This window comes from Hyalella azteca, unplaced genomic scaffold, assembly GCF_000764305.2.
Source record: "Hyalella azteca isolate HAZT.00-mixed unplaced genomic scaffold, Hazt_2.0.2 contig8634, whole genome shotgun sequence".
Classification (NCBI taxonomy): domain Eukaryota; kingdom Metazoa; phylum Arthropoda; class Malacostraca; order Amphipoda; family Hyalellidae; genus Hyalella; species Hyalella azteca.
The window spans coordinates 1-61,646 of record NW_025938721.1 but is presented as its reverse complement, the minus strand read 5'-3'; the positions used below and the strand labels follow the sequence as shown (position 1 = coordinate 61,646).

The following is a 61,646-nucleotide window of genomic DNA, read 5'->3' as shown; positions in this document are numbered from 1 at the left end:
CGTGTCGGGATATTGTATATAGGGGCTGTTGGGGCGCGTATCCAGGATACTTATCGTGTCGGGATATTGTATATAGGGGCTGTTGGGGCGCGTATCCAGGATACTTGTGGTGTCGGGATATTGTATATAGGGGCTGTTGGGGCGCGTATCCAGGATACTTATCAGTCGGCATATTAGCTTGGCCTATAAATTTTATTTGGCATGATAATTCGATTTAAAATGACTCAATAGTTCATAATTGAAACTTTCTTCGAAATTCAAACTTTTAGCTGCGTGGGAGTTCTTTGGTAGTTGTTATATTGGTAACGCGGAATTCTTTAAATATTATTCGTTAGTTTCGATATTATTAACTGAATATAGAATTTGGGATGACGGTATTCGGAAAAACAAAATTCAGGCTGACAGGATGATCTGTCAATAAAATTTTCTTCCAAATATTGGTCGAGCTTGCTCTACAGAATGGTATTAATGATACTATTCATCAATATTTAAAAATTACAACAAGGCTATAATTAAAACTAAAAACTAGGAATTTTCAACATGGTATAGCTTAAATTATAATAATCACTTAAATACATTAATGAAATTAAAGTTCGCACGCAGTCGGTCCTGTGCAAGCTTTTATAGAATATATATTGCTCTGTTTGCCCTGTTTTTTTATAGTTAAGGTAATTCAATCATCAAATTTAAGTAGGTTTAAAAAATATAAGGATGCAACAGGTTTATCATGCATTCAGGCATTTTACACACACGTTCGGCGGAGAATAAATAATTTCTAATAAGCTATGGTAATTCTAGTAGAATAATATGTGCCGGGCCCGTCTTGGGGCACGCCTTGCAGCCCGTTTTAGGGCCCGACTTGGGGCCCGTCTTGAGGCCCGTCTTGAGGCCCGTCTTGTGGCCCGTCTTGTGGCCCGTCTTGGGGCCCGTCTTGGGGCCCGTCTTGGGGCCCGTCTTGGGGCCTGTCTTGTGGCCCGTCTTGGGGCCCGTCTTGGGGCCCGTCTTGGGGCCCGTCGTGGGGCCCGTCACGGGTCATGACGTCCACGGACGAGACCTTCAATGGCGGTTACACAGCGCGCCTGTATGGCTGTGTTGATCTAGTGATCGCTGTGTAGTGGTGTCTGTGTTTTCTTTGGTGAAGCGTTTCATAGTTAATGTGTGATGAATGTGATGTATACTTGAATTGTTGGCTGTGTGAAGGTCTAATGTGTGGTGTTGTGTGATGAATGTTGTGTGCCATTAACATGTTGCCATTTCCTCACACAAACAAACGCATTTCTCTCTGTGCTACTATTATGTAGTTTAATTATTACCTTTCATCCCCTCACAAACTAGGATAAATTACCTTCCGGATTAATTAAAAGTTAATACAAATTAAACGCGGGTAGAGTATTTACAGAGGGCAACGCCCCTCCTCTCCCTCCTCCCGTGTTTCTTCCTAACGGGATGATCCCCCCTCCCCCGCAAATGTGCAGTGAGTGCAATAAGTAATGTGCAGTGCAATAAGTAATGTGCAGGGCAATAAGTAATGTGCAGTGCAAGAAGTAATGTGTAATGTGCAGTGCAATAAGTAATGTGTAATGTGCAGTGAGTGCAATAAGTAATGTGCAGTGCGATAAGTAATGTGTAATGTGCAGTGAGTGTAATGTTTAAGTCAATGACTCATCAACGTAGCAAAATACAACACAGTTTCCCCAGCCTTTTATATCCCATTAATATCCGTGCGCTACCCAGGTATCCTGGATACGCGTCTGGAGTTGTGCGATTTGAATTACGCGTAGATTTTATCCGTTTGCGTGTCTACATAAAAATATATTTTTATTGAGGTTCGACTGAAGATCATAAAATTAATTTTATTTACAATTTCTTTTATTTTTCTCTTTCCGCTGACGTTGGTAGACCTAAAAAGTGCTTTTTAGGTCTACCAACGCCAGGTCACAATAAGTAACGTCAGGAACATACAGAAGCGAAAGTAACGTCAGGAACACACAGAAGCGAAAGTAACGTCAGGAACATACAGAAGCGAAAGTAACGTCAGGAACACTGCCCTTCAGAGAAATGTATGATACTTTGTCCAAGTTGCGATGCACTTTTTGCCCTCATGTGGGTCAACCTGAAGCAGCTTGGCGGGACAAAAATGAAAGGAAAAATAAATTTCATTTTGATTTTTTATGGAGTGCGTTTTGAACCTCCAAAATTATTTGTGAAGATTATATAAGCTATAATTATTTGTTGAATGCAACTTTGGTCAAAATGAATAAGCATTCTTAAATAAGCTTTTCTTTATAACTTATAAGATTATTACGTATAGTTTGTAAATTCTACTATACGGAAGCACAGATATAGCCGAGTTCTCAGTTTGATTTATTCGCAGTCGCGACCCAATCGAGCCAAATTGCATTATCTTTTAACGCTAATGCTTGTAAAAACATGAACTCTATCTTTCTTTTTCTCTTAATACATAAATAAAAACAAATAAATGAAATAACGTTTGCTCTAATATAAATAATTTTAGTCTTGCGTTGAGACCCAAGCTTTATAACGATGTCAGAAGTTGAGAAGTATAGCACGAAGCAGAACACGGTTTACATTGTACTCTACAGTTTGCGTGTCGTCAGAGGCTGTTTTGTATGTTGTGTGCTCGCCGTGTATATTTTGTGTTGTTGTGTGAGGCTGTTTAGCCTGTTGTGTGACCCGTTGTGTATTATTTGTGTTGTTGTGTGAGGCTGTTTAGCGCGCTGGGTGCCCCCTGCGTATATTTTGTGTTGATATGTGAGGCTGTTTAGCGGGCTGTGTGCCCACCGTGTATATTTTGTGTTGATGTGTGAGGCTGTTTAGCGCGCTGTGTGTCCGCTGTGCATATTTTGTGTTGTTGTGTGAGGCTGTTTAGCGGGCTGTGTGCTTGCTGTGTATATTTTGTGAATGTGTTGTCATGTGAGGCTGTTTAGCGGGCTGTATGCCGCCGTGTATATTTTGTGTTGTTGTGTGAGGCTGTTTAGCGCGCTGTATACCTCCCTCTCACACATAACCGTGTTTTAACTAACCCGCTGCCAGGTTATCTCAGCAGGCGGTTATACAGCGCACATTAGTCGTAGTAACGAGACGCGTCGATGTCGTAAGTTTGCATTTTAACGCGACGTTGTCATCGTAAGTCACGACTGTCGACGCCTTAACACCATCAATATTCACTAATGGAACGCTTATTGGCCGATTTTTGCCTACTTGTACGCCTTTTTTGTGTGCTTTGGTTGCGGAAATTAGCGACAAACAGAATATTTCGCGGTGAATGTGATGTTTTCGCTGTTGCGGTGCTTGCCATTTTATTTATTGATGAGGAAATGAGCATGCAAATGAATGCTGGTGTTTTTAATGCTCTGAAGACAAGCTTGATAGCCGTAGCTCTTTTTATTATGAGCTTCATCGATGTTTCTAATGAAAGTTGTTGCTCAATTGATTGGGTTTTGCATGGTCCATTGAGATTCTTGAATTTATTTACCCAGTAAACTGAATTATTTTAGAAACTTTACGTACCCATGTCAACATATTTGTAGTAAGTTTTAATGTCCTTATTATAGCAAGAAGAATTTGATAGCAAATATGGACTGTGTCATTTATAAGATTTTAAACAGAACAAAAATTCTGTAATTTATGTATTATCATGAGCATGATGTTGCTAATATGAGGCTAGGTATAATACCGTGCACCTCAGTCCCCACCTCAGTCCCCACCTCAGTCCCCACCTCAGTCCCCACCTCAGTCCCCATCTCAGTCCCCACATCAGTCCCCACCTCAATCCCCACCTCAATCCCCACCTCAGTCCCCACCTCAGTCCCCACCTCAGTCCCCACCTCAGTCCCCACCTCAGTCCCCACCTCAGTCCCCACCTTAATATATAAAATTCGAATGCAATTCACTTAGAAATTGAAGCAAATTCACATCGCAAAAAATTCTGTTCCTATAGTTCGGTCTTGCCTCTACGTCCCGCGTAAGCAATTCTTATCTCAAATAAAAGGATCATCACAGACAATTGGTATGAGCTTTGCTACATTACTGCCGCCTGATGCCGATCACTTCAATTATCGCCCGCATTATTAGCGACCAAATAATTACTCCAGGATTTCCGTCAACTCTGGCCGAAATATCCCCCCGATAATATTCGTGGATTTCCTGCGGGTGTGGATATTAAGGGATTTCTTACGGGTGTAGATAATGGTGGATTTCTTTCGAGTGTGCATATAAGGGTACTTCCTGTGGGTGTGGTTATTAGTTGATTTCCTGTTGGGTAGATATTAGTTGATTTCCTGTTGGTAGATATTAGTTTATTTCCTGTTGGGTGGATATTAGTTGATTTCCTGTTGGTAGATATTAGTTTATTTCCTGTTGGGTGGATATTAGTTGATTTCCTGTTGGTAGATATTAGTTGATTTCCTGTTGGGTGGATATTAGTTGATTTCCCGCGCAGCTGGGGCATTAGCTAGTGAATTTCCTTCGAGGTGAATATTAGTGAATTACTTCCGAGGTTCCGACTTCTCGAATTACACTAGTTCTTATCTTCGAACTCTGGGGCTTCCTTTTCTCCGTGAAGAATAACGACTGCAGCATAATAGTATCATATTATTAGCGATATTACAATATTGCTGTATATTATATCGATACGTACTTTTAATTGTGATTCATAACAGATTTTGGGTAAACGTCTGCCGGGCTTCTACCTTCAGTAGGAAGAAAATGAATTCAAAATTGTGTTAGTAGAATAAATGCGCGCAACTATATAATATCTATTGCAGAAAGGAACGTACAGAAAAATGTAGAAATTTCCGTATTACTTCCCGTAGATAATTTTTTATATTCGATCATTAGGAGGACAATAGAGACAGAAATTTGGAAAATAAATTTCATATGTGTACTACCGATCAATCAAATTAGTCAGTATATAAATATATATCAATGTTATAGTTATAATTATTGGAAAATGTACTTTATTGCATATTATTAGCTCCCAGTGGATATTGTTAGCATCCCACCGTTGTTAAATAGAGGTTATAAATTTTTGATGAAAATAAAGAAATATTTACGGCCAATTTATTTGTTTTCGTCATTGCATAGTGAATATTTCCTGAGTGCCTTCACTATTACATAAAAATGGTGCAATTGTTTGTGTTGCAGCGCCTACCGCTGCTAATTATTAAGTTTCTGCTAATCATACAATTTATTTCTGTTAACCCATACTGGGAATTTCTGCTAATCATCCAATAAATCTATGCTAATCGTTCATTGAATTTAGGCTAATCATTTATTGAAATTATGTTAATCATTCATTGAATTTCTGATAACCATTCATTGAATTTATGCTAATCATTCATTGAATTTATGTTAACCATTCATCGAATTTATGCTAATCATTCATTGAATTTAGGCTAATCATTCATTGAAATTATGTTAATCATTCATTGAATTTTTGTTAGTCATGCAATGAATTTCTGCTAATCATTAATCGAATTTCTGCTAATCATTCATTGAATTTCTATTAGTCCTTCAATGAATTTCTGCAAATCATTATTGAATTTCTGCTAATCATTGAACGAATGAAATTTCGCTGTCCAGCATTCTTAATCCTCTAATTTTATTAGGTATCAATATTGCTTGTCGAATCCATCATTGCTGTTCTCATTTACAGCTTAGTTGTTCGCTTTTCGTTTTGCATTTGTTCATTCCTCTCTCACAAATCGCAATTTTAGCTTGATTTTGACTATATAGGAAATCGCATCATGGTGCGTATTTTTTGTCACAAAATTTATTTATGTTAAAAGAAATAAATTATCGCAAACTTGATCGATTACAGGAAACAAGGGTGTTTGTTATATTGATTCACGCGATATGGTTGCAACATTATAACATCAATTGTGATTCTCTTCTGCCAGTCAAACTCGTATAAAACGTTTTCCATCAACATTTTGTAGCGAGAATTTTCTTAGGGATTCACTGATATTCGTTTCTTTGAAACAATATTTCAAGTACTAATAATTATTCAATAGCTCAAGCAAAGTGAAGCATGAATTGATTTCTCATTTATTTTTTTACAGCAACGTCAAAATGCCAGACCATTAAATGGCTTTATCTTGCGGTTAATATTCTGACAGCAATATAAATATGATGCATTATTTTTTATTAAATATTGTTGTTGATATACATTATTGCACTGTAATTTCCTATCTTAAGAAATTACAACGCAAAGAGTAACGGTAATTCTTAATCAAATCTATAATTATTTGTTACTCACAATTATATGTTAATACTTAATCTTATCTATAATTATTTGATAATCACAATGATATGTTAATGCTTAATAATGTACATAATTATATTCTCCTATCATAACATTCCAATCAAGAGTAGTAAGCTCTAATAAGAGTCTTTAATGAGAAACTAACATAGTTTTCTCTGCCACACTTCCGTACACCATGCAAATCTCTAATAATTTCAGCATCTTGCCTACTATAAGATAGACTTAGCACACACCATCAATTTGTGGTGGTATTCAAGGTTTAACTTATTAACTTCTTTTACATAATTCACGCTCGTTTTCCTTGCAACTTGAAGATATGTACAAAGAATGATACACTGCACTAATTTGTGTTGAATTTTCGCATAATTTTCCTGTATTTCGGATGCTAAGTATCGCTGATGATGTCGTTTTTTAGACCTGTGTGGGCTATCGACTTCCCTCGGTCAATCCGGTTCCCTCAGATCTCCCCTCACGCTGTACATTCCTCATGCTAAAGAGCTCGCAATTCTATAGAGCGAGATGTTATCATTTGCTTGAAGACCAAAGTAAAATTTTTACACTGACATTCAGGATAAGCTTAACGAATTTATTACGATATTAGAATGCAAATAAAACTACTGCCTTTATAGCACCAACAGTGAGTCTCTGTCTCGAATATCGAGTCGTCGGAGCTGATTAACATACGAAGATTTCTAATGTTGTTGCAGCGCCGACATGCTGCTGGGTCGTTGCATTTAGCTATGTAGTCTGGCATCCAGCGATATCGCAGTATTTGAGCAATAGTACGCAATAAACTGCATGCAAGTTAACTGCTTGCTTGCATTTGCTTACATCTTCTGGTTATCCTAGCTGACTAATGAGTTGCGCTGGTATTACGTTTCAGAAGCTAGACGTCAATTTCGCAGCAATGAATCGATTTGATTGTTGCAATCCGACGTTGCTCAGTGTGAATTATGGCGGCCACATCGAAAGCTTGCTTAGATAAGCTCTAAGCTGTCTCAGTCTTAAGCTACTCTATTGGCCGGTCGTCAAACTTAAAAGACAGCGTGTTTTCTTTTGTATTCTTTTTCTCTGTCGGCCATGATTCGTTTTGAGGCTCTCTTTGAATACCGAGGTTGTTACTTGACCGTCTGATCTGACCTCTGGCACTGGGATAGTTTACTGACCACCACTGCAGTGCAGGGATAGTTTACTGTCCGCCACTGCAGTGCAGGGATAGTTTACTGACCGCCACTGCAGTGCAGGGATAGTTTACTGACCACCACTGCAGTGCAGGGATAGTTTACTGACCATCACCTCGTCGTGCGCTCGTTATGGCCTCGTTGCGAACAATTCACGAACCTTGCGTAAAATTTTCTTAAATATTCAGGCTCTGCAATTAATTTTTATGGACAGTAAACATGTATAAAATCAAATGTACAATATATCACAATTATTAACTGTACTCAATTTACTTCATGTTTGTAAAATTTTATAAATTTATCGTGCAATTGAGCCGTGATTAGAGAGCCATTAGAGAAACATTATGCTACGACAACAAGCGGCTTTGTTTATTATTTAAAATATTTTGGTAGCGAGGACGAAAAACCTGAGGTTGAACAAACCTAACAAAATTTGCGAATTAGATCTCTCGATCTTCACCCATTAATTAACTAATTTGATAGGATCTTTTGATCCGCACTCATTAATTAATAAAATTAAATCTCTAGAGCTGCACCTATTGATTAATTTAATTAGATCTCTCGATTTGCATCCATTAGTTTAAATTCAATATTTTTCGAATGAATCATCATGTGAGAAGCTCCTGACTTCTAAAATATTGTAACTATCACGAGTGTTTCCAACAAATGTGAGGCGATTTATTGTTGATTTGTAAATCATTTAAATTTATTTAATTATATTGCATTAATTGAACGCAAGAAATTTCCTTAAACCCTAAACTGACGAATTTATTCACTTTCTTGAAGGCCGTTCCTATAGGCTATAGCCCATATGATCTGACTATAGCCTAGAAAAATTATTGCTTTGATTCACCAGTAAATAATTTTGAATTTAACACTAGATGAGTTATTTCCAGTAATGGATGTCATTAATATGAATTTGGATCTTATTCACCTTTGGTTTCGGACCGAATTTATTAGCATTCATTTTGATTGCGACACAAATTTACTGGTATTCATTTTGGTTGCGGCGAAAATTTTTGACCTTCATATACCATGGTTCAGATAGTAACAAATAAAATATATGAGTAACAAAATATATCGTATAATCTTATGTCACCATTCAAGGAAAACAAGTTGCGTAGCGCAACGCTTTGTTCTGTCTACAGCGCCACAATTTTGTGCGCGGCAGACGTGGAACATGTTTATATTAATGATAATAATATTTAAAGATTATGGAATATTAATGAAGACTAATAAACATGAATGCAGTTAACTCACTTGAATGTCGTTTATGTCTGACATTTAATCAAAACATATAATTTATTTGCATTAAGCATCGCTATATCCACAATTACGAAGTTCAAGAGTGAATCAGCGTATATATTACCCGAATTCTTCGTTATATAAGTAACTATAGCAGGTAAGTCCGGGGTTGGTCGGTACCGGGATCGAATCAAATTTTTGCTCCACTTCTTTCCTGCAAGTTTTACAATGCCTCAATATTCTGCCACTATGAGTGCATTTTCAGGTCCAGGTTATACCTCGACACGTTAAGTATCCTAGATATACGCTCCCCAACAACACCTATTTATTTCTGAACGCCGTTGATGATTACTGCTAATATAATACATTTTTAAGCTTAGCATGACGCCTTAGTTTAGAAGCAGGCGTACTAGATTGATTCGGAAGAGATAATTACTGATAATATTATACAAGTTTAAGCTTATCATGTGTATTTAAAGCATTAGTTTAGAAGCAGGCGTACAAGATTGACTCGGAAGAGACGCCGATCTTTACTGTTTATGGTAGTTATAGCCAATATCTCCTTGATATTAGCGATATGATTATATATATATTTGCTGCAATTCGTTAATGTATTTTTAATTTTCCTCAAATCCGTGCAATATATTTTAAGTGCGTGTGATGAAGCGCCTTCCTCTTGTTCAACCTTTCATGTTGTGTTATTTGTACAATGCGATTAGAATTTAATTTCGTTTCTCAGTTACCGCACTACAAAATTCCGATATCCTATGAAAAATCCCCAATTTAGTTCTTCAACATCAGATACCACGTTAATGTAGTCCTGTAATAAATTGAATAAATATTTTCGGCGAAAACTGCATTAGGTCTAACTGACTTCAATTCACCCATATTTTGCCCTTTAATCTTTATAAATAGATTTATTCCAATCCTGAAATTTTGATTCTGAGAACTAACTTTTTTTATTCTTTAATACGGTTTTATTATAATTCTGAATAATTTTTTCTTCAATTCTACAAAATAATTTATTGAATTATAGAAGTTGGTTTTATTCCAATTCTGAAATATGGTTTCTTTTAATTCTGAAACCCATGTTCATTTCAAGTCTCAAAAAAGTTTTATTTTTATATTAGACAAAGTTCCCTTTTGGTACTCGAAGCCAGGTTTATTTTATTCCCGAATAGTTTGTAATTACCTAATAGGTAATCATATAGGTAATTATAATTACCTGCTAATAGAAATAATTAAAATTATCTAACCGAAATTATAATCCCATTTTAATCTTGAGACGGTGTTTAAAATTCTTGAAAAGGCTTGAATTTTAATTCTGGTATTGAATTTTATAATAGTTGTCAAAATGAATCTTTGGGCCTCAATTTTTTTCTAATTCACGAGTGTTCTTTTATAATCTCAAGATGGGTTCTATCATGATTATCAAATAATAGTTTATTTGAATTCTTGAGTAGGATTTCATTTATGCATTATTAATTCAGTCGCCCGGATTGGTTATTCATAGTCTCGGAAATGGAACGCATTCAATCTAAATGTGCTCGGCATTTTATTTTTTAACTAAGAAATATTGAGGTAATAATTTGCTAGTTAATAGAAACATTTATTGAATTTACTGCAGAAAATGCTATTAGACTATCATAAACATGCCATTTTCGGACCATTCCCTCCTTGTGGCTCATCTTAAATCTTAAAAACATTAATGTTCATCTTTATATCTCATTTATAGACAATATTTAACGAAACAATGCACCTCGTTTTTTTGCATTTAATCTTCGGCCTTTAAAAGCAGCTGCAAAACACTTTCTCAAATAATCAATAGAAGAACATGGTATTTTAAAAATATTTTCAAATCAAGTTAATGGTTTTATAAAAGCGCTTTCGCCATGCATGTTGTGCGGCGCCTAAGCTTAAAAGAATTCTACGGTGATGTTCATAAAGAAATATCAACCCTATATTAACACATTTGTGCAATAAATGTTTTACAGTAGCGCTACGCATGAACAGATATGGTCTTTCAGTTCATCTATGAACTCATTCACTGCAACACACGCACCACAAATATCTACCACAACTATGTCTACTTAGTTCACCTGTAAACATGTTTAATAGTAGATCTAAAATAATATACGTTTACCAATTACTTTTTAAAGACTTCAAAAGAATCCAGTTAACACTTCAAAAAATCCAGTGTCTCCGATGTTACACATGCACAATGAATTTCTAATTTTATTTTCAAATATTAAAAATTTAATTATAATTTTTTAATATTAGAAAATTAAATTTTCAAAATTAATTATTCTGTCAATTGGCTCATGCATTGTCTCCAACTTTACGCAAGTGTGCAAAATTTCAGAACGATTGGAAAGGTAGATGTGTGTTAAATATCGATTATAATATTTGTAGCAAACAAACAACAAGAAGTGAAGTTAAGAGAAGTGTTTTAATAAAAATATTTCAGTTTATAACCGTACAGGTGTAGTCACATACATAACAAATTTGTGTTGGTATAGGCACAGTACAATTTAATAGTAAACCTATAATAATATTCGAGGCAATAACCGTACAGCTGTCTTCCCATACACAACAAAATTTTTTGGTATAGGCACACATCAGTTTAAAAGTAAACCTAAAATAAGATTTGATGCAATAAACATACAGCTGTAGTCACATACAAAGCAAATTTATGTTGGTATATACACACTTCATTAGTGTAGCAATCAGCCTCGGTCACGACTCGGTCATCCCACACAACTGCCATTGATATTTTGTTGTGTGCGTCGTGGCAGCGGGTGGCAGCAGCGGTGACAAGCTGGCGCCTCTGGTCCTGACTATCCCAGTGAAAATTTACAGACGCGGCAGCTTCTGATTTGGACTACCAGAAGCTGGGGCGACTCTGAATTTTGTTACCCAGTGAAAATTTACAGACGCAGCAGCTTCTGATTTGGACTACCAGAAGCTGGGGCGACTCTAAATTTTGTTACCCAGTAAAAATTTACAGACGCGGCAGCTTCTGATTTGGGATACCAGAAGCTGGGGCGACTCTAAATTTTGTTAGGGTATGGCATCAGGGGCGGCGCGGCTAATTGCCATGACTGCTTCATGTCGTGGCTACAGCTGGCGTCATGATATGTAATTATGAGGTGTCATTATGGCGTCTCGTTATATGAGGTGTCACTGTGACACGTCATTATGGCGTCTTGTTATGAGGTGTCACTGTGACACGTCATTATGGCGTCTTGTTATGAGGTGTCACTGTGACGTCATTATGACGCATCATTCTAATAGAACTAAAGACTTATTAGTGCAGTTCTTTTTTTTCTTTCTAAAACCGAGTTACTAAAAGCTGCAATATGGGGGAGTTATACCTGCAATATGGGGGAGTTATACCTGCAATATGGGGGAGTTATACCTGCNTCTTCCCCTTTTTTCACCATTTCCTCTTTTTCCTTTCATTTCTCTTAAACTCCCATGATCCTGCCTCTCTTTTTCCGTCTTTCTTCGCTCACTCTTACCCTCTCACTCATTATTTTCTACTTTTTTCTAATGCTCAATCTCCATCTCATTTCCTTCTCCTTTCCCCTCTCATACTTTTTACATTCTCTTCCATCCTTCTCATATTTCTTCTCTTTCTTTTCCCCCTCTCCTAATACCTCCCCTCTCTTCCCTCTCCCCCCTCTCTTCCCTCTCTCCCCCTCTCTTCCCCTCTCTCCTGCGCTGTTGCTGGCGGGAAGTCACCAACCCGCCAGCGCGCCGTAACCGGACACCTGTTGTGGCCCTCGACGCTCGTAACGGATCTTAACGCTGCCACAACAGCGCCATGAGCGTCGTAACGCGTCTAAACGCAGCCACCACAGCGTCGTAACGCGTCTAAATGCAGCCACTACAGCGTCGTAACGCGTCTAAACGCAGCCACAACAGCGTCGTAACGCATTTTGCTCAACATATTACCATCGTTTCGTGACTAAATCAACCGGTGTTTTAGCGCTGGTTGGTATGGGCAGAATGGAGGGGTGGAGGCTGTCTCTTATACACATCTAGATGTGTATAAGAGACAGCATGATGGGTGTCGTATCATACATGTTGATACACATGATGGTGTCGTATCATACATGTTGATACACATGATGAGTGCCGTGTCATACATGTTGATACACATGATGGGCGTCGTATCATACATGTTGATACACATGATGGGTGTTGTATCATACATGTTGATACACATGATGGGTGTTGTATCATACATGTTGATACACATGATGGGTGTCGTATCATACATGTTGATACACATGATGAGCGTCGTATCATACATGTTGATACACATGATGGGTGTCGTATCATACATGTTGATACACATGATGGTGTTGTGTCGTACATGTTGATACACATGATGGGTTGCATAGAGATGCATGTGATTTTGAGCGATCATGTTATTGAAAGATAATTAAAAAATCTTTCATTTTGAACAATAAATATATTTTGTCCCTATGATGCCAGTAGACTTAATTGTTTTAGTTTCAAGAGAAGCGTCTTCTAAATCCGTACTTTGAATTTAATAATGAGGATGTTTAAAATCTGTAAAAATCTCTACATTAAATTTAAAAATTAAATCTCTACATTAAAAATCTCTACAGCCATAAATTTGGATTGAATTTCATTAAAGTCGATGAGAAGGAAATGCATTGAAGCAAATTTATTTGAATTGATTATTTACCGAGCAATTCAATTGTGTTGTTCTTCGGTGGGCATACTTGTATATGAGGGATTAAATACTTTAGACAATATAATCTATGCATTAACTTTTAATTAACAGGTATCGATGGTCATAAAGATATCGTCTCGAGTTTACGTTCCAGTGAACTATAATTAATTTACACCTAAAATTTAAATTAAATAAAACCCAAGAGCGCATTATATGTTCTATTTGAAAGCTACGACCGTTATTAGAGAAGGCAACATAATCAATAAGTTGACTTTTGATTAGCAGGTATCAGGGTCGGCATAAAGCTCGCGTCTCGAGTTACCTTCCAGTGAACTAAAATGCCCCCCAGCCGGCAGAAGTACAATGAAAGTACAATGAAAGTACAATGAAAGTACAATGAAAGTACAATGGAAGTACAATGGAAAGTTCGTTGTCGCGTTCACAGCCGCATTGCGAGTCCATGTCTTCATTGTACGGGCTGACACGGCGGTAACAGTGATACTTTTGCACCGCGCGGATCAGCGATACAATAACTCGGTAACTTATTAACAACTGAACGAATGTGCCTGGAATTAGATGTATATATTGATACATTGATATTGATGTATATCAGTATTGATAATGTAATTTAAGCTTCCTGTATGAAAATGTCATGGTTGAACTAAAATAGTGAAAGGAAATTTATTCACGCATTGATAACGAATTTCATTCACGCATAAATAAGTATTTTGCATAGATGTGATGAATTCAAGGCTTTAAGTAAAGTGATTCATGCTTTAATAGTTTCTCCTCTCAAGTCTGCCTATTTTACAATATTTAAGAGAGCAATTAACCTACGAAAAACCAGCCTGTACGGAATATTATTCGTTAGGATATTTTTTTCTGGCCTCACAAAATGAGGTATTCAATTCGTAATTTCTGCGTATCACAAACTGGACGAATTTATTATTTTTTCTCAAGCAATTTTTTCACAGACGAAGTTTGCGTTTCCTTTCTCTTACATAAACGCGTATGGGATGCGTTTTTCTGAATTGGCCAAGTACATTTATTTCAGGTGCAGTTAGTTTGTTTTCACGTGATTATTGTTTCATCGATAACATTTTCTGATGTTTTGCTGTTTCATTGCATTGCATGCTTTTGTTTGCTAATTCTATTATTTTAATTTTAATTGGAATAAATTATCTAAATTTTATCTTAATCATCACGTTTAACGTCAATTTCCATTTACTGCTATTACTTAGCTACCTATGCTGCTTCAAGTCTTTCCTCGCTTCTATTTTTCGTTGAGTGATGCGACATCCCGTCTCTCAGCGAGCCACGCTAGTAATCCGTCAGTGACAACCACTGCTTAAACTGTTATTCCTGCTCAGCTAGCGCATTTGAACTGTTGTTACTGCTCAGCCCGCACACTTAAACTGTTGTTCCTGCTCAGCCTGTACACTTAAACTGTTGTTACTGCTCAGCCTGTACACTTAAACTGTTGTTACTGCTCAGCCTGTACACTTAAACTGTTATTCCTGCTCAGCCTGTACACTTAAACTGTTGTTATTGCTCAGCCTGTACACTTAAACTGTTGTTACTGCTCAGTCTGTACACTTAAACTGTTGTTACTGCTCAGTCTGTACACTTAAACTGTTCTTACTGCTCAGTCTGTACACTTAAGCTGTTGTTACTGCTCAGCCAGTACACTTAAACTGTTCTTACTGCTCAGCCAGTACACTTAAGCTGTTGTTACTGCTCAGCCAGTACACTTAAACTGTTATTACTGCTCAGCCAGCTCACTTACCTTCGTTTTTCAGATTTTTCCAATTGTGTGTTAAGACATTGCGACATTTTTGTGCTCCAAGTTCATAAATCAAGCAAGGTAGCTGCGAAGCCGGGAGTTTATTTAAATTCAATATAAGGTGTAATTTGACTGGAGAGAGAGAAAAAGTACGGCAATAGCGACATTCAGCTTCATCATACATGCATGCATGGCGCTTAGAACCTGTTTCGATTAAATGATCTTGATGCATGTGCTTAAAGGCTATTAACACATAAAATTTACTTTGTAGGTTCTATTTGGTGGAATAATTATTCGACCAAATAGAACCTACAGTCATTATTACAAATATTTTTCATTTGTTGTGGTCATGATCGTCTTATTTGTGCTAACCTATTCGTCTTGTAGAGCAAAATTTGGCCTTTGGCAGTTTTTAGAGCCATTGTGGCAACTTTGTATATTCCATTGATTTATTTTTGTACTTGTGTTTGTGATGAAGGTATTCATGAAACAGGCAAACACATTTTTTCATGGTACCCTCCATACATTCTTTTTAACATCTCCCGCTCATTTATTCAACGCAGAATAACAATATTGGATTCTTAGAACATTAAATAAAGTAAGAATTTTCCATTTTATTATTTCTCACCTTTAAAAATTTTCAATTAGAATTTTTTTGTTACAGGTCAAAAGGCAGAGGCTGGACTCAGACGGGGAGCTCTCAGCCATCGTCAGGTGACTAAATTTTGGATAAACTATCTGTCATTCACCACTGAATTTCTTCATTACCTTTATGTTATTTATTTATTATTATATTTCTATTGTTTATGGTTCAAGTCGTAATTCAGTTATATTTCCAGTCGTTTTTTCTGACTCTGAGATGCCTTTGTTGTCTATCAAGGGAAATTCTTATTTTTATTACGAAGTTTCTATCCTATACTCATCAAGTTGATTTCGTCTGTCGCAAATTCTTGTTTTTACTTTTTTTAATAGTCTTTAACAGTTTTCGTTTTCTTATTATCGTGTTGGATTTTAACATAACCGTAAGCCTTAAGCGCCGTAATTCAAACTACCGTTAACCAATGGTACCGTAAGAAAACTGCCCCGAAAGCCAATAACCTTAACCATAATGTGCCGAAAGTCAATCGGTATGCGAATCTACCGTATTTTGAAGAGGTTATTTATTTATTGTTTTGTTTCTACTGTTTATTGTTCTCGTCACAATTGAGTTGTATTTTCAGTTGTTCTTTCTGACTCTGAGATGTCTTTGTAGTCTGTCAAGGGAAATTCTTATTTTGATCACGAAGTTCTTACCAACTCATCAAATTAAGTTTATTTCGTCTGTCGCGATTTCATGTTTTCAATTTTTTCTATAGTCCACAGCAGTTTTCGCTTTTTGATTCTCGTGTTAGATTTTGCCTCAACCGTAAGCCAGAAGCACCGTAATTCAAAGTACCGTTAACCAATGGTACCGTAAGGAAACTGTACCGAAAACTGGCCTGGTTCCGAAAGCGAAAGGAACCATAACCATAATGTGCCGAAAGTCAACCGGTATGCTAATCTACCGTATTTTGATGGTCCCTTTGATGCACAGCGTTTCACGGGTCGCTCCACATATCATCGGTGCGTGCACATGAAAATCATCAATAATCATCCAAAAATAGAAGTCATAGAAAAAATAGAATAGAAGTCAAGTCATTGGTCGTAAGTCAAAAAATAGAAGTCGAAAATAGACCAAAGAAGTCATTTGGTCTCCCACGCGGTGGTCCGCTAAAGACCCCCGCGACGCGCTAATGATCTTTTGTAAACCCCGCGCGCGGGACATCCTCCTCAGCCACCCACAACTGGGCGCGTACTGCTGAGAAGTTGTTACTGGCACTGTATTTATAATTATAGAGACTGTAATTTATAATAATAGAGACTGTAATTTATAATAATAGAGACTGTAAGTTATAATAATAGATGAGTGTTAAATTATTTGTATCCTTAATAAGCATTGCGGACGTAACAGACCAGGCCACACTGGAGCGTACTCGGTTCCGTATTCGTCCGTCAGGTCGGGTTCCTGATCTGAAATCTATTGTTACATGGGCTCGCCGAATTTTGCTCCGTGTGATTTTTTATGGGGTTATCTTAAATTAATCGTTTACAATGACTGTCCAAGGACTCTACCTAATATGATTAACAACATGTGCCAAGCCATAGCCAACATACCCCTGAATATCTTCAGCGAGTTGAACGGAACTTCAAAAATTAGACTAACTGAATGCATTGACAATGGGGGCTGTCATTTATCCGATGTCATCTTAAAGTAATTGATACAAAAATTCAGGTAATGTTTTTTTCTAATTCAAACTGCAATTATATCATACTGTTTCTTTTTTTTATTGAGCTTTCAAATCGGGAAGTTTCCGTGAATCACCTTGTATATTTTGCGATTATGTATAATTTTTATTTTGGTTGTTGCCGTCCTATTATAGTCAGATACCTTGTCTCAATTCGGGGAATGCTATTCAAAAACTACTTCGATTCTCCTGGACATGCAAATTTACGACCCTATGAAAATTGAATATCTCTGCACTGCATTGTCGTTGCTCCTGCCTTGTACCTAACTTGATTTTATTCAAAATAACTTTTTGACGAAGAATAATTTAAACTTGAATTACTAGACTTGCCTAAACTGACTGCAACAGTAAATAACCGTGAACAGTCAATAACCGTGAACAGTAAATAACCGTGAACAGTCAATAACCGTGAACAGTAAATAACCGTGGACAGTAAATAACAGTGAACAGTCAATAACCGTGAATAGTAAACAGCAGTAAACAGTAAATAACAGTGAACAGTAAATAACCGTGAACAGTAAATAACCGTGGACAGTAAATAACAGAGGAAAGTAAATAAGGGTGGACAGTAAATAACCGTGGACATTAAATAACAGAGGAAAGTAAATAAGGGTGGACAGTAAATAACCGTGGACATTAAATAACGGTGAACAGTCAATAATCGTGAACAGTATATAACCGTGAACAGTAAATAACCGTGAATAGTAAACAACAGTAAACAGTAAACAACCGTAAACATGAAATGACAGTGAACAGTGTCCGTAGAGTTGGCCAGTTTTCGAATATTATCGCGAATCACCGTCACAGCACCAGACAAGTTACGTAATTTGACCAGCAAATACGGATTTGCCTGACAAAATAATATTATTTTCCATTCGTTGAATCCTATTTCTGGGTAATAATTAACAACATCTGATATAATATATGATTACTTTATGATATCAAATAAATAACTGATAAATGATAACATTGTTATTTTAGTAGACCTTTAATCGGGTATCTTTGCTTGGCAAATTTCCACGGAACCGAGGTCGCTTATTTAGAATTATTATTACCCATAAAACTGAACTCAAGACCCAACATTGAAGCAAACATTGATGTTGAAATATGTATAATATGTATGCGATGAATATTAATATTACTATTTTGACTTGGAACTTTCGCACTTCCAGGACGCGAAATTGTTCCACTTTTCTGAGCTCACGTCCTTTCATTTTTATTGTCTTCTATTCGTTTATTATTCTTTATTTTTATTTATTATCCTTTATTACCATTTATTTTTTATTATTTTTTTCGTCCTTATCCGTCTCAGGGTAACCCCTTATTTCTTCTGTTTAATTGTCCTCCGCACTCAGAAAGGCAGCTTCTCTCGATTTTACCCTCGTGCCCTCACTTGAACAAAGACTTTAACCCTCACTTTGTTCGTCACTCATCAGGTGTCTGTCTTCTACTTCCTTTCTTTTTAGTAAGTCTAACATCTCTCTCTCTCCCATACACTCTTCCCCTTTTTTCACCATTTCCTCTTTTTCCTTTCATTTCTCTTAAACTCCCATGATCCTGCCTCTCTTTTTCCGTCTTTCTTCGCTCACTCTTACCCTCTCACTCATTATTTTCTACTTTTTTCTAATGCTCAATCTCCATCTCATTTCCTTCTCCTTTCCCCTCTCATACTTTTTACATTCTCTTCCATCCTTCTCATATTTCTTCTCTTTCTTTTCCCCCTCTCCTAATACCTCCCCTCTCTTCCCTCTCCCCCCTCTCTTCCCTCTCTCCCCCTCTCTTCCCCTCTCTCCTGCGCTGTTGCTGGCGGGAAGTCACCAACCCGCCAGCGCGCCGTAACCGGACACCTGTTGTGGCCCTCGACGCTCGTAACGGATCTTAACGCTGCCACAACAGCGCCATGAGCGTCGTAACGCGTCTAAACGCAGCCACCACAGCGTCGTAACGCGTCTAAATGCAGCCACTACAGCGTCGTAACGCGTCTAAACGCAGCCACAACAGCGTCGTAACGCATTTTGCTCAACATATTACCATCGTTTCGTGACTAAATCAACCGGTGTTTTAGCGCTGGTTGGTATGGGCAGAATGGAGGGGTGGAGGTTGAGGGTAGGAAGGGTAGAGGGAGCGGAGGGTAGAGGGTAGAGGGAGGGTAGGCTGGAGCGAGGGTAGGGTGGGGGATGAGGAGTGGAGTGGGGAATGAGATGAGGAAAAAGGAATGAGGGGAGAAGTTGGGGAAATAGAAGGGGAGGGAAGTGTGGGGAAGAGTGGTAGAGTTGGAGATAAGGGGAAGAATGAGGAATTATAATCTGAGTGGGAGATGCAGCGGGAGTAAAGCGGGTTATGAGGGGAGGAATGGGAATGTGATGGCAGGAGTAGAGGATTGATGGTATCATTAGGGGGATGATGGTATGGTTGATATTAGAGGGATGAATGGGGAATTAGTAAAAGTGTGGGGATTAGGAGAACACAAAAATGAATATCAAGACGAGAATGTAGGGAATTTATCAAATTTCGAGATGAGCTGTAGGAATTTAATGTGATCGGGATGATGGGTCGTGGGAAAAGAGGGTTCCGAGGACCGACGAGGGTAAGGGGTTATACAAGCATTACACTACTGTATATTATTATCTATTTCCTCTATTAATATATATCATTATTATTAACTATTAATATCTACGTTAATAAAAATGATGAAAATAGGGGCTGTTGTATAGGGAAAAAAATTTGCTAAATTGATTATTTTATGATGCGCTGCAAATAAAATCAGATGCACGCAAATTTTTGCTAGTTTTCATGATTTTAAACTAAAAACATTGCTAGCAGTTTGAATGACATATTGAAATCACAAAAATACCTAAATTTGTCAGGGGATAGTAGTTAAATTTTGTGATATAAAACCTCCGTGAAAAGTGATCTTTGAAAGTGGTGTGAGTGAGGGAAACTGCATGACGTGTGAGGGAAACTGCATGACGTGTGAGGGAAACTGCATGACGTGTGAGGGAAACTGCATGACGTGTGAGGGAAACTAGATGACGTGTGAGGGAAACTGCATGACGTGTGAGGGAAACTGCATGACGTGTGAGAGAAATTATAAAGCAAGTGAAGCTCAAGACATTCGTAGATTTTTTAATAAGATATCCGGGGGCTAAGTAGATTGCGGTAGATACTGCGATTCAAATTCTACGTAGATTTCGAGGGCTATAATGTACAGTAGATTTCGAGGGTTAAGTACAGTAGATTTCGAGGGTTAAGTACAGTAGATTTCGATGGTTAACTACAGTAGATTTCGAGGGTTAAGTACAGTAGATTTCGAGGGCTATGTAGATATAAGAACCACGTACTTTTTCAGCGACCGCGTTTAATCAAAGCTACATATATCCGAGGGCTACGCAGATGTGGACATGACAGCGCTGTGTGCAGTGTCCTCGCTTCCCTCACTTGTTCAAACATCGTCGCCCTCGTGTCCATCACAAATCATGACTCATCATTTCCGACTACCTCAACCCTCTGCGGCAAGCATGAGAAAGAATTTCTGAAAATATTATCCACATTCGAAAAAATCGTTGCAATAATTATATTTTTTTAATGTTATTGATGCAAATCGCCTTAACCTTAGTAAGATATCATCGTTAACTATAACTATGCTGTATCATATAATTACTGTCCCTCCGTTTAACTGCTCAAAAACGAGCTCAAAGCCATTTTTCTACGAGCCTGTAAAGTTTAATATATGAGCAATATTATAAAACGTACATGAATATTTGAAAGAAATACCGCACGCCTGGGTTCCAATTTTCGGTGGATGTCCATTTTCCTACGAGCCTGCGAAATCTAATTCATGAATAATATTTAAAAACGTACAAAAATATATGAGAAAAAATACCGCTCGCAGTTTTCGGTGGATGTGTTCGTCTGTGACGTCATCGTCGGATTGCGACGACAAACTTGCGGCCGACGATGGCTCGCTCCCTCGCCTCTCGACTTCTGCTGCATCATCGTCCAAATTACGCGCGCAAACATCGTCAGGCGAGTGATGATGGCGGGCCCAGCGATGATGGCGGGCCTAGCGATGATGGCGGGCCCAGTGATGATGGAGGGCCCTGCAATGATGGCGGGCCCAGCGATGATGGCGGGCCCAGCGATGATGGCGGGCCCAGTGATATGGCGGGCCCAGCGATGATGGCGGGCCCAGCGATGATGGCGGGCCCTGCGATGATGGCAGGCCCAGTGATGATGGCGGGCCCAGCGATGATGGCCGGCTCAGCGATGATGGCGGGCCCAGCGATGATGGCGGGCCCAGCGATGATGGCGGGCCTAGCGATGATGGCGGGCCCAGTGATGATGGCGGGCCCAGTGATGATGGCGGGCCTAGCGATGATGGCGGGCCCAGGGATGATGGCGGGCCCAGTGATGATGGCGGGCCCAGCGATGATGGCGGGCCTAGCGATGATGGCGGGCCCAGCGATGATGGCGGTCAGCCTTTCGAGTAGGAAAATCACTCGGAGTTTATCACATGTGATGATAATATTGTTAATAATGATAATAATAGCGGTGTCAGCGTTGAAGATTAAAACTTCAGGTCTGGCGCCGATTCTGTTCATCAAAGAATTTTCGCAGCTTGTTGCCGGTCTCGAACATGCAAATCACTGTTCCAATCTTGCTGTGCTTAGCCGTACGGCCTCTTCGCCGATACCGACCAGAACTTTTCCTATTGCGTTGCAGACCGTTGGTCTCTGCGATGCATTTTCAAAATAAAAAAGAGAAAAACTTTAAGCATTGGGTTCAAAAGACCATGCATTAGGCTCCGTTCGGCATATTGGGCCAAATAATGCCGAGTTTAAAATGCCATCAACTGAAAAAGTAATTTGATTTAAGCAACTCATGCTTATTACTTGCTGGATTGGTAGCACCATTTGGCCAAGCAGCAGGAATTATTAACTCAAATAAATAATAACATGTCAACTTATTTCTAAGTTTCGTATGCGCTTCAGGCTATGATAAGAAACCGAAGAAGTGCGCAATATCCCACAATATCCATGCCAGATATCCAGCTCGTCAAGACGCTAGCCGCGCGTAGAGCTAATGACCAGCCCCAAGAGTCGGGGAAGGCGCCGGTATTGCCACACATGTTGGGGCTCAGCAGGTGGGTGTGGGAGAGCCTCCTCATTACAGCCTCACAGGATGTGCCCTGGGGAGGGATGGGGACTTCACAAGCCGCCGCTCTGGGGACTTGCTGCCTCCCCACACAACAAGTGTGTGGGGAGTGCGCCATGTGCGCGTACCACTTGGGGATTAGAGTCCCGCACCTGCTTGTCATTTCCCCGAACTAAACCTTCATTTAAGACTTATGATTTAATATACATATAATATAATATTGTATATGTATATAATATAATATAATAATTTATGATTATTTTTTAGATTTATAATAATAATTATAACATAAAGTTCCATTGGAATAATTATTTCTCCTCGTACATCTTGGTTATCGTTAACTCTTTTCCAAAATTTGTCGCCGTCGTTTTAATGGAAGATAAAACAAAAAGGATTTCGTAAAATTACATTTATGATTTATATATCAAAATATATTCACCGACAAATGCTTGACTCACCAATAATGACCTTTAAAAAACGTTTAGATTGGTTAAAAACGTTTTGATTGCTTTTGAATACAAATTTGTAAATTTGTTTAGTCTCTTTTCTTCAAAGAAAATAATTTTTTTTCATGCTGACTGCGCTGGAAAAATATGGCATTGAAACGAAGTTCGGGCGTGGGGAGTTATGGGGAAGCGGGAGTGGAAGTGGGGAAGAAAAGTATTTAATAACATGGGGAGGCTTGTGTTCGGGGATTGAAGGTGGAAAATAAATGTGAGGTGAAAAGGGGAGTAGGGTGAAAAGAGGGGAATAGAGTGAGGGGAGGAGGGAGTAGAGTGAGGGCAAGAGTAAAGTAAAGTGATGGGAAGAGGGGAATTGAATGAGGGAAGAGGGGAGTAGAGTGAGGGGTAAAGGGGAGTAGAGTTAGGGATCAAGGGGAGTAGGCAGAGGGGAGGAGAGTGAGGGGAAGAGAAAAGTAGAGTGAGGGAAGAAATGGGAGTAGAGTNTCTGCAGTGGTCGTAAGTTCTGCAGTGGTCGTAAGTTCTGCAGTGGTCGTAAGTTCTGCGATGACTTCGAGTATCACGACGATCGCAAGGCAAGACTCACGCATACGAGAAATAAATTATTGTATTTACGTAGCCGAATCATATGGAGGGGTCGAGCATATATATAGTACTTACAGTATACATACAGTACTGTATAGTATATACAGTATATGTCTGCGAGTTATTATTCAGTATATGTCTGCGATTGGCGGCGAGTTATAAGCAAATGAAATTAAAATACAGTTATAATTCATAATTTCAATCATATGAAACCATTGCCTCGATAGTGAGTCATAAGGGTATCGTTATCTCAGGAGAGATGAAGTATCAGGTAAAATGCATGTGTGTTTTTCTACATATGTTAGACATGCATATGTATAACACATGTGTTATACATGTATACATGTACAGAAATACATGTGTGTGTTGCTGCAGCGGTCCTGTACGAACTGTCGGGGACATCGCGCGAGGCTCGGAATTTCAGCGCCGTGGCGAGAAGGAATTTCGTGGATATCCTGCACGCTGTGTGCACTGCATGCAGACCGCGCATTGAGGTGTACGCAGTGCATGCAGTGTATGCGGTGTGCGGAGAGCAAGCTTTGATTTTAGAATGCAGTGTATGCAATGTACACAGCGTATGCAGTGTACATAGTATAATCGCTGCACGCAGTGCACGCAGTGTACTCGCTGCACGCAGTGTACTCGCTGCACGCAGTGTACTCGCTGCACGCAGTGTACTCGCTGCACGCAGTGTACTCGCTGCACGCAGTGTACTCGCTGCACGCAGTGTACTCGCTGCACGCAGTATACTCGCTGCACGCAGTCTACTCGCTGCACGCAGTACACGCAGTATACTTGCTGCACGCAGTTTACGCATTGCACGCAGTGGCTGGTAGGCGGCCTGTAAGGTGATCCCTCACGCCCCTGCGCAGGCTATAGCGTTGCTGTGGCTGCGGCAAATGCTGATGGCCGAGCAAATAACGATATGCCATCAACGGAAAATGTACAGCATGATACAATTAGCGTTACACTTATCTAACGTATATGCTTTAGCGTTACATTTATAACGTGATGGACATTAACGTTTAATATATAACGTTTAGCCATTAACGTTCAATGTATAACGTTTAACTATTAACGTTACATATGCAACGTGATACCGTTAACGTTTCATATATATTGTATATCCATTGGCGTTTAATGTATAATGTATATAGCCATTAGCATTACATATATAACGTGATACAATTAACGTTTCATGTATAACAAGTTTAACAACGTAATGCCATTGAAGCTCAATATTTAATCTCGCATCAATAACGTCAATTAAAGATCATACTTCAATCACACCGTCGCGTGTGAGTGCATCCTGGACTTGATAACGTACGTCGCTAACAACGCATGCTTTTTCTGCTATACGCATGAATATTTGTATAGAAGATGTTTATAATTGCATATTGCTTGCCTTTTACATCGATATATTCCAATATACGGCACGTACGTGGATAATATATAATAAAATTCAACTTTCAGTGAAGGGACTCTAGCAGAGGCAATTATCTCGTGTAGATCGAAGGTTGATCCTATAATTGCATTAAAATTTATTTTTAAAATATTAAATGAATTTAAACTGAAATTTAAATAGAAATTTGTTAGTATATTTTTGTGTTTGTTGGGAGATCAAAAATTTGATGTTATACTTTATCATGGCGATCTGTGCTTCAAGATTTATCATTTGTCTGTGTTTTTAGCGCATTTTCTCATTTATGGAAAAAAGGCTATTGTGCTCGTCATGTCGGTCCGTCTGTCTGTCCGTGACTTCACGGACGGACGGACGAGAAAATGCGCTCTCTGTCACTCACTGCAGTGAGTACTGAGTTATATTTTTTTATCATTTCCATGCGCCATGGAGCAGCAATACATCATACAAAATTGTATAAAAGTAATATTTCAAAATGTACTGTGCGACGAAGATAAGATTTTTATCAATATATTGCTATTTAAATTAATTTCTGGCTTACTAAGCGACGACGCCTGAACATAAGCGCATTAGTGAGGATTTGGAGGGCTGACTCAAGCGGCTCCCTGTCACGCAGAGAAATTAATGGGCTTTTGTCCAACTGGCGATGCCTTTGTAGGGGCCCAGTTCTGCCTGGAAAAAATCAGCGTATGCAGAAAGTGTGTCACTATACGAACAATATAACCCGTACATTTCTCTTAGTGATGAAAGATGAATATCATTATTCTCAATATTGGATTGACATGCATATACCGCCGAGACAAGCGGTCAGGCTGGAGATTATAATATTCATAAACCATGCCTATCAAATTACGTTGAAACAATGTTTAGTTCTTAGAACAAACGTTTAATGAACGTTATTTCAACGACGGATGGCTGGAGCTCATACGTTTATCTTGCCGTAACTCGTGTAGCAATCAAACAACTTGCTTGGTCGTTCAACTCGCCAGGATCATCCTAGGACTTGCGATCGTCCTGGGATTTTCGATTGTCCTGGGACTTACGATCGCCCTGGTACTTACGATTGACCAAGGACTTGCCCTCGTCATAGGACTTATAACCGTCATAGGACTTACGATCGTCCTAACACTTATTATCTGCTAAGCCTGTTCGAGAATGCTGCCTCTGAACGTTGTGTTACCGCCTCTCCTGCCCCTCCCTCCCCCTCCTCTCTCCCTGTACCCCTCTTCCCCCCCGCGGTGGGTGCCCAGTGTTCCCATGCCTCGCCAGGAGGAGGATGCCCCGCCGCTGATCAATAAGGTATCATTGCTTCGTATGCTGCTGCTGTGTTTACAGTGTGTTGCTGCTACTGCTTCGTATGCTGCTGCTGTGTTTACAGTATGTTGCTGCTGCTGCTGTATTTGCTGCGTGCTGCTGTTGCTGCTGTGTTTGCTGCGTGCTGCTGTTGCTGCTGTGTTTACAGTGTGTTGCTGCTGTGTTTACAGTGTGTTGCTGCTGTATTTACAGTGTGTTGCTGCTGTCTTTGCTCTATGTTGCGGCTGCTGCTGCTGTGTTTACAGTATGTTGCTGCTGCTGCTGTGTTTACAGTATGTTGCTGCTGCTGCTTGTGCTCCGTATGCTGCTGCTGCTGCTATGTCTGCTGTGTATTGCTGTACCTGCCGCTTTGCCTGCTTCGACTCCATCAGCATTATACTTGCATTTCTGATGCAACTCTTACCTGCAAGCTCTACCATCATTAAGCTTAGCAACCCACTGATAGAATTATCTCAAGTAGCTACGCTATCGTAAACACAACAGCCAATAACCACCTCGTGTTAAAATTTCATCGACCAATTACAGTCCTACTCGTTGTGGCCGTAGGAATAGCATAGCCGCGTCGTGCGGTGGGCGCTCCTGAGGAGCTTCCAGTCGTGGGCTGAATTTCGTGCCGTGCTGAACTGGTCGCTGTTTTAGGGTAAATAAGTTGTTTATTTAAGGTAAGATTGACTGTTTTTAGGGTAAATTAAGTTGTTTATTTAAGGTAAGATTGACTGTTTTTAGGTACAGTGGACGAAAACAACGGACAAGAATATAACAGTGGACGAAAACAACGGCCAGGAATATAACAGTGGATGAAAACAACGGCCAGGAATATAACAGTGGACGAAAACAACGGCCAGGTTTATAACAGCGGACGAAAACAAAAGACAGAAATATAACAGCGGACGAAAAGAACGGACAGGTTTGTAACAGCGGACGAAAAGAACGGACAGGTTTGTAACAGCGGACGAAAACAACGGCCAGGAATATAACAGTGGACGAAAAAAACGGACAGAAAGATAACAGTGGACGAAAACAACGGACAGAAAGATAACAGTGGACGAAAACAACGGACAGAAAGATAACAGTGGACGAAAACAACGGCCAGGAATATAACAGTCGCCTAAAACTAAAGCTTTATACGCAGGTCATTTCTTGTTAGGCCTATCTAAAATTAACAATAAAATCGGGATTCGAATTCTTCCTCATTTTATAATTCACATCGGCTTTTGAATTAAAAATTCCTATTCCACTGGCATCAATTCCATGGCAATGAAATTAATTTCCTGATTAAATTCTTCACTGATTGCGCCTGATTCCCAGAAAATGCTATTAAGTCCTTCCTGAAGTTCGAGTAAATTTTTTCAATTTTCTTAGTCTCTGTACGTGACATCTAAATACAGTGTTTATTCTAGCCTAATTAATTTAATTGGAGCAAATTTACATTCAATCATGATTGATTCAGATGAAACAACGTTGATTACTAGTCGATTTTGTTAGAACAACGGGATTACGGGTTAATTTTTCGAAACAACGTTGAATGCGAGTTAATTTCAATAAAATAACGTTAATTAAGATTTGATTTCGATAAAATAACGTTTGTAAGATTTGATTTCGCTAAAATAACGTTTATTAAATATTTGATTTCGTTGAAAAATAATGTTTTTTTCTAAGATTTGATTTCGTTCAAACAACGGTTATTGACGTTTAATCAACGTTAATTCAACGTCAAATGGCTGTTACGTTAGTGCATGCTTGGCATACCACAAGGTAAGACGGTTACTCGTCGGCTGGTCTATCCTGAGATCTGGGCTGGTCTATCCTGAGATCTGGGCTGGTCTAGCCTGAGATCTGGGCTGGTCTATCCTGAGATCTGGGCTCTCAGAAGCGGATTAGCAGATCAGGCCAGCATCTCACGTGGGACTTGCGCTCTCAGAGAAACAAGATTGATTTTGTCCTAATATGGATGCGCTTTTCTGCCCGGGTCATCCTTACCAAGTTTTGCCCTGTATATATGGGCTTGTCAGTACTACGTTCGCCCTCTGCTCGCGTTATGGGTAATACAGTGAGTCATTTGTGTACTATGACCCATACATTTATCTGAGTGAACTGCCTTCATTGTTCCCTTTGAAGGCTCGAGGTTGAAAACAAAACTCTGGCACTCGCTGGAAAGCTGACGTCACTTCAGCTCTTCGTCGCGACTGTTGTTTGGAGCCAAGCTTCCGACCTCTGCCTCGTGTAGCTCTTCACACAGATAAATGGTTAGGTCATATCGTCCAAAAAGTGACTTACTTATTGCGCGTAGCACTGATACGCGCATTTTCCCAGCCAAACTGGGTCATGGAAAGGGCAAAAGAGGCATAGCTATTTTGACAGTGTTGTGTGATGATCATCATCACACAACATCATCATCGTTAGTGTTGTGTGATGATGAAGTTATGAATTCCTATATCAAACTGGGGTGTATTTCTGGGATTTGTGGTGTAGAAGTGTGGGTTGAATCAGTGAAGGACGAGTAATGACTAAATGGATTCCTTTGGCTTGGATCATTCACGGGATCCATTGGCTGCCTCCATCGGAATTCTTTGGCTGCCTTCACTGGAATCACTTGACTGCCTTCACTGGAATCACTTGACTGCCTTCACTGGAATCACTTGACTGACTTCACTGGAATCACTTGACTGCCTTCACTGGAATCACTTGACTGACTCCATGCGCAATATTCGATTTCTCAGGATGAAATATTCGCTTCATCGTGAACTTAAGGGCCTGAAAGTCTATCTATTTTAAGGGCCTTCAGCTAACTGAGCCGTTGTAAACCGTTCAGCCAATGGTCTCTTATAGGTTTCGTGATCATCACTAGTTACTAATAAATAAATCAAATGGACATAGTGAAATGAAGTACCAGAAAGCACCTAGCGAAATTTAGAAGCTTGTTAAAATTTTATTTAAATCATAATTGAGACCTAATGCCACCCCACTAATCAACGCTTTTAGCTTGCCACATGAAGCGAACTGCTTCATATGCTTAGCTTCACTTCACGCCACTCTCAGCCACCCATGCATGTACCACTTCCAGCCAACCCAGGCACCACTTCCAGCCACCTTTATACCATCACTTCACGCCACTTCCAGCCAACCCATGCATCACTTCCAGCCACCTTTATACCTTCACTTCACGCCACTTCCAGCCACGCTGGACTGGTTTTGTTCGTGCCAGCAATGAAGTGGAGCTTGTCGAGATTCCCTGCAGTTTAGTTTAGGGCACAAAAGCCGCTTTTGTTGCGCTGAGTCCCGGAGAATTGCCTCCATTGAGAGCCTCGCCCTGAGAGCTGTCGTCAATGCCCACCATGAAGACGCTGTGCCCACTAATTTCCCCGCCGCCATTCAACTGTTGAGTAAAACGAGGTTTAATGCGTCATTAACACAAGTATAGGTGCTTCATACTGTTGAGGAAAACGAGGTTTAATGCGTCATTAACACAAGTATAGGTGCTTCATACTGTTGAGTAAAACGAGGTTTAATGCGTCATTAACACAAGTATAGGTGCTTCATACTGTTGAGTAAAACGAGGTTTAATGCGTCATTAACACAAGTATAGGTGTTTCATAGCATTAATACCATATTCAAGACATAGCACAGATTCCTAGAAAATTATCTAGGCAACGGAATTCTTTTACTTTGTTTCCAAGTAATTGCCATTAATATTTGATCAGAAGCTAAGAACGCCGCTTCCATGAAGTGTATATTTTCTTTATCTGGCAATGACGAATAATTTTTTCGATATATAGTGAATTAAAGTTATTTTAGATGAAAATTTATGACTGTCTAAAAAAATCCAGAACCTATAAATTTCTCGTACACGATATATCTTGAACGTGCGTTTCCAGCTCATAATTCACGGAGGAATGAATAGTGAAATAATTAAATTACCATGAAATGAAGAATTTTTGTGCAAGATTCATGTTATTCACGCCCAAAATAGTCATCTTCGGCCTCATATTTGAGGGGGTTATATTATAAATTTTTTAATGTGACGATGACAATTAATCAGAATTTTGTGACGATGGTTAAATTTGGTCAGCGACATAGAATATCGCCTATATATAGAATTCCAAATTTTAAAATCATATCTCGAGCCAAAGCTGTCAACAGATCGCAATGATTATTTTAATATACATGCATGTTTTATACTTAACAGAGAAGCAACAAACAAACATTTCATAATAATGCGATCAAATTGCTCTACTCTCGTATATAGCACTAATCTAATCTACGAGAGTAGAGCATTATCTATTAATTAATCTATTAATCTAATTGATAGAATGAATTTGTATGGTGCTTCTATGAACGCTTATATTGAAGCATGCGCATTTTAAATACCGATATTATCTCAATATTTCCAAGCATAGATTAATTGTCGAGGGCAAAAAATCTATTTTAACTCTGTTTTTCGTCCTAATTTTATTCTTTTTCTCTACGATAAGTTGGATATCTGAAGCCCATAATATTTTGATTGTTTTCTTCTTGACATTTTAATCTATTAATTATACCATGGAACATCAAGGCTTACTGCTTGCATTTAATACACAATTAATTAATTATCACTGTACAAGCACATGTACTGTACAAGCACATGACCCTAAATGTATACTGGGATAAATAATCTCACCCTAAATAAATCTTGCCTTAAGGAAACCATTTAATATTGCCTCAAAGATACCATATATTCTTACCTTAAAGGCAAAACTATATAATCTTACCCGAGAGAAGAAACCATTTAATCTAACGCTTTTTAACTGCATGAAGATTATTCATGCCGGTAAAGAAAAAAAACACACCTTCCCTCATACTCTAGTCTACGGATTGCGCTCGCCTCATTCTACGAGCAACTCTAATTCTACTTCTCCTCAGAAATAAATATGCGAAAATGTATTGTTGTTCTGCATCATTAACATTGTACTGTTGTTCTACATCATTAATATTGTTTTGCTGTTCTACATCATTACCATTGTACTGTTGTTCCACATCATTAATATTGTTTTGTTGCTATACATCATTAACATTGTACTGTTGTTCTACATCATTAACATCGTTTTGAAGCAACTACCGCTAGAACCTCACACCGCCTATAGTATCCATAACACAGAACAATTGTAAGTACGAATATACTATATGCAAATACTAAGTCGTCACCACCATTTTATCGTTGTATATATTTTGGTTGGAATAAATTCAGAGCTTTCGGTAACAGTCACTTAATTCTAGCGATGTTCCTGTTCAAGCTCCTACACTTGCGTTACTAAAATATTTGCGAACAGCTCGATGAATGAGTATTCACGCGTAATGAGAACTGAATGAGTAATGAGAACAGCTCGATGAATGATGCTAGTGATGACATCACTGTCATCACTAGCATCACTGTCATCACCAGCATCACTGTTATCACCAGCATCACTGTCATCACCAGCATCACTGTCATCACCAGCATCACTGTCATCACCAGCATCACTGTCATCACCAGCATCACTGTTGTCTCATTATGCGCGGTGATGCAGGAGAGGCGCGCGTGTTGCGCATGAAGCCTGTCGCCTCACATCGCGTTCGCCGCTCACGCGTCACTGCGCATGCGCATTTTTCGCGTTTTTACTTATTTTTCCTATGTTTTTTATTATATTCTAAGTTTTTTTCAAGTTTTATTGTGTTGGGAAAAATTTCACGTAATTAAATATTTTTTCCTAGTTTTTTTATTGTATTTTAAGTTTTCTTCAAGTTTCATTGTGTGGGTAAAATTTCACCCTTGACTTCGGCTATGAATTTTTTTAGTTCGGGATTAAACCCACCATGCATCTGGCTTTGGTATAACCTTGATTAAAAGTTATTTTAACGAAATCAACTCGTACGTAAAGTTGTTTCAACGTCATTTACCTGGAGGGATGAAAATAAAAAGAATACTTTCGAGTTTTTTTAAAGCGTGTAAATATATATTTCGGATATCTTAATGTAAGAGTGTAAACAAGTCTGAATTTTATTCAGGTGTCCAATTATTGCATTTTTAAACTGCCTGTTCATTTAAGTTTTTTGGCCTAGAGTCTGTGTGTTAAGCTTGTCTTAAATTCGTCATTCAAAACCTCCAACAGTCAGATCTGATCATCTATAATTAAGTAGAAGATAAAGATGATCAAAGTATCGTCAACAGTTAGTCAAACACTATATATATCACCAAGTATGCCGTTTATTAAAAAACTGAAATCAGTTTGATTTAAATACAGAAGATATAGATGATCAAAGTATCATCTATAGTTGGTCACACCATATATAGCACCAAGTATGCCGTTTATTAAAGAACTGAAATCAGTTTGATTTAAATACCTTCTAGCTGCAGTTCAACAATCATAATTACCATGATTTACTTGCGAGTTTCTTCAGAATTATGATAACGATGGGTTAATACAAAACCATCAAGTCTTAGGTCAATACAGAGGCGAAACTGAAAATAAAAAATATTACTGTTTGAAATTTCAACTAATCAAGAGAGATTGAAATTTTTTTAGATTCTATTTTCTTAAATTCGAGGCAAGAGTGATTTAGATCATATTTAAATTTTATCGAAATCAAAACAAGAGCCAACAAGATTACATTTATATTTTATTATATTCTAGTTTTGAGTGATTTAGCTTACATTTTTTATGATCAATGATGATCATAAAAACATTGAATCTTACCCTTAATATGAAGACAAGCGTCGAGGCCCGAACGTAGTTTCGTTTACGCTTGATTGACTGCGTTATCCTTTGTAGTCCCATGTATCGCGGATAACTTGAACAACGTCTGTACAAAAACTGTTGATATGAAGGAACATTGGAAGCAAGCAAGCTCGTCCAACTGTTAGATGCCAGACCATTCATCGTTGATTCAACAAAAAAGTTTAAGTCTTCGTAGATTCAAACGTTAGTCGTCATGCGGGAATTGTCTTTTCTTGTTTTTATTCATTACTATAAGGATTAGACTAATTATTAGTATTCGGCAAAGTTGAGTCTATTTTATGCTACAATTTCTAGTCGAAAATTTAATAAATTTAAACTCTTCTTGAAAATTTTAATTGGAACTTTTTGTTCAAGCATGAGTGAGCTCAGAACAGTTCACTGACTCTGTCGACTTGATTATTTTTTATAATCATCAATGTAGCACTTAAGTAATCTTGGTTGATTTACAGTGTAGGAACATCTTGGTCCTATTAACCAAACTATAATATTATGAAATAATTCAGACCAGGGGTCTAATTTCATTCTATCTAATTTTTTACCGAATTTCTTGATTTATGGCTCTTCTCCACCGTACATTTTAGAAATATAGCGGCTGTGATTGGCTAACGGAGTCACGATCTCATAACTAATTTAGATACTATATACGGCCTCATATTCATTCCCTCCATCGTACAAACCTATAATTCTTTTTTAAGTATGTCCTCCTCCTCTTCCTCCCGCAGTGAGGTATTGCCAGACCGTACGGCCCTCACATCCAGCGGCGTCTCCCCCAACCGCCCCATTCCATCAGAGACCGCCAGCAACGGCAACCTCGGCCTCTGCGCCACCGCCGTGTCGTCCGCAAGCTTGTCCCACTTCGCAGACCTTGTCAACAGCGCTGCGTCAGAAGGGGTAGATTTGTCTGATTTACCGCACCCGTTGACTTCTGAACACCATCCACATCACCTCCACCAGCAACAGCAGATATCAACACTACATCATCATCCCCAACATCACCAGCAGCTTCAACAGCTTCACCAGACTCGGGTCGACACCGGCCAGTCTATGGCCGCTGGTGACGCCACGACAGCTTCACCGTCTCTTTCGTCACCTCCTTCATCCGCCCTTCCCCGTGTCGGGGCCAGCACCTCCACCATCTTGAATACCGTGTCTGCTATTTCCTCTGACTCCTCGCCGCGATCTTTATGCCCTTCGTCAACTCCTTCGTCTTACATTCCTGGGTCTTCGACTTCGTCATCGTCGTGTAGCGGAGGTAAATACGTCGCAGATTCATCGGTTCCTTCACCGTCAGAAGGCACGGCGCTGTCGGGCGCTGATCACAGCTGGCTAGCATCAGTGCTACCTCCTGACACCAGCTGCGTCGAGAACAACAACAATCTTCCAAGCCACAATGTTCCTGATAATCCCGTCACTTCTGCTGTGTCTAATAACCAACTCTGTGAGTATTTTTATTTAGTTCTTTATTTGTAATGTTATTTGATTCAATTAATCCAAATATTAAGCTGATTAATTTAGAACCCTTGTAATGTTATACGCCGTATCAATAAACTTCGATGCTCGAATGTTACTAAAGGTTTTATGCAACGGGCTGGAATTAGGCAAAAAATAATCAAATCTATATCGAATTACTTTCCCCTTACTTCGTAAATATCACGTGAATCAACTTTTAATCTACAAATTATTCGATTATTGAACTCTGTTTTTTAAGATACCATGAAAACATCACATCAAAAGTGTTGATTTAAACTGACGATATTTCTGTCATCTCTGCGCAGGTGTGAAGTCAGAAGTGGCAGCGGCCAGCGACAGCGACGCTGGCTTCAACATAGACTCATTTAACCAATATATTCTACCCGATAAGCTTTCTGCTGATCTCTCTGCTTCATACCTGCAATTGCATTCCAGGCAAGTGCTCCCTATATTTGTTTCTATTTTGAGTTTACAATTATTACCATTGTTCTAATAATGTGGTGAATTAATTTCATTTATTAATGTGCACAGCATCTCGATGATGATTTTTGTGACCTTTTTTATCATCACTACCTCAAGAATGAGTGGTTGGTGTAAAAGCTTCCCTGCTATAAGTGCCGCGGTGATTCATGGTACGCTGAATAATAGCGTCACTGCTGTAAATACTACATCAATGAGTGGTCCATATTTTTCAACTGTAACACCTATAACTTGTATGATTAATTGACATTTTTTTGTCAACGGCAGTTCGATGCAGGCTTACGGCAGTCAGTCCTACATGCAGGCGGGCGCAGGCTTTTACAACGCCGTGCCCAACTCCCAGTACGCAGCGTACGGAGCTGAGTACCTGCTTGGTAAGTGGACGATGACTGATAAGTGGGATGTCCCAATACTGGTACCATGTGGGACCACAATACTGGCACCATGTGGGACCACACTACTGGTGCAACTATGTGGCAGCACTCTATTGGTATAACTATGTGGGACCACACTACTGGTGCAACTATGTAGGAGCACTCTATTGGTACAACTATGTGGGAGCACTCTACTGCTACAACTATGTGGGAGCACTCTACTGCTACAACTATGTGGGAGCACTCTACTGCTACCACTCTACTGCTACAACTATGTGGGACCACTCTATTGGCACAACTATGTGGGACCACTCTATTGGCACAACTATGTGGGACCACTCTATTGGTACAACTATGTGGGACCATACTACTGCTACAACTATGTGGGACCACTTTACGGGTGTATGCTGCTGGGTGCAAAACCACCCTACTGCTATAAGTATATCGCTCCAGGCAAATGACGTTGAAATTTCCAATTTGATATATATCCAATATTGTTCATGTCGAGCTGATTTCATTGAAACGACGTTTAATCAACGTTCGATGCCTGTCGGGTTGTTAGGGGTTACTATACCTCTCAGGAGGGACTTCTGACGCGTGTCTGTGCGCGTTAGAAGTCCTATGGGATTTCGCGCTCCTATAGGGGGATCCTTCCTGAGCGCCCCATCGCAGAGCTCGCGATGTCAGACTGTATTCAGTTATCGGGTTAAGTAATTATGTAGGTAGGATTCCTTACATTAAGTTATTAAGTAGGTAGGATTTCTTATTATAAGTTAATAATTAGGTAGGATTCCTTACATCAAGTATTAAGAAGGTAGTATTCCTTACATTTCCATTCTCTGTCTCCCGTGCGGGTGGCCGACGTCCCGTGTAAGCGACCTCTTGTTCGAGTGTCTTAGTTTCTGTTGCTTTTCACATGTCCCTCCTTGTCACTTCGTCTCTTTGAGATACTAACGCTGCTTCTTTCGCGACAGATTCAGCGGGCTGGACAATTTAGACCTTCCGCCCCTTGTGGGTGATGAACGATTTTTGATTTAAGAAACTTGAAATAATTGAGACCTTCCGCCATGCTGGCAATGTTATGTTTTGATCTCCGGTGCGAAATAGCAAACCATTTACTACTACTACTGTTAGGGGTAACTAAGTTGAGCTCTGCTAAATCTTTTGCTAATCTTCTCACCATTTTCTATAAGTCTTTTGGATACTCCAACTTTGTTCTCCGAGTGTTCAGATCCTTGAACAAACTACTTATCGACCGAACCTTTCATGGTAAATCTCTGTACTGGGGATTTTTATCCACACGCAGCAACAACTGCTCACTTTATAACGTAAGCTCTCGGCAACTCTATTTAATTTTTGGCACAAATTCACTATTTTTGGTTGATGTAGAGGGTGTGTATAGTAAGTATGTTTGATATATTTGATGTAGACAGTCTTTATTCTATATTTGTACCTACGAACAAGGGTCTTATGAACAAAATACGTGCGTGCAGCCCTAAAGTTTTCATTGCATTCTTGAACTTTATTAATCTCTATTATTTTCCCTAAAGGCTCAACGCGGCAACTCAACCACAGCAAAACATCGAACTCTTCAGTCGGCTCTTCCAACGGCCTGTCATCATCATGTCTCGGCTCCTCGGGCTCCCTCGGCTCCTCAGGAGCTGCCTCATACCTAGGCAGCTATAGCGGCTTTACATCTGCAGCTGGCAACAGCTCCCAGAGTTGCCAGAACCCTTACTATGGCACCCCCTACAACTCCTCCGCCTTCACCGGCGCCGCCAGCCAGAGCTACGCCACGCAACAGGTGGCCTAAGCTCACCAACAAACCATTTGCCATAGCTTTCTTTGTTTCTATAAATGTAAAGAAATTTAAACATTGTTTTTTTTTTGGTTTGTGATCTTCATTCTATTGACAGAGTGACTATTCGTAATCTCTTTGATCTTCTCCGAAAGGGTTATCCTCAGTAGCTACCGAGTTCAGTCACTGACATACCTGCATACATAACCTTAGAGTTTCCATCTCTAAGCAGGATTTTTTCTTTGTCCTTTACTTCGTGCCAATTTCAATTATGTACAGATGATTTCACTTGGTAAAGATCCTGATGAACTTCTTTAATATCAATGAGAGATAACTAAACAATTTTGATTCATTTGCGTGTTGTCCAAATCGCAGGGACTAGACTCTGCGGCGTACTACTCGGCGTACGCGAACAGCGGTGCGGCGGCCGCGGCAGGATACTACTACAGCCAAGGCTACCCCTACATGGCGGCCGCTAACGGAAATGTCGGCACGACAGGTGGCAACACCGTGCATCATAACGCTGCAGGTGCAGCAGCCGCTGCTGCAGCTGCTGCCAACCTGACATTGCCATCTGCTGCAGCTGCAGCTGCTGCAGCCACCACCTACCAGGTGGTGATGCCTCCTGGGACCATCCATGATGGTAAGTCCCTGACCATAGCAGCAATTTTTTTCAAAAAGTAGAACCATAATATAAATTCGGCGCAACAAAAAACTTGAGACGCGCGTACTGGAGAAAGTCCCGAACATTGTTAAATTTTATATAATATGTTCCGAGGAACCTATGCCGGACAAGTTTTCCTTGCAACTACTATGTGTTAGAGTTTTTTCTAACAAGGAGCGCATAGTTTTTCTTCTTCAACATTACACATTTCAACGAGATATTTAAAACACAAGACCGTCAATAAGGGCGATATTATACTCGACCACAGTCAAACACTTAAAAAAATATAACTCAGTACTCACTGCAGTGAGTGACAGAGAGCGCATTTTCTCGTCGACGAAAACTTGAGGTCACGGACAGACAGACAGACGGACATGGTGAGCACAATAGTGCATTTTTTTCCATAAATGAGAACATGCGCTAAAAATGAATAAGAATTTGTTCAAACCTTGATGCACTTTTTTGCCCGTGTGTGGCTCATTTCGACCCCATTATGGCTCGACACTACGGCGTATCAGTGCTACGTACGTCCGTTCTCTGCTCCTGCTGTAGGTAAGATAAGTGTGTCACGTGCGTCACTACTTGGACAATTCACACATTCGTTTATCTGAGTGTTAGCGCTGTAGCTCCCCTCATCTCCCGAAGTGATGGCATACCTCAAGGTCTTCTGGAAAATTTTTCCCAAGCTGGAAAAATGGAAAAATGTTCCTGGAAAGCTGCTGCTGCTCCGGAAATAATTGCCAAACATGATTCCTTGCTTTATTTTTCCCTCAGAAACCGGAGCCTTCCAGAGCGGCGACAGCCCGCCGTCCCCTCTCAAGGATGCCGGTGAGTATCGATTGTGCCTTAGGCGCCTCTACACTCAAAAAATATAACTCAGACAGGCAGACGGACGGACATGGCGAGCACAATAGTGCATTTTTTCCATAAGCGAGAAAATGTGCTAAAAATATTGGCCTACTTGTCCAAATGGTGACACGCTTGAGTACCTTGTGCACGAGCAGAGAGTGAACGGAGCTGAGATACGCCTTTTTTCAGGGCCTAGCTGGGTCAGGGTGACTTCATGCAAGGGTAAAAAGTGCGTCGCTGTTTGGACAAAGTCCCCCTCATTTCTTTGAGTGCACTGATCCAGCGTCCGACGTCTGAAAAATCTCTAAACTTCCGTTTTTTTTTTCTAATAAATGTATATTACTTGCGGTACTTCACGCACTTTTAAACATAATCTCATGTCTGCAGCTTCATTCTTATTCGTTGAATTATATTGGATTGTTCTAACTTTAATCTTCGAAGAATTATTTTATTTATTTACTTCACCATTAATGACCATCAATTATTTAATATCCGCTGAATCAATATATATAAATCTCGATCTCTCGATCTTGGCGATCTCCGGGTGATATTATTTCATTTAAACTTTTAAAGCATAAATGTTTCCTATCATTTCCTAACTTGAATGATTAATTTATATACGAGTTAAAGGACAAATTTTCTACACTCGAGTTAATTTTAGACGAAGTCAGTAAACCGACATTTTATTGCCTTTATTAAGCCTGTAAATTGAGCCTGGAAACTTCCGTACAACTCCCGCTTAAAATTGTCCCAAGAAGTTGGTCTTCAATCAGGCTTTTGAGGAGAAGTTTCCATTATAGGCGAGCGCATCCAATTTGCAAATAGGCTTCAGGAAGCATCTCAGCTCGCAAAATTGCACAATTACAATGGCTTCGAAAGCTGAGGGAACATTTGAAGATTAAACGCAAGGGAGTTTTTGTGTGTTAATGAAATAATACGCAATTTAAACGCAAGAATAATACGCAATAATAATAAAACATTACGCAAGAACAATACGAAAATTAAACTTGCGTATTGTTCTTGTAGCTTCATTTGCGTAAAGCATATATTTTCCTACCTTTCTTTTGCACTTTGCGTAGAATTCAAGTCGTGGTTGAGCAGCAAAAGTACCATCACCAATAAATTTTGAAACGTTATTTCAGCGATAACAAGTTAATGTCTGCTTACCGATTTACACATGTGCAAAAATGTGTCACTATTTGTACAGTATGACGCATACATTTTTATAAGCGTGCAGTTGTCTGTTAAGCATTCATTGCAATTTAGCGTACTTCTTCATTTCAAAGTATGAATTCATGATCATGTAATGTGATGTCTCACCCTTGCTTTAAAAAAAACTGCCATTTGAAAGTATAAATGGAAAAATATTCATTATTAATTTTTATGCCTCATTTATTTTTTCCAAATCTACTGCCCCTTCCTCAATAGTTAAGAGCTACCAATACTGTGCGCAATTAACTTACCAATTACCAATATGGCGCAATTATCCTATCCCCAGATAATTCCCATTAATTCACTGCATGTAACGCATGTATCAGGCCGGACTCGGAGCCAGCGCAGCAGACGGGCACAGTCCCCCAACGACCAGGAGAACAAAGTGGACCGCGTCTACATCTGGGACCTGGACGAGACCATCATCATCTTCCATGCCCTCCTCACCGGCGCCTTCGCCAGCAGCTTCGGCAAGGTCAGCCTACATTATGTAGGGTCATCATTTATGTAATCATAGATTGAGTAGAAGTGAATCATGTAGGATCATCATGTTGGACGTTATCATACATTGAGTAGGAGTCTCGCAGCTTCGGCACGGTTAGCCTACATTATGTAGGGCCGCCATCATTTAGGTAATTATAGATTGAGTAGAAGTAGATCATGTAGGTTCATCATGTAGGCAATCTTGTATTGAGTAGGAGTATCACAGCTTCGGCAAGGTCAGGAATTCTACATCATGTATGGTTGGCATGTAGATTTTCATGTAGGTATTCATGCATCGCATAGCATCATCATGTAGGTATTCATAAATTAAGTAGTTGTAGATCGTTTAAAGTTACTAACTGATACATTGAGTAGGAGTATCAGTATCAAGTTATATATCAATGTTCATGAAAATCAATATTTGGGTCGATCAAATCAATTGCGCATGAGGTGTTATGTATAGCGTTTAATGCACAAATATATGTTAGCGGTTTAAATTTCCAACTTAAAATGTCAGAAACAAGGCGAACAAAATTTTATCGTCGTGATCCTATATACTTTTTGATGAGAACCGCTCTCTGATGGCTGATTGTGAAATATTTATAGAATTTTGTAAATATTTATAAGATTGTCGCAATAGTGGACAGTATCTTGAATCTTTGCACTATTTATAATTTGTGAAAAACTTCTCAACTCCAAATCCCGAAATTGCAGCTCGATGAATTCGGGAAAGGCTTTTTAAGTCACGCACAATTTTTTACATTTATCAGCATATATAAACAACATTTATCAATATTTATTGAAAACATTCATAACATAACATAGTGATGTCGGCGCTGAAGTGTAGGCCTGATGTGGCCTGTCGCCGATTCTTTTCCTTTTCGTGCCCTGTTCATAGATCTAAACTCCTGTCATTTGACCGGATCTTTTCATGACTGACGATAGTTTGAAGAAGCTACTAGACTTCCACCGGGTTTGATATGGTGCTAGGCATTTCAAATCTGAACATATATTTTTCCATAGCTTTATTTTACAACATGTAAAAAACTTTTATTGCAATTTGAGGAGAGAGCAACATTTAGTATCTCTAACTGTAGCTGCTAAAATTTGCACTCACTCTCTATGGAAATGTAAAATATATTTCCTCAGAAGTATCCTGATCAATACTGTCATACAAAAATTTAAATGTAACCCTGTTAAAATCCGTTGCTTTTTATTTCTGACATCATGTGAGAAATAATTCGCTGCTGTTCATTTCATGGGATTGCATTTAACGCAATTTAGGACCCGAAGGAGCGAGCCGTGTGCCACAAAGAGTCCTACACAACCTAACCAGTCCATATGTAATTAAATGCAAGTTTAGTTTTAAAGCACGCGCGCTCGACGTGATCGGAATAGCAATGACTGCTCGAACGGAACACATTAATGCTTGACGTTTCTAGTGCTGCCACTCCACTTAAAACGTACGGTATGACCGCATTTAAACAATATATTGGAGTTTTATGGTGCCTTGCTCGGAGCGTGAAATTGTGGTGTCACTATTATGGCTGGTTTAATTTAAGTCTCATCGTCTCATCAATTGGTTGTACAATCAACAGCTTGGCTAATTTGTAGCGCAATCGAGTCTCTTGTTTCTCTTCGGTCTCACTGGTGCTTTGGTGCGCATGGCGAGTATTTTTATACTGGTGCGCATGGCGGGTATGCTTATACTGGTGCGCATGGCGGGTATGCTTATACTGGTGCGCATGGTATGCTTATACTGGTGCACATGGCAGGTATGTTTATACTGGTGCACATGGCGGGTATGCTTATACTGGACTTTAAAAATATTTCATCGTCACCAAAACTTGAAAAATGCATGGTCAAAAATGCGAATCCTTAATTATACCTTCAGAAACAAATAAAAGAGAAAAAGCCAGAAGGGATGTGCATTGAATCTTTCTTCGGTACATGAATTGCTTACCGACCTATCAATTTCCGGATAAACTTACCGATTTCAGTTATAAAATTAATTTGGATTGATTTTAATTTCAATTATACCAATCCCAACCCACTCTCCCAGGCCACCATTCGTCTAATATTATTTTTATACATCCCTGCAACCCCCAACCATTGCCCACCCTTCACGGCATTCATGCATAATTCATCCCCATTCATCCCTTCAACCCCAACCTGTGCCTATACCCTTCACATCATCCTCACTCATCCCTTCAACCCCAATCTTTGCTCGCACTTCACGGCATTCATGCATTATTCATCCCCATTCATCGCTTCAGCCCCAACCCATGCCCACACTTCACGCTCTTCATGCATTATTCATCCCCATTCGTCGCTTCATCCCCAACCTATGCCCACACTTCACGCTCCTCATGCGTTCGCTCTTCCTCTATTGTATTCCCCTGGTGTCGGTGCCGTCTCCCCTGGCGTGGGAACCTCAGCAGTTGGGGAAGAAGTGAGGCGAAAAAAAACTGTGCAGCGCTTAAGCCAGCAAACACGCTCGGAGCTGTGCTAGCAATGCGGTCACTGCTTCGTCATCTGCACGAACGCTTCGTCATCTGCACGAACGCTTCGTCATCTGCACGAACATCGTCACCAGCGCTGCTCTGCACGAACGCTTCGTCATCTGCACGAACGCTTCGTCACCAGCGCTGCTCTGCACGAACGCTTCGTCACCAGCGCTGCTCTGCACGAACGCTTCGTCACCAGCGCTGCTCTGTCTTCTATCTCCTTGCGCATGGCATATGACTGCAAACTATTCAATATTTAATATGGAATATATAGCTGTTCTTCATTATTGTTCAACTAAATACCATTTATGTATTTAGTTTATTTATTTATGTATATGATTTATTTTTATGTATAAATATGATTCATACGATGCATTACCATCACTTCTGTCACAGGCAGTTAATTTCCTTAACTATATAAAATTTCTAATTGTCCTTCACCGTATTTTATTGTGAATGTCAATCTCACCGCAACATACATTATGCTTCATCGTTGCCTCAATTTTTTATTTCTGCCATTATTTCGTAATAAGAAGTTTTTGCCACGATCCGAAAAAGAAGATCAAGTATAGGATTTATCCTATTGCACGTGCGTGTATAGTACATATACAGTACGTACGTGTGCAGTATATACCTACAGTATGTACGTGTACAGTATATACAGTACCCTATACCATTGAAAGAGAGGGTAACCGCCTCCCACTGTTAGAATAAATGACTATTTAATCTATGCATATATTCTATGTCTTTGTCGTGCTACAAACAAAACATCATTGGAAATAAACAGAATTAGCTTCTCTTTTCAATGGCTCACTATAATTCCTCTTCACATTTGTGACATGAAATAATACTAGCAGTTTATTTGAGTTGCCAACCTCCACTGTACAAACGTTTAAGTTTTATGTTCTTCATAGTATGGTTTGTGAACCAATTTGCCGAAGCTATGTACCTACAGTATGTCATATTTGAAATGCACAAAATTCAATCCTGAGCACTTCTCAAATAATTTATTCGAAATAACGGCATTCAAGTTGAATTGCTTGTATGAACGTTGAGACAACACTCAAGATGCAAGGTCGGGATAAATCTAATGCACCTAAACATTTGAGTTTGTGATGACACAAAATGAAGACAATATTTGAGTTAGTCCCTTGCTTGCGCTTGTTGTCAATAAACAAATGTAAGGAATGGGTGAACTTAATTGACCTCAGAGTAGACTTGATCTTTATTTAATTTCACGGTGCATGCGATGAATATCGCATTGGTTGTAAATGTATAGTGCAAGTGTCCCGACGTGTACACTTGCGGCGAAAGGTATTAAATAATGGCGTTTCAATTACAAGTGTCATGCACGAGCAAGTGTCCCGACTTGTACACTTGCGGCGAAAGGTATTAAATAATGGCGTTTCAATTACAAGTGTCATGCACGAGCAAGTGTCCCGACTGTACACTTGCGGCGAAAGGTATTAAATAGTGGCGTTTCACTTACAAGTGTTATGCGCGAGCAAGTGTCCTGACTTGTACACTTGCGGCCTGAAGTGTCAAGTACACAGCTGCGTTCTCACCAAACCCACACCACAACGAGGGCTGCAGAGCTCAGTGATCAACCGTTTCTAGGTTGCAGCCCGTAAATAAATATAAATTCAGTTTAAATAATCAAAATTAGGAAAATAATAGACAAGGCTGCTTTGCGATCGAGGGAGTCAATGAAGCCATTTTGCAGTGATTGCAGTGTCATTGTCCCGCGCAAAGGATACATTTTTATAAAATGTGTTTTAAGTTTTGAACCGTCATGTTCCGACATTATGCGTCTCGAAATGCCGATGAAAAATTAGAGAAAATTGGACAATTTATGTTGAATTATACAGTTGAAATACACTCTCCATGCAGGCGGTCATGCAAAAGAATTGCAGAGAATGAGATGCTATAGATAATAATATGCCCTTGTTATGCAAATCTACTTGGATAAAAATGCTTTGAATAAGTAGGCAAGTAGACACGAGGGCGACTAGTCTCATTGCCAATAGATATACATTCCTATGATTCTCAATGCAAAGATGTCTTTTGTCCGGACAACAGACTTAGCGATTGTCATAGTTCTCCTCACCATACATTTTCTGTGATTCTCACTACAAATTCGCACCCTGGCAAGGATAAGCTAGGCAGCGGTTGGCGGGGTATGTGTGGGGTATAAGGCAGCGGTTGAGGGGTATGTTGGGCACAAAAAGCGTCGACAACAGATGTGTTACTGGGGGTTAGGGTGGTGCATATATAGGGTACAGGGACCGTGAGAGCTGACCATGTTGACATGTTCATACATGCATGTGGAGTCATACATGCATGTAGAGCAGCTAGTGTTTGGCTAGCAGTCTCAAAACACGCTCATAATGTGCACCTAAATGCTGCTCTCCTATCAAATTTATTGCGTAGCTGTGCTGCTTAAACGCTCGCTGTTTATTGTTGAGGCAGGATTAGAGTTCGCGCTTCACTTGTTCTGGTACAGCTAATCTTGAATAAGTTGTGTAGTGTTTCAATGAAATGCGTGACTTTTATACACGCGACATTGGACGAATTTATTTGAACGCAAACAAACTTTGGAGTAGGTTGCGTTTCCTATAGGCTCCGGTATTAATTAAAGGATAATATGGTTCTCATACTGCATTCTCACAACCCCTGGATATTTATGGCATGTAAAAATTACTTCGGAGAAAGCACAGATTAACTATATTAAAAGGTAATTTAGGTAACTTGTGTAAAATATACATATGTACGGTTTATGAGAAGCTCGCCTCCATACATCTGCCCTCGCCTGACCTCAATCACCTCCCTAACGTGTAACCCAGGCATTATAGTGTTCCACGTGACACACGTATTTTTCTTTCACCTAATACACGAATTAATGTTCCACATAATGTACGTAGTGATGTTACGATGACGATGGTTTTTTGTGACCAGTTTACATAAAACTTACGTACGAAAAATTTAGATGAATGAACGTTTATTTGAATTTATGATCTTGATGGTATTCTGATTTAATATTATACGCGGTAGAAGCTTATCTTGCAGTTTGTTAGAACTTTGATGGTTTGAGCTCAGCGCTCGACATTTATTGCTGAATGCGTCGAGTTTAAATGAATTTTTTGTCTTTTGAATTCGATCAGGTTTACAGGTTTGAGTTTTCGTACGTCTGAATCTCGCATTATTCATTGATAGATATTTCCGCGAAGGAAAATAGTTTGAAAATTAATTCAAGATTTATCCATATCATAATATTATTTGTGAAATCCGTAGATTTGTTTACCTAGCATATAGTGTTCTAGTGTGTTTAGCCTGGGACTGCTACGTGCGAAACATATACTAAGGACACTAACGATACTAAGGACTCTAAGGATACTAAGGATACTAAGGACACTAAGGATACTAAGTACACTAAGGACACTAAGGATACTAAGGACACTAAGGATACTAAGGACACTAAGGATACTAAGGACACTAAGGACACTAAGGACACTAAGGATACTAAGGATACTAAGGATACTAAGGACACTAAGGATACTAAGGATACTAAGGACACTAAGGATACTAAGGACACTACGGATACTAAGGATACTAAGGACACTAAGGATACTAAGGATACTAAGTATTCTAAGGATATTAAGGACGCTAAGGACACTAAGGATACTTAATAAACGAATGCTTGCCCTTTCTGCACAGTCAATCCGCACGACCATCATTCGTTTTCTAGCTAAAAAAATCACGACTGGGTTTTTCACTTATCAAGTCTTTTTCCACAAAATTTTTACTTGTGATTGTGAAGGATTTTGCACATAATTTTTGTGTTCTTCGCCATACAAAGATGGACATTTTTTTCATGAACAGGACAGGGAAGTCTGCCATCAGCTCGGGTCTTTCATGGAGAAACTTATCTTCGACCTGGCCGACGTTCATATGTTCTTCAATGATCTCGAGGTGGGTCAAGTAGTAAAGTTCAGGAGGTGGGTCAAGTAGTAAAGTCCTCGAGGTGGGTCAAGTATTAAAGTCCTCGAGGTGGGTCAAGTAGTAAAGTCCAGGAGGTGGGTCAAGTAGTAATTAAAGTCCTCGAGGTGGGTCAAGTAGTAAAGTCCTCGAGGTGGGTCAAGTAGTAAAGTCCTCGAGGTGGGTCAAGTAGTAGAGTCCTCGAGGTGGGTCAAGTAATAGAGTCCTCGAGGTGGGTCAAGTAGTAAAGTCCTCGAGGTGGGTCAAGTAGTAGAGTCCTCGAGGTGGGTCAAGTAGTAAAGTCCTCGAGGTGGGTCAAGTTGAGTATAGTCTTTTGTTCGATATTCCTTGTAAAATAAAATCAATTTAATAGGAATTTATTGAATATTGAAATGGAAATTCACAAGAAAATCACGCCAATTTAGGGGGATTGAATATATATAATCACCCGGAAATTCATTGGAAATGAGTCGACTTGAGAGAATTTTTGCAATAAATTTCGATTTCCGATTCAGGTTCCGATTTATGTTGATTTCTGAGATAAAAATCTTAGTGTGGAGTTATTTACTGTGGGTACATGAATAGTCAAGAAGGGTACAAATAAATGTTAATATGTGCCATTGCATTAATAGTTGTGCTGACGATGTTATGACGTGCAGAACTGCGACCAGGTGCACATCGATGACGTGGCGTCTGACGACAACGGCCAGGACCTCAGGTGAGATCATCACGTCTTGTGGTCACGTTATACAACAATTAAATTAATGCATGTAATGAATATAATTAAGATAATTAACCAAGATAATTAACTAAGATAATTAACCAAGTTAATTAACCATGATAATTAACCAAGATAATTAACCAAGATAACTAACCAAGTTAATTAACCAAGATAATTAACCAAGTTAATTAATCAAGATAATTCGCGAAAACAATTTTCCCTTTGCAATCTTTAATTTTTTATTTTGAACTCTCCTACAAAAATTATATACATAATGCAGTATGGCAATTATTCGTCAAAAATTCACAATATTTCTTACCTTAATCCCCCATTGTTGAATTTTCTTACGTGATGTCTGCACATTGTTGGGACATTAAGGAACTAATATGAAATGCCAAAACACAAGATTTCGAATAAAACACAAAATCTAGAACAAATATAATGACCTCAAATTTTATTATAAAACTATCAGTATAACTGCTATTTACCTTAGAACTAATATTTACAGTATAACTACTCTATACATAATAACTGCTAGTTAAATCATAACCACTATTCACATTATAACTGGCATTTCTATCCTTCCCCCGAGCAGCACATACAACTTCGCTACGGATTATATTATAACATTTTAATTATAACTGTTATTTACATTATAACTACTATTATCAATACAACTACTATTATCATTATAACTACTCTATTCATCATAGCCACTATTTAGATTATAACTAGCATTTTTCTCCCTCACCCCGCGCAGCACATACAACTTCGCAACGGACGGCTTCGCGAGCGCCAACAGCGCGGCGGGCATCGGCCTGAACACGGGCGTGCGGGGCGGCGTAGACTGGATGAGGAAACTCGCCTTCAGATACAGAAAAATCAAGGAGATTTACAACGCATACAGAAATAATCCAGGCAGTGAGTATATACATCCATACTATATTATTTGCTATATTATTTACTGCAATAGAAAAATCAAGATTTACAACGCTTATAGAAATAATCCAGGCAGTAAGTTTTACTTTACATACTTCTATACTATATTATTTGCTATATTCTTTAATGTTGTAGAAAAATCAAGGAGATTTTCAACGCATACAGAAATAATCCAAGCAGTCAGTTTTACTATGTATACTCCTATACTATATTATTTGCTATATTCGTTACTGTTATAGACAAATTAAGAAGATTTACAACGCCTGTAAAAATAATCCAGACAGTTAGTTCAACTATATATACTTCTATACTATATAATTTACTGTATTCTATACTATATTCTGTACTATATTCTTTAACATATTATTTACTGTTATAGAAAAAACGAGTACAGAAATAACTTACAACGAGTACAGAAATAACTGCCCTTGTGTTATATTATTAATTTATTGTTCATGTCTGCTTCTCAGGACTCGACCAAGCGGGAGGAGAAATATAAACCTTAATTTGTTTGACCTATACTACTTCCTAATTAGTACCGTTCTATGGAATTATTCTCAATGAAATTTTTATCCGTTATTCAGCATTATGTTGAATATAATATTAATTTAATGTTTATTTAATAAAATTAATTCCTTTTTTGTTGGAATGGTGAGTGTGGGAGGCCATTTAAAAAAAATATATATAAAAAAAATTAATGTTTTATGGCAGGTTTACTAGACAGCAACATGCGGCAGAAGTGGCATGTGCTACGGGCGGACATCGAGCGCTGCACTGACTCCTGGCTTAGTGAGGCCCTCAAATGCCTCAACTACATCAACTCCAGGTCAGCCTCTGCCTCATGACGTTATGAGAGAGCCTCACTCAGCCTCATAACGTTATGAGAGAGCCTCACTCAGCCTCATAACGTTATGAGAGCCTCACTCAGCCTCATAACATTTGAGAGAGCCTCACTCAGCCTCATAACGTTATGAGAGCCTCACTCAGCCTCATAACATTTGAGAGAGCCTCACTCAGCCTCATAACNGACACGAACGAGGAGGCGGTGGTCGCCAAGCAGGTACGTGGTGGTGGGCGACACGAACGAAGAGGCGGTGGTCGCCAAGCAGGTACGTGGTGGTGGGCGACACGAACGAAGAGGCGGTGGTCGCCAAGCAGGTACGTGGTGGTGGGCGACACGAACGAGGAGGCGGTGGTCGCCAAGCAGGTACGTGGTGGTGGGCGACACGAACGAGGAGGCGGTGGTCGCCAAGCAGGTACGTGGTGGTGGGCGACACGAACGAGGAGGCGGTGGTCGCCAAGCAGGTACGTGGTGGTGGGCGACACGAACGAGGAGGCGGTGGTCGCCAAGCAGGTACGTGGTGGTGGGCGACACGAACGAGGAGGCGGTGGTCGCCAAGCAGGTACGTGGTGGTGGGCGACACGAACGAGGAGGCGGTGGTCGCCAAGCAGGTACGTGGTGGTGGGCGACACGAACGAGGAGGCGGTGGTCGCCAAGCAGGTACGTGGTGGTGGGCGACACGAACGAAGAGGCGGTGGTCGCCAAGCAGGTACGTGGTGGTGGGCGACACGAACGAGGAGGCGGTGGTCGCCAAGCAGGTACGTGGTGGTGGGCGACACGAACGAGGAGGCGGTGGTCGCCAAGCAGGTACGTGGTGGTGGGCGACACGAACGAGGAGGCGGTGGTCGCCAAGCAGGTACGTGGTGGTGGGCGACACGAACGAGGAGGCGGTGGTCGCCAAGCAGGTACGTGGTGGTGGGCGACACGAACGAGGAGGCGGTGGTCGCCAAGCAGGTACGTGGTGGTGGACGACTTGTCCGTGCAAGCCGCGGGTTCGAGCCTTGAGAAGCTCAATTCTTTTATCGATACCGCTAATGAGCTGAGCTTGGTATCCGTCGAGGGTGGTGCGTCAGCATGGCCTTGCATGATGCCCCAAAACGTGTTATAACAAAATGCCCCTCTGAGACGTGTTATCTGGGAGGATGATCTTTAGGCATCCTTAGGCTACATGAATTATTGATAAATGTGCGAAGGGGTTCAAGTGTTCGTTATAATTTGAGAAATGTTGCTGATAACATCAACTCGCTCTGTAGCCAGTCCTTCAAGCCGCGTGACAGTTCTGACTGTGAATGTTGTTATAACACAATAATTAACTGAGGTGCGTCGTCATTTCACTTAAACTCGCAAATCGAGACTGACGCTCAATTCTTTGCAATAAAGGTAATCTTTTGTTACTGTTCTTCGAGAGAATGCGGGTCAGAGCGTGGATTGTCATTCTAAACAAATAATTCCTCTGACATTAAATACTTTTGCCGCAAACTAGACTCTAGCTCATTTCGAGGTTATTTTTTAACAAGACTGACGTTGACACCAAGACTGACGTCTGATGACGTCTTGATTGACGTCTCATCAGAAAATGAACAGGTGTTGAACTGATAGACACGCTGCGGGTGCTATATAGTGTCGTTGCCCTTAAAGGCTCGTATAAGCTAATGCTGCAAAATTTGCCGTGTATTCGACTTCGCGGTCAATAAGAAAATATTTTGTAGAAACGTATTATCGTTACGTGCAAAGTGCATATTAAACTCCTTAAGAAATTATCATGTATTTTTGATTGAAATTTGGGCGAATGTCTAAATATACTCTCGGAATTTTTCTTTACTCGAACAATATTAAGATTATTTATGTTATTCCTAATTTTTTTCTCGTTGCAGTTGGATTTCCCGTTCTGGCGCATACAGAGCCACGCAGATTTCGTGAATCTGTACAAAGCGCTGACGCTGTGTGGACTCTGAGCTTCGTGGCCACACAAGCTACACGGAATATAATGACCAGAAAACATCTACACGAAAAACAGACACATTTACACAGAACAGATCATACACTGTTAGAAAAATCACCGTTAACGGTATTACCGGCGTTTCAGTGGCCGGCCTGCACGTGAAAAGAAACATCGTGTCGCCGTTTCTATTCTAATTTAACACTATAAATCCGTAAAACATCTGATAAAAACGGCGAAACAGTTTACTTTCACGGGACGACCGGCCACTAGAACGCCGGTGGGACCGTTTTTTCACCGTTTTTTTTAACAGTGAAATGAACGTATATATGAACCATATCAGGGTACCCTAAAGGTCATTGAAGTGAGCCAGACTATATGAGGTCCTTATATGAGTTACTAGAACCTGACCGTAGTTTTTAAACTTATACGTGAGGCAAATTCCTTCAGTCTAAATTGTGAATATATAACACTAGCTCCTACATTCTGAATCATGTACATATTTGCCACTAATGGACACGTCTAATGTCTTTTCATACATTCAGAATTCTATTCAATGATATTTTGTTCCGTAATTTTGTGCTGGACTCGCGCATCATTACGTTCTGCAGTGCGGAAGATAATGTCGACGCTGTTTCTTTGGATAATGTATATTACACTATTTTGCTATGAATAACAATTGAATTGACGTGTCTTGTGATTTTTAGGCTCACGGTTCCTTTTCTGCAGTTTTTGTTACTCGTTTTTTAATAAAGTGTTCAAATATTCTTTTTTTAAAGGTTAATTTTTCTGTGCACAAAATTGCATCCTGTCGAATGAGAGCACGAAAGGTGCGCCTAATATCGTCCTGAAACAATTGAATAACGACATGATAAGGGCATCCAAAGCGGGAATACTATTGCAAAAATGTACGTTTACCTTATTAATGAATAGGAAAATACGATTCATGGTGCGTGTGCGGATCGACCAGGGTTCCGTGTAATCTAACCTTATTTCAAAGGTGCTTCACTTTAAGGTGCTACTTACCTCTACTACATGCCGAGCTTCCCAATTTAGGGGCCAGGATTTTTATTTGCAGCAAATTCTGTTCATTATTTTGAGGGTGTCCACGAAGAGATCTTGCTTTTTGTGTGTCCTTTAGCTATTGTTTGATTTGACTCCTTGCAATAATGTTTGCGTGTACTTCTGCCTTGTCAAACCCTGTTCCTTTGCCGCGGATATGATTTTGAGGGTTACTCTTTCTCATTATTTATGCCGAATATTTGTAAATGAAGCTTACCAAGTAGCGTTTAGGCTTCTTGCTGGTTGTTCGTGTGAGAAACGGGTCTTCAACGGCAACTTTTTTCACGAAGCGATTCACGTTGTGATACGTGCTGGTTTATAAAGGCGATGAGTGGAGTAACTTGTGTAAATTTATTACCGATATCACGGTCAATAAGCATGTCCTAAGGAAGCAATAATTTCCCTTTGAATTGACTTGTACTTCAGTTAGACGAATTTTCTGGCGTTATCGTCTGATTACTTGCTAAAGAGTAACGCGTTGGAGTTTATCTGTGTTCTCGTTCTCAAAATATAAGCCGTGCAAATGTTTTACTTGCTTCTAGTATACTTATTATGTTTGGTGTTCTTTTTTCCCTGATAATGCTATGAGGTTGAATGATGTAAGAATGAAATGCTTTTAGAAAAAATTTCACTTCCGCAACTTCTGAAGGTTCTATCATTTATTTTGCGTTGATTTTTGTAACGTATGTTGCTAATTTCTACAAGAAACTAAGCTTTTGACTGTAATAATTTAACTGTTAAATGATTCTACGCAAGTATCTTTATTCAAGGTGTGAGGCTTGAAGGCAGTTATACATCATTTGATTATATAAGACTAAGGCTACGCTGTATGAAATGCTGTTTTTATGCTCTGACGAACAACCGAGATGTACGTTTGTTTTCTGTGCGTTACAGTTTGTTGTTGGTCGCTGCTTATGTACAAATGTGCTTTTTCTCGAGCATGAATGTACTTTTTCATCCCGGACTCGAGCGCAGCTGCATGACTATGAATTATGTATGCGTTGCGCTATCGCTTTGTTGTTATAAGAAATAATTCAGCTTTGGTACGTTCATTCCAGCTTAGTTTAGTGGAGCTTGCGACTCCTTGTATAAAGCTAACACTTAATAAGATCTAGGAAATTAGCTAGCGTGTCATGCGTTTTATTATTGAACTCTAACTGTAAGATACTTTGATAGCAATACAAATCAAAACTTATGTATGTGTACATGGCTTAGTTGCGTGTCAAAGTTCCGTCTCCTGTAATCTTAAGAAAATATGTAATCCAATGAAACTTGATAAAAAAATTCTATCTCAGAACTTTCTAACGTTACAACTAAATGAAAACACTCGGTTTGGTGATATACAAATGGGTTCATTCATTCTTTGTCTGTTCACCATGACATTGGCGTCACGCATTTGAAAATAAATATTAGTGGAAGAGTACAAGAATCTGTCTCAGAGGCATACTGTATATGTTGGTCTGGCCTTAAATATTCTTTTTCTTGTGTCACAAAGAACCGACGTGAGCTTACTAGGCCATGTTTTTAATTATCCTGGACCACTTTTGATATCCTTCGGTTCTACCCAAATGACTAATAATGGCACATTTTTCATCACCCAAATGACTTTTAAGATGATGAGTATGTTGTGCAGCTTACAATATTCATGAAGAGTCTACACTCCAGGTGATGACGTTGGATGTGTAGCGCCTCTGAGGTGTGAATGTATGAAGTTAGTCTCTGTGTTCCGCAAGCTAAGATCCATCCACCTACTGCTAGTGGATCTTAGAACTATTACTACTCTGACACCTAGTAGGACCATCATCACTAAGTAGGGCCAGAATCATCACTTAGTAGGGCCAGAATCATCACTTAGTAGGGCCAGAATCATCACTTAGTAGGGCCAACATCATCACTAAGTAGGGCCAGCATCATCACTTAGTAGGGCCAGAATCATCACTTAGTAGGGCCAGAATCATCACTTTGTAGGGCCATCATCATCAATTTGTAAGGCCAGAATGACTTTTTCAGAAACAATACACAAAGCATTCATTTTTTTAGTTGGAGTTAAAGAATTTGAAAAAAACAAGATTGTGTCACAGTAGGAAATGAGCTACAGCAAAAAAACTCTCCCTGCTTCTCAGTTTTATTTTACGAGTGAAACTTCGAATACTTGAGAAGTTGTCTTCCTAAAATGTTATATCATGTGATATTTTTTACTTAGTTCTGATCACAAAGTCCACATTAAAGTCTCCTCTTTGTATACAATGAGTCAATATGATTTGGTGTTCTATTTTTTTGTGAGGAGCGAGTCGTACAGAATTATGTGCTACTGAAATACAATGTATATGAAACAAATATGTTTGACAAGAAAGCCCTCCTGTATTTATGCTACGAAGAAAACCTCTTCTTCATGTTGGTATGCTACCGTTCAAAACGTGACGTCATTAAAGAGATAGAAGTTTCCTAAAAAAAATTATTTTCCCTCCTGCTTCAGTCTTTGTAACCAATTACAGCGTGTCTCGGCAAGTCCGTTGAACGATTCAGTAATTTGTCACTCGGATATTTTACTTTTTTATATAAGTGAAATTCATACTGTACGATTACGAACATTTTTTGTTACGAATACACAAAACTTTTGATTAAAATAAATCAACATTAATCAAAACCAAATCCGCTTACAATGCCATGAGTCACGAAGTATTAGTCCAAAGTAAGTACCCTGGATTTGTGATGGCGATAGAAGGCGCTTCAACTTTGTTAAGCGAGTAGAAAAATCTCGGGACCAGCCGAACAACCACCGATGATTTAACTTGAAAAACATTCGCCTGTCGTCTATGCCACATTAGTCGCCACTCGGTTAGCTACTTGCCGCTCGTCACTAAAAACCGTATAATACTGGTCAAAGCTACGATGTGTAGGGTTCGATAACTACATAAGAACTATGTATAAAAACTTTCGATTGCGCGATATAGATGTGGATCATTTTTGTCCAAAAAAATATCGTTTTTATTCAAGGCCCGCGACATCAGTGCTGCCGGCGAGGTTATCGGCATTGACGGTAGACTTCTATTATCTTACCCGGACACTGTACATTTAATGAGCCTATGTTAGGTACCCAACGTCCAGCTGCTCCATATACCAAACACAAGGAGCTCCAACTGCGAGCCTTTTAACCGCAGCAACTTTAATAGATGCTACTGAAACTCGAATGTTAACGTGAGAATTTGTCCAAATAACAATCAAATTTCGCACTTGCTTGCGTCACTCTGACCCAGTTTATCGCAGGAAAATTGTTTGATTAGTGTAATGAAGTGTTGTTGCAAATTACCCACTACTATCTGTCAGACCGCAAAGATTTAGTAGGACCGGCTCTGACGTGAGCGTTGAAATGGTTGTAGGCGTCAGATACGATGCCGGTTCCGACGTGTCCTGGTGCTTCTTTTACAATTTACAGGATTTTGTCTCCGACGCCAGGGTGAGTGGCGTGTGCTACGGTGCACTCAGTAACAGAAGTTATGCTTTCTCGTGTGTGGGGCGAGTTTGGCTAGCGTTTAGATGTTTGCCGTGTAGCACAAAGGGGACATTATTGAACACTTATAAATATGTTTAAATGTGGATATTTCTATTTACATTGACGTATAAATTATTCAATTTTAATCTATACCTAAATAAATACGCATTTTTAAAATTGAGTCAATCATTTAGAATAACCCTGTCCTATGCAATTTCGTTCCATGTGTAAAATCGTCAAAGGCCGAACTCGGCCTATTCATCAGCGTCTTTGGAACTATGTGTACTGAAATAAATATACAGCGAAAAGATCTAAAATATTTTCTAAGTTTTGTCACTGTCTTATGGAAAAAATATACATTTTGGGAATGGTATTTACCTGGTAACTCTAGTTTCAAAACATATTTCGTAATTTTATAAGATAATGGAATATCAATATATCAGAAAATCAATATTGTTTTGCACAGTTTAGCACTCCATCAAGTTTTCTCTTCTACCGAAGACACCCATTATCACGATAATATTTTCTACGGGATGCACGTAAAAAACAATTATTCAACAGTAACACAAGCAAAACAAAAAATTGGTCTTCAAACATATTAGAATTGAAATATTTCGTTTTCATCAGAAAGCCAAGCATTTATATCAAATTAACACACAGCTCATTCTCGGATAGTTTGCCTTCTTGTATGTCTGCGATTTCCTGAGCAGACTAGCGGGGCTCAAAGCCTGTGTTCGGGTTCAATACAATAGCAGCAATTCAGTATTTGAGAAACATCAAAAATTACTAGAGCTTGCCATAAAATTAATTCAAAAAGCTAAATCGGATTGTTAGAGTTAAAAATAAATTGTGCTCATCAGTTCATTCAAAATGTCGGTTATAAATGTATCACTTATTCATGTGCGAATAGAATTCTTGAGTGTAAATCCATAATTCATCTTTAAATGCGATTAATTAATGCTTTTAAACTAAGATCTTAGTACATTTTCCTCGGTTGTGAGTCAGCCGTACCCAGAGTTAGGGCTAAAAAGTCATTTGAGAAAAATTTTTCTACTGGCAAATTTTGACGTCACTCGCATGAGTGACCTACTAATCTGATAGAAAAGATTTAGCTGGGATTCAATTCTAGAAAGAATGCTGAGACTAGTTTGTTCAGAATAGAATAGAATAGAAGTGTCGGCACTGAAGAAATAGGCCCATGGCCTGTTGCCGATTCTTGTACTTTTCGTGACTTGATTCACAATTGGGATCCGGCCGTTTGAACCCGATCTTTACATAACTGACGATTGATTGAGATAGCTGCTGGACTTATTGCCTGTTCCGTAAGTTGCTAGGCATTTCAAGACTGAACATATGCTCCTGCATAGCTTCGTCTAGTCTGTTCTTGAAGGCGTTCATACTAGGAGCGTCAACGATGCTATCAGGGAGGCTGTTCCACATGTCGGTGACTCGAAGCGAGAAGAAATCTTGTCGCATGGACGCGTTACAACGCAGTTTTTAGTTTATAGCCGTTGCCCCTGGTGTTTGTTCTTGTTTCAAATTCTAGTAATCCTTCTGGGACCTTCTATAAGCCATGAGTATACTTGTATGCTTCTATGAGGTCCCCACGCAGGCGTCGATAACTGAGGCTCGGAAGCTTCATAATCTTTAAACTTTACTCATGGGACTTGCCTTTCAAGCCCGAAATTATCCTTGTTGTACGTCTTTGAACACTCTCTATTCAATTTTTGTCCTTTTCAAGTTTCGGTGACCACACGACGTTTCGGAACTCTATAGGTTCGGGCGAACGACAGCAACAAACAACTGCTTCATCTCCTCTGCATCGAGGAACTCGAAAGAGCGTCTGATCAGTCCAAGTCGTGTATTGGCTTTATTAACTTGACCTTCAATATGCTTAGAAAATTTCAACTCCTTGTTGATATTATCTCCTAAATCCTTTTCCATTGTTGACTTCGACATCATCACTCTGTCGTTGCAACCGTGTCTTCTCATACTGTAATCTTGCTGTTCATGATTCTTGCCAAGGTGGATTACTTAACATTTGTCAGCGTTAAAACGTATCTGCCACGTGTCAGCCCATTCAACCAGCCTTTCAAGAACACCTTGCAACTATACTTTTTGTGACTTATTCTTCACTGTATTATAAATTTTTGTGTCGTCAGCATACCTCGAGCACACGCTTGACACAGCTTCTGACAGATCGTTTATAAACGTAACGCATAATAAAGGCCCAAGAACGCTTCCTACTAGAAAATCTCTGATCCATTTGAGTACATTACTCTCAATTCTCAAAGACTTCAATTTACGCAACAGGCGCTCTTGTGGGACACTGTCAAATGCCTTGGCAAAATCGAGGTACACTGCGTCTATACTGGCTCCCTTTCGTTCAGTAGAGACGAAATTTGCCTTCGTTAGCGTCTAATTTTTCCAGTAATGTAAAGCTCCAGCTTATTACACTTACATACTGATACCAAATCTTTACTTCATTCCATTATCCATATACTCTTACAGTCTTACTAGGTCAGTCTTGCTTCGAACTATAATAGACAGAGACATTTTTAGACTCTAATCTTTAAACGATAAATCACAAACACAGAAAATTTACATAGTTTTCAGTGGAAATAATCGAGTTTGAATCATTTATTTTAGAGCTCACTATGCTAACTTTAATATTTTGAAACTTCTATCCTCACGTACCGGATTTGGCTACCTAGCTTTGACCTTGCTAGCTTGCTCATGAAATTATATTCCGCTCCATTACACAATAATAATAATAAGAGAATGAAGTAGGAAATTTTTATATATCAAATCAAGAGTGCATTTCCTACTACACTAACCTTAGTTGAATATTCGACGATGCATCAATTTTTACCGAAGATACCCATCACTCTATTGCGATTTTCTAACAGTACCTTTAAAAAATTCATCCTTCTATGAGAAATTAAACTAAGATGAAAAGAATGTGAGAACCTCTGGTTAGAACGTGATGTCCGTATTGGTTTTTACGAGTACGCAGCCGTGCACCACCAAATTTGTGCACCAATCAGCCTTGAAAGGAACGCCTAGCATCTTTCCGGATGACCGCCAATCAGCCGTGGATTAAGGCATACATCGGTAACCAGCCCGTGACATCATCTTGCTTTAAGTATAAGGAGCTTTACGCCACCATGTTCCGAAGCGAATAGCCCAGAATAATGGTTGTCCACCATTGAACGTTGCATCGAATCATCACTCATACCCTGACTTTAGCTCGAACTGTAACTTGCGGAAACGGACTGCGACCAACCAGCCCAGGTCGCCAGTGGAACTGCATGCATCCTGCCGTGCACCACCAGACCGTCACTTTTAGCTTACAACATTGTGGTTAGGCTTCAGAAAGCATAGTTCTGTTCCATAATCTATCGTCCTTCGACGAGCGACTTCCACATCTTCGTTAAATTACGTAACTTTTAGCTCACAGCATCTGAGGTTAGGTTTCAGATAGCATAGTTCTGTTCCAAAATTTATCGTCCTTCGACGAGTGTTAATTCTGTGCCCATTAGATTATTTTGTTGTGAATTCATTTTGCTTTAAATTTCAGTGTTGATGATTCAGTATCGTTTCCCTATAAAATACGCTCAGCCAGGCATTCGGTGATATACTATGTGAGTAATTTATCCAGCCATTGTGTATTCATAAAAATTTTCAATAAACCGATTAAATAAAGCGTGGTTAATTCTTACTTTTGTTTATATTTCAATATTAAACATAGCTTATGTAAAGTTTTGAAGAAGTGCCGAGCAATGTAAGGCAATTATAGGCAGGATGTGACTTGACCGCAAAGTTGGGGTAGAAAACATTGAGAGCGAGTTTGTTTATATTCGGAGCGTCCGAGGGTATGCAAAGGGCTGACCCTTGTGGGACCGTTATAAGAACCCTAAAAATTGCGCCAAAGGGTTATCCTACTGCCTTCTGTTGCGCCTACGAAGTATTACTAGAATTTGAAACAAGAACCAGAAAAATTTCATAATATTATTATTTCGCATGCAGATGCTCTTCGTATTAGTCCCTACTCCGGTTGATCTGAAGAACCGTATCACTGCTACGGTGCACTCAGTAACAGAAGTTATGCTTTCCTGTGTGTGGGACGAGTTTGGCTAGCGTTTAGATGTTTGCCGTGCAGCACAAAGGGGACATTATTGAACACTTATAAATATGTTAAAAATGTGGATATTTCTATTTACATTGACGTATAAATTATTAAATTTTGATTTATACCTAAATGAATACGCATTTTTAAAATTGAGTCAATCATTTAGAATAAGCCTGTACTATGCAATTTCGTTCCTTGTGTAAAGTCAGCAAAGGCCGAACTCGGGCTATTCATCAGCGTCTATGGAACGGGACGCAGTATAGACCCCTGCATAGCCATTGCCCACAATTCCATATCTATTCCTTTCCGCTCGTAATCACGCTTTCGAGGGCATATTAGCCTGTGTGATTAAGTGCTGCTTACGGCGTGTGTAAGAAGTGATAATATGGGGTAAAATTCTGTGGAGTAGGACCTGTTGACAATTGACTATTTGATTCAGTAGGCTGTGGAGTGAGGTAGATGTTGCTTAAAATTGATGTGGGGAGATGACTCAGTTACCTACAGCTTCTTGGGTGTGAGCTGAGTTTAGTTATTGCATTATAGGGTAGGCGTTGGCGCTAGGGCTCATTTACGAGCTAAATTTGCGGTGTAGGGCTGCGCTCCCTATGGAACTATGTGTACTAAAATGTATTATATTAATAAATATACAGCGAAAGGATCTCAAATATTTTCTAAGTTTTGTCACTCTCTTATGGAAAAAAATATAAATTTTGGGAATGGTATTTACCTGGTAACTCTAGTTTCAAAACATATTTCGTAATTTTATAATATAATGGAATATCAATATATCAGAAAATCAGTATTATTTTGCACAGTTTAGCACTCCATCATGTTTTATCTTCTACCTAGGACACCCATGATCACGATACTATTTTCTACGGGATGCACGTAAAAAACAGTTATTCAACAGTAACACAAGCAACACGAAAAATTGGTCTTCAAACATATTAGAATTGAAATAATTCGTTTTCATCAGAAAGCCAAGCATTTATATCAAATTAACATACAGCTCATTCTCGGATAGTTTGCCTTCTTGTATGTCTGCGATTTCCTGAGCAGACTAGCGGGGCTCAAAGCCTGTGTTCGGGATCAATACAATAGCAGCAATTCAGTCTGTGAGAAACATTACAATTACTAGAGTTTGCCATGTAATTCATTCAAAAAGCTAAATCGGATTGTTAGAGGTAAAAATGAATTGTGCTCATCAGTTCATTCAAAATGTTGTTTATAAATTTATCATTTATTCATATGAGAATAGAATTATTGAGTGTAGCTCCATAATTCATCTTTAAATGCGATTAATTAATGCTTTTAAATTAAAATCTTAGTACATTTTTCACGGTCGTGAGTCAGCCGAATGTAGAGTTGGGCACTAAAGTCATTAGCAAAGAATTCTCCCACTGGCAAATTTTGACGTCACTCGCATGAGTGACCTACTAATCTGATAGAAAAGATTTAGCTGGGATTCAATTCTAGAAAGAATGCTGAGACTAG

General features: G+C 39.4%; 1 protein-coding gene across 1 annotated transcript; it reads left to right on the top strand.

Annotated features, from left to right (window-relative positions):
* The first annotated feature begins 15,870 nt into the window (after positions 1–15,870).
* Positions 15,871–49,530, top strand: LOC108669142 (eyes absent homolog 2). Its single transcript, XM_018156440.2, has 12 exons — positions 15,871–15,917; positions 33,936–34,651; positions 34,989–35,118; positions 35,431–35,537; positions 37,088–37,341; positions 37,711–37,978; positions 38,774–38,827; positions 40,387–40,535; positions 46,930–47,019; positions 47,685–47,743; positions 48,507–48,667; positions 49,397–49,530. The coding sequence occupies exons 2-12, from the start codon at positions 34,258–34,260 to the stop codon at positions 49,528–49,530; spliced, it is 1,800 nt and encodes a 599-aa protein (XP_018011929.1). The 5' UTR covers positions 15,871–15,917; positions 33,936–34,257.
* The last annotated feature ends 12,116 nt before the right edge of the window (positions 49,531–61,646 follow it).

Excerpts from the sequence above, each read along its gene's own strand:
- LOC108669142 (XM_018156440.2), top strand. The coding sequence starts at position 34,258 with ATGGCCGCTGGTGACGCCACGACAGCTTCACCGTCTCTTTCGTCACCT. Across the intron at positions 35,119-35,430 it reads TACCTGCAATTGCATTCCAG|TTCGATGCAGGCTTACGGCA; the intron begins GCAAGTGCTCCC and ends TGTCAACGGCAG. Across the intron at positions 37,979-38,773 it reads TCCTGGGACCATCCATGATG|AAACCGGAGCCTTCCAGAGC; the intron begins GTAAGTCCCTGA and ends TTTTTCCCTCAG.